The sequence below is a fragment of the Crassostrea angulata genome, chromosome 4 (assembly GCF_025612915.1).
Source record: "Crassostrea angulata isolate pt1a10 chromosome 4, ASM2561291v2, whole genome shotgun sequence".
In the NCBI taxonomy this organism is placed as follows: domain Eukaryota; kingdom Metazoa; phylum Mollusca; class Bivalvia; order Ostreida; family Ostreidae; genus Magallana; species Magallana angulata.
Genome location: NC_069114.1, coordinates 11,922,798 through 11,994,886, shown reverse-complemented (window position 1 = coordinate 11,994,886; position 72,089 = coordinate 11,922,798). Strand labels below are relative to the sequence as shown.

The window sequence follows — 72,089 nt, the reverse complement described above, 5'->3', positions numbered from 1 at the left end:
CTTGTTTTCTTAGGTTAAGGTTCAACTGTACATCAGACAGACCCGATCAGCCGCGACCGGGAAGAAAGACTTTGGACATTCGGTGGTATTGGTCATGAATCCACTGAGGCGTTGCTATATGGAGTTTTTTTCTACAATTGCAAACTGTTTGGATTAAGGGGTAGAGATGAGCATCACGACCTTCATATTTCTCAGTTTAAAAAAGGGGAGGATGCCACTGGCAAGTTCATACAGTTCGTGGGACGTGCAAACAAAACCTTTAAATGTGGGTTAAAACATCGCAATGTTGAGCACAACAAAGTTTTAAAAACATTACGTTACTACAGATGACAGTGACCGAACTATTGTCTGTTTGCACACTTCCTGCATTGATCTTGTTGGTGACAAAGATGGAAAATTCTACAAACGCCCAAATTCTGGAACACTAAAATTTTTAAAGCAAACTATTGGCGTGAATAGACTTGAAAACTTAATGAAAGAAATGTGCTGCAAAGCAGGTTTGGAGGGGAACTTCACGAATAAGTCAGGTAAACGAACACGTGCAACCCAATTGTACCAGAGCGGTTTAGACGAGCAGCAACTCATGAACAGGGCCGGGCATAGAAGTTTAAACGGTGTTCAAAAAAGAAGGGTGTGTCTAACGACCAGTTGAGAGATGTGTCGAATCTACTTGAACCACCCTGTCTTAAAAAATTGAAAACTAAAGAAGATTCATCCTTGTGCGTTCAAAATGCTACATCTTCTGGTAAAGAAAATCATGTGGATCGGAATCCAACAGATTCCATCGTTGATTTGAAATGTAATGCAAATCTTTGGCAACAGAAATTCTGAACCAGTTGAAAAATGGGTTTAATCAGTGTAGTTTCACTTTTAATGTTTGAAAGTAATCTGAAAGATACCTTCATGAACTACGTTAAGGCGTGAATCGGTTTGTTTTGACTTTAAAGGTCAAATTCAGATAAATTTATCCCTTTGTAGTCCAATTACTTTACATATGTGAATTTGAAATAAAGAAATCCTGTGTTTGCTTATTTTGTTGTCTACATCTATGGCAAGAAAAGAAATTATACCATAGATGTCGTGGTATGACTGCAACAGTTGGAAATTATACCATTGGGTATGGGGATTTATACACAAATGCCTACAGCATAGAGGCAATGGAAGTATCATAGGTTAAGATATCAGTTATTGTGTTTCTTATGTACATATAACTTTTATTTCTGGTTTTTTTTTTACAATTGCTGATATGCGATTCGCATTTCAATGACGGGTTATTAATTTTACTTTACCTTATGCAGCATGGTAGTAATTAGTAATACACAATGTATTCTTTTCATATACTACATGCATTATCCAAGTCTTCAAAAATCCCCTTCCATTTTATGATAAGTTTTACTTTCTTCTTCTCTGCCTATGATTTCCATATATAAATGATCACATACAATTATTTGTGTAGATATTTTTTTTTATTTGATAAAGTTTTGTAATACGATATAATATTAAGGTGCCAGATGATGCACTGTTATACATGTATTTGGTATTTTTCCATTTAAAATGTCATTAAATTTTAAGAGTTATTATAGCATTGGTATGAAATAAATTCAAATTGTCATTTTTTGGTGTTTATATCACTAAATGATATTCCTTAAATCAGTTTAAAATAATGATGTTGACCTCATATAAATGACACCTTAAGGATTACGTTTATTTTTCTGTTTTTTTTTTTTTTTTTTTTTTCTTTTTTGTTTTTTTTTTTTTTCATTGTAGCCCACTATTGTGGTGCTGTTTTTCACTTTCAAATAACTAGGTCAATGACCTACTTTTTCTGCTAGTGACCTCAGAATGTTTTTTGAAAAAATTGTCAAAATTTGTCAAAATTGTCCATCATTTTCAAGGTTTTCTTTATTTTTTAAATTATTAAAAATAGTAAAACAATTTGTAGGTTAGGAAATGATAAATTATGATAAGCTTTATTAATTCTATATTTGAATGAATTGTTTTAAGCTCATATTTTAAGTTTAATTTAGTCCGAATTTCCTCTATTGATTTCCAAATATGTACCCATTTTTGATCGAGTTTTACAAAAAACTGACTAAAAGGAGCTCCAAACCATTGATTTCTTAAAACTGTTTTTATTGTTTGTATTATGTTGTCATTAACTGTATATAAGGTCAATAATCAAAATTTCGAGATATTTTATCTTGAATCAATTTTATGTATTTTAAAGAGTTTTCCAATCGCGTGCCAGCCAGTGATATAAATTTATAGACAAGTAAATACAACCATAAAATATGTAAATTGATAACACATAAAAACACATAAAATCTTAACTTTTGCAATTACATTGCAACAGAGAGTTTTTAAGAGAAAATAAGAAAATGAAAAAATTAGTCCGAATTTCCTCTGTTTCAATTTTAATCTACCTTTGTCGGACCATACCTTCCTCAAATAAACAAATCATGGATATCAATATCGATATTTGTTAATAACGTTGTTATTTTGTGTTTTTAAAACAACTTTGGACTTCAGATATTGAACTTTTTAAAAATATTTTTTAAAATCTCAGACCCTAAGTAAACGTAATCCTTAACGAGATATCGATGAGCCAATATTTTTTGTGTTTATAGGTCATGTTATTTTAACCTGAATCTAATGAATTTTTCCATCTACAAATATATAAGCTGCAGGTCTGTAGCTCCCGGTCTGAAAAAATTCGGATGGACGACCTGGGAGCTTACCAGGTCGTCCATCCGAATTTTTTCAGACCGGGAGCTACAGACCTGCAGCTAAAAATACATATTTATACATTTTTAAACCGATATTTCTTTTTTCAAATCTTTTTAGCTGCTGCTCAGCTCAATTATGCTAAAGTAAATAAAATGTCTTGTCTTTAGAGTTAGATATGCTTTAAAATCATTTAAAAATCTACAGTGTATATAATACAGTTATAAACAAGAAATCATCTTGACGCAAGCGTCAAATGGGCCGCAAAAATATAATTGTTGTATGAATCATTGGTTGTTTACATAAAAACACACCACAGAGACGAAAATAAAAGTTGGTTGTACTAATTTTTATGGTAAATTCAAATATACTTTCAGCAACTTGTTTTGAAGTTTAACATTTTACTATTATCATGAAGAATCGAGTTGGATACTGTAAGCATTTCTAACGGTAATTGTTTGATTATTGCCATAGCATGAAGTAATGGAAAACACATTGATTTGTACAATACAAAGTTCAACTCATCATTTTTCTCTTGGAGATTATGTATTTCAAACCATTTCTTTTTTGTTGCATTGTATTGAATGAAAAGTAAATGCATTAGTTTATATGATTTCAAGGGACTAAATGATAAAAAAGAAATTAATTAGTTCAAATTTTCCAGTCAATTCAAATTTTCATTTCTGTCATATTTTTGCGTAAATAATTGATATGGATGTCATGTCATGATATTTTCTACCACATTTTACATTGAAATATAAAAAAAAATACACACACAAAGTCATTTTTTTTTGACACGGCAGAAAGAAATTCAAATATATCATTTATATCAAATTAAATGACATTCAGGTCTTTAGTATTTCAGGTCTTTAGTATGTCCCGCATACCGGAATTTTCCGAATGGATTATAGTCTCGATAAAAACGCGCCAAACACGACAATCTACTAAGTATGACCTATTTTTCATTTACGAGTAAAACAAAAAATATGTGATATTTTTTAAAAGGCATAAAACATATTTCAACAAGCAAATTTACTTTTAATTCATAAAAAATATTCATAATATTAATTCTATTAAAAAAGAACTATACCGCAGAAACGCAGTAACAATATTTAAATGTGTATCAAATAACGGACCGCCTTCCGGCGGCCCGTAACAATATCACTCCTTGTTAATGTCTTTATCAGATGTTTCATTTAATATACACATTTTTAAATAGTCATCTTCATAATTTCATTTAACATTGAAATCTTTCTATTTTAGAAACAGCGTGGAAAGAAATCAAATCCAAAAGAAGGCGAATTCCCATCAGACTGCAAGTAATATGGACTGGTTTTTTTTTTTTCAAAAACACAATTTTCCATCAGATTCATAATACAATTGATTGCTCTTTCAATAATACAAATGTTATTTTAAAGAAATCTGTTGTTTTTATTTTATATTTACAAAACTGAAAGAGTTTGAGAACATTATTTTGAACTGTTTGAAGATTTATAATTCAAATTATGTTAAAATATATATTACAAGTTCTCAAGATGTTTTTACTAAGGTTATCAAAACGATTCCTGTACATTTTCTGAAATTGTTTCGTAAAATTGTTTTTTTTTAAATGTTTCCCTAAAAAGTTCTCATAACGTTTCACAGAAATGTTTTCAAAACATTGCTAAACAATGTTTACAAAAAAAAAAACGTTATTATAACGTGAAATAAAAACCCACAAAGAATCGCGTTGTAATAACTTTCCTATAAAATGTTCTCATAACGTTTCAAAGAAATGTTTTCACAACATTGCTAAACAATGTTTACAAAAAAACACGTTATAATAACTTTAAAAAACCCCACACATAATCACGTTGTAATAACGTTTCTGAAAATGTTTTCATAACATTTTCACAATGTTGTTAAAACGTTTTAATAACGTTGTTGTGCTAACTGGGTATTTTAATCATGCATATTTAAGCTTATAAGTTGATAAGAGAGCACTAGAAACCTACATAAATCAGGGGTTGTTTTAGGGATAACGTTATCACACATAACGTTCATTATCAAACGATAATTCTAAATAAGTTGTAGAGTAAGATACAGCTAAAGTAAAAAGGAGGCGTGATAAGTAATTCATTAAAATGGAGTGTCTACCTGCAAGGATGAAAATTGGAGTGTTTTTTTTAATAGGAGAAACGTCCCACTTCATTGATAACAGTCATCCATAAAAATTCCCTTCTTCTGTTAGTGTCAACGTGGCCAAGGGTGATAAGTGTTCGTTCCTGGCTTAGAAGTTTTTCTTTTGATTTCTCCGCTTGCACTTCCTTTGTAGTAAAACTTCGTTTTCTTTATTAATTCTACTTATTTATATATCAGATTTATTTTGAATAAAAAATATATATATTTTTAAAATCCTACGGCAAACGACCAAAAACATAATACTAATGCCCTGTTCCATATTCTCAAAAGATCTCCGATCCTCAGCAATGTTCGATAACTCTAAATTATCCGAAAAAAAATTTCGTACCATAAATCAAATCTGCCTTTTATTTAGACAAATTAAATTAGTTTTGTAGTGCTAATATTACCTGCATGGCGTCAACGAACTTCGTAGTCTTATGGTTTCACGGAGAATTTCTATACACTGCGAAAGGGGTTCGATCAATCTATACAACCGGGTTTTTTTCTAATTTGAGTTCAACTTGTATATTAATCGTTTCTGTTATATCCATCGTGGGCAAAATTGCAATAACTTTAGAAAATGCGTGAACATCATTGGTGATTTCTTTTTAATTATTTTCATTTCATTTCCAAAGTTTGAAGGATGAATACCATTTTTATGATAAAAAAAAATACTTTGAGGACGAAAAAAAAACAGCAAATTTAAAGTGAATACAGACTGTCGTAGAAACAATCCAGACAACAACATTCCAACTACTAAATCTGTCCTTCTAATTAAGTGCTTTACGTTTAAAACTGCTTCTAAAAACTAATACCAATCTCGATAAGTTGTCATTTATAATACAGTAAGCACGCACAGTAATTAAAATACCCACAGAATTTTTTGTTTTGAGGTATCGTCAAAGTTAATTAATTGATTTCAATCAGTTTTGCTTCATTCTATCTGTGTTAGTAGTGGGAAGACCTATTGGTTAGGAAACATTGAAAATTTTACATTTTTTAATTCGTGATTTTTTAATTATTCTTTTGGACAAGATGAACATTTAGGAGTTTAGTATTAACTGTAAAGTACAGTGGCTGCATATACAAAAGAACCACAACTCTTACAAGTCCAATTAATGATCGCATCTTCATTTCGTAGACATCTGACTGTATCTTATTTTATACCATAAGCTGTACATTTAAGATTGTTAAAATCAATATATTCATCTGGAAATTAATTTTTTCTTCTCAAAATACAGATGTGAAAATAGTGATATAGTTTTACTTGTGTGATTTTTTTTCAAATATTTAATTTGATGAAATGCATCAAAATTATTAACCCTGAAAAAGTTCGGTTTGGTGCTAATTTCTTATACCACGTATTTCTAAGTATCTATTTACTAGTTATACATTTAACACTCTTTAAAATGCTTTTTGTGTCATTATTTTGTTGACTTTTGTGCAGTCATTATGATATATAATTATAACAATATTTCGCTTTGTCTAAATCTAGCGCAAAAAGAAAAAATTACGTCAAAAAATGTATGATTTTTCATTCACTATCGTAGTTAAATTATTCAGAAATCGTAAAATAGATAATCAAATAAAAACACAAAAGATAATTACAATATTTTTCTTTAGAATCATAATGGAATAAAACTCCCCCTCCCCCCAAAAAAAACAACAAAAAACCCAAAAACAATTTGCACCTGCATTCCATTGTTATTGACAGGACTGGAGATATTCAGGACAAAAGCATTGTTTATGAGTACAGTACTGTTGTTAATTTTTTTGTTTTAGAGTTTTACATACTTCTAAAGTTACAGTGTGTATGTAACAATGCGTAACGATTATGATTGACATAACGAGCTGTCATGATTTTACCTATTGTTTTAAATACTCATCAATTCAATAAACAAACTTAATTAACTTGACGTTCTTTTTCTGCAGTACTACTAATTTACTTTTAGGGTTTTTTTTAAAAATAAATACCATTACAAATGAGGGTAGGGGTCCCTTATACAAAATACTTGAATGCAGATTCAAATATGTATGAACAATTAACATGCACATGTGATTAACAAATCGATCTATTTCAAGTTGGAAAAAGAATTAATCCTCTTTTTAATTTGTAAATCAAAGTACACCCCCAATCCTCCTTTTCAAAAATATTGATTTCTTTGTAGGCCATAATCATTGTTCGTATCAGATTTTCATCCTTTTAAATTTCGAAAATAATAGATGTTTCAACTTGTTAGTGACACGGATGCCTGAGATTGTAAATGACCCCCCCCCCCCCGTTCTTAATTTATTAGCGCATCATTACACGTACATGTACTTCACGAATAGACGAAAGCACCTGTGTCCTGTACCCCTCGGGCTCTTATAGTCCCTCTCAAGGAGTCTCGAACCAAGGAAGCAGTTTTCTTCGGCCTCCTAAAAGCGGCTCGCCAACCACTAGAGTCAGACGATCGGATAGACAACATCCCCATTGACCCGGGTAGCAGACGACACCTGTAGCGATAAAATACGGCGGCAATAAAATCTCATAATGGAAGTGTCGAGTGCCCTAGCACTGGAGATTCCTTTTAAAAACACCGATCCAATAAATCAACAATTGTTTTATGACACAATACCGTCAAGACGAATTGCCCCGTTAAATATCTTCGTATTTATCTAGTAATATCTGAGGACCCGTGTAATTCTTCCATTTGTTGACATTCCGTACGTTGTGGAGTTCGGAGGTGTTGAGGCCCAGTTTTATTTTTATATGACACCCACTGAATCACATCGTCTTGAATATTTGACTTTTTCTGAGATTGGACCAAACTTTTCCTCTCGTGAATAAGCGATATTATACATATATAGCGCAAGTCAAATGGATTTCGCAGCACTAAGAAGCAACTGGCCGTGATAAAAATTACATAGGGTGTTGAATCACATTCATCGAGATTTTTTTCTTCTGTTGGTTGTAGCGAAGTAACGCTTCGGTCACTGCTCTTCTTTTTGCAGCGAGAGAGGAAAAAAAAATAAACACGTGCGGGGGATTTATCGTCTGCTGTGAATGGAAGAACAAGTTTCAGTGTGTTTATTTGTTTCGTTAAAAGTACAACGAACGAAAAAATATTCTTCTTCATCACAAACAATGGTGGATTCATGACTGCTTGGAAAAGCCGATTTAACATGTAGTTCACCTTTTGGAATATAGACGACATCATAAAGGCTATATATCTCTTTCTCTCTCTCTTGTGTGAGTATAATGTTGGAGGATTGTCTAAGACATTCGCAGCCTGGCTATAAATAGACCCCTGTATCTTGCCAGGAAATCTCGGCAGCAGATTATAGTCAGTAATCTAATTGAAGGGATTATCATCTAGCCGAGGAAACACAAAAAAGCATTACAAGATGGAGGCCAGGAATTATGATACTGTGAAGCTCCATATCTGCCCTTTCTGATGGCGGTTTCCGTGATTTCAGTTATGTGTAGTTCGTGTTAAATGGTGGTATAAATACATACATGTACTCAAGTAACATCATGGATGTAAAATGTTAAGAAACCCGACGAAAATTGGGGGTACAGGATTAGTTGTTCAAACATCCGGTACGGTGAAACCCCCGAAGCCCCCGTGTTGGCTAGATCTCAAATCGTCCTCTGACGAAGGGGGAGGGGGATCTAAGCACTCCCCTGGGAGTCAGACTCACCCTGGGGTACGGTCAGGAAGGCACGGGAAACGGCCACGTCCGACGCTACATCGAACTCGGAGCCAGGCGTGTATTGAAAAAGATATTCCTAGTGATGAGTTAACTGTGTCCCTCGCAGACACTAAACCAGAGGAACTCGGCTTGTGTAAAGTATATGACGAGACAATTGTGATGGAAGCCACAACTCGAAAATGCCAGAACTGGCTACAGAGTATAGAAGCGTGTCATATTCAGGGTGTTCTCCAAACGGAAGTGACGTCACCGGGAGAGGAAGTGGATGTGGAGGTTCCAGACGACACTCGATGGGACGACGACGCAGACGTTAGTTACCATAGTTACTTAACCTATAGTTCATCGGAGTTTGAGCCCAATGTGTCACTGAATGGGATATCTCCTGACATTGTGTCGGCAGACGATACCCCATCCTGTTGGATTCCAAACAAACAATCTTACAAGAAAGCTCGTGAGAAGTACCGACTCCACAGTAACGATACCAAATTCTATTCCTCTCCTATGCACACTTCCATGAAAACTCACGACAGCTGAGATTTAGCATTCCACTTTTGTGATATACTAGAAGACGAAATATCGGCCGCGAGCTTGTCTTTATGTGGTTTGTTCAGACATGTTTACGGGTACAGACTGTGCCAAGTTGATCTCGCTAAATGTGTATTTCCCGTGATTGATTGATATATTGATAACTTAAGACATGTAATTATTCTGTGCATTTTAATTGCTTGTAATTCATGTGAGGTTGTAATACACCTTTGATTGTCAATAACTTCATGTATTTTGTTTTAGAAACAAAGCATATCGTTTTCAGTTCATCTTACATGTATAACTACATGTACATGTATTATTATTTATTCTTTGCGCATTTTTTGCTTTAACTAGACGAGTGCGCTCTCGCTCTCTCTCTCTCTCTCTCTCTCTCTCTCTCTCTCTTTTTCTCTCTCTCGTGAATCATCTTGCAATATGCTATGTAAGCAAGTAAGCAAAACACAATAGACGAATTGTGAAATGACAGAGAGCTGTGTTATTTACCGTATTTCAGCTTCGAAGTACAAGCTAACAGTAGCGAAATGATCTGGAAATTTTTCAAAAAAACATGTTAGAAAAAAGAAACCAAACTAAGGTGTGAAAAAGTTCACATGCAGATAAATGAATTTCATACAGATATATACACATGTACATCTCCGATAGCCAGAGGATATCGGTCCACTTCCTCCCTTTGTAACAAACCTTGGGTTTATAAGGAGCGAGTTTTAAAATAGTCCAGAAATAAAAACTCAAAAATCTTGGGTTACAAATATGACAGTATAAACATTGTATGCTTTATGTCAACAGAATTATGATTTTGGGAAAAGATAATATAGTTTAATTATAACAATGTGTCTTATAATGGGATTATCAAGTAAATAGCCTAGACAGACTAATAAAATCTTAGACTGTTACAAGTCTGGGCCATACATGTAACTAAAACCCCCTCGCTTACAATTTAGACCCAGACAACTGTTAATCACGTCAGAACAAACATTTTAATCCCAGTGCTAACATTTAAACCCTAATTTTGTTACTTAAGATTAGGTGGCATCATTAAGGTGCATTGTCTTGATTTGTTGAGAGATCTTTCATCCTTTGTGTCAGGAAAGCCGACCGGAGTGAAGTATTGTGCATGATTATACATGTATGTATTGCTACCTTAATAGCGGGTTTATACGTGTACATACTGCTTATGATCTTCGCCGATCTAAAAAGAAATTTTATCCAGACTTTCGGGAAACCCATTTGATTCACAGACTCGTTTTGGATGTAAACATTTACTAGGTGACAAAATATACGTCAATGTCGTATCCCCACTGCTCTTATCGTCATTCATGATGAGTGTAAAACGAGATAAACCGAATATTACCAAGTTATTGATATATAATATTAAGAGATTTGTCAATCCCCCTCCTCTACGATGAATATTGTAAATGTAAACTTTTTATTAAATTGAGATCGATCAATCGGGACACCCGATGTTGCTACATGTACTGTAGCTGTTGATAGCTTTGTCTCTTGTAATATGTATGATAGAAATTGTTTGAAACCGTGGGTGTTTGTGCTTTGAATTCAATGGCGTTCATTTATTTTTTCATATAAGTGAACAATGAAAAAAATCGACGAGTACTGAAGCTGCTGCCTGTGAAGTCGGCCATTGTTTAAAGCCAGGTGTCCATTCAAGTGTTTCTTTTTCATTGTCCTCTGTTCATTGTGGGTGGGGATTAGACAACATCCTGGGACTTCAGACGGAGACATACAATGGGCGTTAGATCTTCTATCTCATCATAGAAAATAAGCAGCTTGATAAATACATGTAGCATGGTTCAGTGATAATTTCTACGTGTAGTTAATAACAAGGACGTCTAAATTTAATCAGGTCTTTATTTACTTTGAAACCAGTTGATAATGATGAACTATATCCAACAAGCAGTGATGACATTGAGATCGATCTAAATACGTATTTTAAAAATTCGAAGGCTATTCATGATTTAATTCTTTGAATTTATTTTTAATTCTTTAGATCCCAATGAAACCATTTGATATTGCAAAATGCATCATTGAAACAATATACACTGTTAAACAACATGGCCTTTGTGTTTTTGCCGATACATATGAATCAGTGTATGTGTATTACTGATGTAATTTCAAAAGCTATAGAGGAAATAATACCCGAATGGAGGTACATTTTAAAAACACAAATTATGCCGAACGATAATTAACGTAGAGTCTAAAACGAATCAAACCCTACACAATAAGACAACTGGACTCCAATAGAAACTATATGGAATATTGATGAAATGAAATGAAGCATATAGCGCACTTGCAATTTTTAGACTGAAGTCATTCCCAACAAGTTTTCATTTAATAACTCCTAATTTCAAGTTTTCAAACACAAACAACAAAGTTTTGGTTTCGTGTCATTTAAGCTGGATGGTATATTGAACAGATCTAGAAGCATATAAATCTAGAATGTGTACAAATCGGTCAGCAATGGAAATGTAGAAACAGTAGGAATAGAAAACCGTAATAAGCGTACCTTTGTGCACGTATTAACTTCCTCACCCCCCCCCCCCCCCCCCCCGGCCTTCAAACATTTGATTTTAGAGTTATCGTTCTTTCCTTAAGCTTGTAAAACGAGACCTTGACCGTGAAATCATTTCTACCCTATATATTTTGATTATTTTTTTGTTTTGTTTGAAGTTTTAATTCTCTACCAATTTTTTATATTAAAGATATTTTTATACTATCCCGTTTTCCTAGTAGATACCAATTTTTACTATTGAATCCTATGGGATTAAGTTGAAAATGCGCCAAATTTTCACAAATCTCCCCAAAATTGTTGCATTTCTTCACTATACATTTCTTTTACATTCATATATATGTGAAAACAGTTGTAAAAGGTCACCACATGGTGAAATCTAAAAAAAATATAATCTTGACCACCGGATTTGGCTCAGGGATTATGTCAAAGTTGATTTTTTTTCAATGTCCCATCTCTTAATTTGACATTCTTCAGCAGTTATTAGCTCAGAAAATAAAGAATAGGGGCGTACAAGACGTTGTATATCCCCCACTCGGAGCAATGAAGACGAAAGAATTTCAATTCAAGTTAGAATATTAATTTCTGACTTGTATGCATTGTATTCATTATAAATTTCACGATGGAAGTCAATATTGTGATTTCATTCTATTAACACGACAGGTTTATGTTTCAAAATTAAGCTGCACACCGGTTTTTTTTGGTCTAAATCTTGGACCATTTGCTGTTCTTAATTGCAAAATTAGGTATGAATGGGTCCTGACTCTTTCCTAAAAGTACTTTTCTTTAAAGAACAAGTTTATATTGATTTTTATTATTGGTGTTTTAAAATGGAGTCTAGACCCATCATGGGTCAAATTTGTGATTTTCACCAAAAACGTTTTACTTTATTAAATATTTTCAAACAGTTTAAGCTCACCGTGATAGGTGGGGGCTCGTAGTCCATCCTTCTCCATGGAGAGTGTGTTCGAATCGTATAGACGGTGTTTTATTTTTAATTCATTTTCTTTTTTAAGTAAAGCCTGTTTTGCTTTTTTATTGGATTATTATAAGATCAAAATATATTTTACCGTTTATATAATGACAACACTTACGTAATGTTCATAATCTGTACACACAATGTCGGATAAAAATAGGGCTAGCACAAATATTAGATCATGCTGTAATGCTTAGAAAGCATCAAATAAAACAAAAAAGATAAGTAGCAAGTGCATGTACTATTGTATATCACATATTTGTCAGAGAATGCAGTTCTATATTATACATGTACTTATGCACAGTTTCAGATATAAAGATGTTTAATATGTTCATATGCCATTTCAAAATCATGGGTACCGGGGATTTTGTGTACGCTCTTGTCCTTTTAAGAAATAAAGCTATTCTAACTTCCTATGTGTTTCTTTTGATGCCTCGTCAGTAAATGCTAATTAAAATAGTCGCTTTGAATAAAAAAGCGAGTCATTCTTTTCTCCGGCTTCATGATTAGTTTATAATTTTGGAAAATGATGCGATGCCGTATTAAGCGCCATTTTCGGCATTTTGCGAAAATAAAATAACAAAATAAGACAGATAATGTTAATTTTGAATTTAAAAAAATAGAAGGGAAAGATACGACTGCATGAAAATAAAAAGCTGCTCAAAGAACCACGCACTCGAACTGTTTGGCCTCGTTAAGTTGACATGCATACGTTTGTATATGTACATATTGATTATAGTTATTAAAGGGAACAATATTGGATTACAAAGTAAGGAATAAAAACGCAACATTCAATGAGAGGCATGTAGGCATGCAGGGTGGACTAGGCAGGTGCGCGGAAATATATAATGTAATGGAACTTACAGTTTTAGCTATTCGAGTCTATTGGAATTTTAAATCAAATTAAGTTTTCTAAACGAAATACTCAGAAAAAATGATTAAAATTGTAAACTAATCTAATATGATATTCCAAACTTGTTACGTGTTGACTTTGTTTATAGATATATATGTGAAACACGGTACTGAGATTTAGCTGCTTCTCTCTCTCTCTCTCTCTCTCTCTCTCTCTCTCTCTCTCTCCCTCTCTCTCTCTCTCTTTCTCTCTCTCTCTCTCTCTCTCTCTCTCTCTCTCTCTCTCTCTCTCTCTCTCTCTCTCTCTCTCATCATCTCATCACAATAATCATCAACATATTATGTACCAATGATATATTAAGCATTAATGCACACAGTTCAAATAAAAGGACGTAACTTCAAATTTAAAGTAAAAGAATATGTTTGTTGTTAAATGATAAGATTTGGCCATTGCGAAATTTTAAGTTTTAACGGTAGAAGAAAGTTACTTACGTTGTTAAATGTATAGAAATTCTTTTCAGGACAATGTTATAATGAATAAAATTACTTTTTAAAATTGATTTTGTATACGGGGTCGATCGACCGTTATACGTCAATCTGTCCAAAGATTAGCCTACTTACCTACACACACGTCTATTATATTTTTTGTTTACGTTCACATAATTTGGTGTTTTAAGATTATACATGAAAGTAGATACCCCGATGTTTCACCACAAAAAGCCCCGAGACAGCCGATGACCTGTCTTTAACTATTATTATTTTGAATTCAGATACACCTGCTTTTTAATTAAAACAAGTTCGATAAATATTTAAAGTAATTTCACGCTTGATCGATAAATTCATAATTGGTAGAGTGATTAGAGGATTTTTTTTTATCCTCTTAAGAGGTCATTTGAAATGTGAGACATTTCTCTTAATAATCTTCTTATCGTAACGTTTTAAATTGCATTTACCCATTTACGCTGCAGTGTGCACTTCCAACAACTAAACACACCACCACTTTACACAATTAATCTCCATGCAATATCGCAAATTATTGACTTCCCAAAAAAGATATCATTGAAGAAGGAAAGAAAAAGGACTCTATTTTTTACCCTCCTGAAAAGAACTGTGGGCTCCAATTTCAATTCTACAATAAGCGCTTCACGTGTGATAAATTCGGGTCACTCGTTGGCCTTTATATTAGTAGCTTGTGTACTTTTCCAATTCAAGAAACTGGAAAGTAAATTTTAAATTATCGAACTCGATTCATTGCTATCGTATTTGACATTCGTGGGTCGAGGAGAATTAATGAAGGTGAAATAGGTAAAAAAAAATTGCGAGCCAGGTATTTACACACAATGTATATAACGTAGATATGAATAAGTATACACATATATCTTCCTTACGTATACCTTGAGCAAGACAAATCGGGATCTCAGACAAGAAAGGCGATCCAATAACATTCCATCAGGTGTATCGATTTTATTTCTACCGGGGTGTTGTCAAATTCGAAAAATCTGTCAGCGATATTTGCTCAGCGAGTGTAAGCGATCCGATCTGTGGACATTTTGGCAAGGAGTAAAAAATGTGGACACTTTCACCACAGAGACATAGAAACGGGTAGGTATTCTTTTTGTTTAATTAATTAAGATCATTTAGCTATCCTTTTATATGAATCTTTTTTATTCGTTTAGTAATCACAGCTACAGATTACATTTGATAAGTATATTTTTTATGAGAGATAAACCCAGTATACAATATCACCAACAATATTATAAACTTTTTAAAAGTTAATTTTTTTGTTCATCTAATAAAAAAAAATGTATGATCGGAATTTGCAAAAAATCGAACATAATTTAGTGATTTTACCATGTCTTTTGTAAGATTCAATTATTGAAAACTTTTTTATCATTTAATAGGTAGATCATTACTTCTAAGAAGTGATAGATATCTCGACACACGTGTACATTATTTATTAACACACGTGCACATTTTGTACTTGTACATACATGTAGATAGAAAGAGTAGACCAATTTTGTAAATTAATTTATTACCATTGTGTTTGGCTATATTTTATGTTAATGTATGTTCCAAACGATAAATATATGTTAGATTGTTTATTAGTATATCACGCACAACACATGCATATATACATTCATTTTTTACATGTACATGCAATATGCATATTTAATATACATGTAATATGAATTTAATATCTGAACTTTTTAATGTACATGTATCAAGTCTACCACATAAAAATACAGACCCAACATTTATACATGCATGGTCAGAAAAAAACATGTAATTTCGTGGTGCCTACAAACTGAAACGAAATCTTAACAGAAATACTTGTAATACAATCCTTGAACAATTATATGTGTACGTTAAATCATTACTAACCAACCATGATTGCGGTAAAGCTTTATTTTGTCAATTCACATTTTCAGAGTATACGCCAAGATTTTGATAATTAAACAACAGTTTTGTTTAGCCGACTTATACAAATTGCAGTCAAATATACTCTAACGACACATCTTCCAAGGGTGAAATTGAATACCACAATAGAATATACATATCCAAATGGGAACCCAAGTTGGCAATGCATTTGCACACGTGAGAAATGTTTAAATACTGGCTATTAAGCTCCCCTTCCATTTGTTGGATAGAACTGGCGTCCTCTCGTTAAATATATACATTAACGTCAGTCTATTTTCAATACGTTTAAAGAAAACAGGAATCGGCAGGCTATTTGTATAGCAGAGACATTTCTTTAAGAGTGGTATAATGTGTTACTGGGATTCGCGTTGAAAAAGCCCTTCTTCTCGGGTATATTGAAACCATACCCTTGTGAAAATGCACGATACGGCGTCTCAGAGATAACACAGAAAGTGGGGGGCTCGTTTTGAACAATATCTTGAGGGGTTGTATTCATTTTCTGTCTGTGTGTATTTCGTCTTTGTGAAATCTGCACGTACGTGCATATGATTTAGATATGCGGTGAGTATATGTGATTTTTATTTAGTGCTTGTTGAAAAAATTGTTTTAGCCACACACTATTTTTTGTACGATACTTTTCTCGGAAAGAAGAGAGTGAACAAAATAAATCGCTAACAATGTTCATCATATTACAATGTTAAACCATAAAGAAATTTGGTTTTCTCAAACCGGCCAATCCAGGTACAACGGCGCGCAAAAATTGATATGTGTACTTTGGACTGTTGATGAATGAAAGCCAAAACTGATGCGATAAAAATAATAATATTCATAAATTAAAGAAGCTGTTCCTAATGTGCTTCAATAATAAAATATTAATTTATCTTAATTAGCATACATGTTATAAAGTCATAAACTCAACGCTTTTAGATCAAACTAATACGAAATCATTGAATTTATCTATTTAATATCTATTTTCTAAATTCTATTTTCAGATCACCATGTTAAAAAATCCATTTTACAACATCTCCAGTGTAGGGAGTGGAGAGAGTGTTTTCATATACCCGCTAGATGGCTCTGTTTCGCTGCTTGGATCAGGCACAAAGGATCTAGTTGTGCACCGTCTACGTCCGCCGCCAGGGGGAGTTAAACCAAAACACGTGGTACATCATGGAGTGATGAAGTACCGAACTATGGAGGATTCCAAGGCGGATAAACACAGGAAAGGGATCCTGAAGAATTCCACCGGAAGTCCGTTAAACGGACAGGATGGCTCGTTTCAAAAATTGGATGTGTCTAAAATTCAGTGTGTTCTTAAGAAAAGGAAAACGTCTGCAAATGAGAAGCATTCCAATAGTTCGCAAGGATCAAAGAGTCAGAAAAAAGTTAAATTTGACGATAAACTAAATAAACTAACAGAACTAGGCATGAAATACGCCGTGGATCCGGGCATGCGCATTCGACCGCCTGATCATACGTCACAAATCCGGCGACAACAACAAATGCAGCGAGTTTCAATTAAAAGTACGGACAAATCTCGTGACACAGTCAAAATATCGGATGTCTACGATTTGCGAGATTCATCTGAAAACAGAACAATGTCTCCCCGCTCTCTGTCAAAATCTACGTCAACAAACAGCGGAAGTGTGAATCGGCGAACATCCGGTGATTCCTATCCCCTTATTGAAGCTGAGGTGGATGACTTTGTTCGGGTAGAATTCTGTGAAGACGGAGTAATTCCAACCTATAACCCCCGCGAGGCGCCTAATCCCGCGGGTCAGGAAACTGGTAGTGGGATCCATTCGGGTGAACCTAGCAACAGACTGATCGAAAATGGCATTCCGGTTTTTACCAAAACCGGCAAATTCGTCAGGACAACGAAAGTTAACGGTAACGTACGAGAAAAGAGAAACGACAACGAGACCGACGACATTGTAAGACCGGATAAACCCAGCTATCGCTTAGCTTCAGAACCTTTCCAAAAAGTTAAAGCTGTTCCGATCCCGGCAGAATCCAAACGAGTGTCATCTGCGCAAAAGTCTTCCAGGAAAACTACAACAAATAGTTCCGGTGGTGCTAAAATCACTCGATCTAACGTGAAGCCGTTTATGTTCACTCGTTACAGTAAGGACCATGACCCCCAAACGTCACCGAAACCAATCAGTAACAGCCAGAGAAATTTCTGTGATGACGGGAAAACATACGACATCTTGAAATGGCTGACTAGCGTGAAGGAGGTTCAGACTTTGGAAGGTTTCTCGAGTTTTCACATCGAAAACGGTGTTCGCAACCCGTAGGTCACGTGATTTTAATATATGTAGCTTATAAATAGTATCAGTATTATTAAATGTAGCTGTCAACCCAGGTGCTTCTAAGTGTCTCAGCTCTGTTAATGATTTTTGTTTACAGTTTTTGTTGAGTTTATTGTTATTCATCATACATATTCAGGTTTTATTTATATTTGACTGACATATTTCTTCTTAATTTAGTATTTTTTTTTCACATTTAGTATTTAACATGATCAGTCAATTTTTTTAGTCTTGTTGTCCCTGCATATATAATTTTAGTACTCATAATATTGAGTTTGTAAGACTTTAAATTGATAAACACCTTCAGTTTTAAGATTTATAAAATGACAAGCTTGGCGAGAATGAGACATTGCATATTAACTATCATTCAAACTATTTTTTCCTTTCTCTCACTAATGAAAGCAATTTTCATTACAAGTCATTTTTTTTTACAATGAAAAATATGTCAGTTAAAATTGTTAAGTCAGTTAATAGTTCTGGGATCAATATTTGATAAGTAGGATTGCATTACCAGGAAGCGCTTATTTTTGCGTGAAGGTTTTCCTTAATAGCGACCACCTGACCTATTTTCATTGGTTGTTAAAGTAATATGCTTTTTTGTTTGTCATTGCATCACATTTCGATCAGTATTGGTGAGAGCACAGACATTTCATGGCACCAAATACATTCACACAATCGTGCAGCTAACTTATATACACACAACAGTCGTCAAAATTCAAACTGTTTAAAAAAAAAAAGGTGGGAAGGAATGTAAGTTATTTTAACTTTTTATATTAGAGTTATTGTCCAATGTATTGCATCGCCATAAGACTGAATGTTGATTTTTGTTCTTCATTTTCGCCATTTTCTTTTAAAGAACAATTTTCAGCATACACGGTAATACCCGGTAAGTCTGTCAGCTTATGAAAACACAATGTCAGAGTCATCATCCAATGTCCATCGCCATAAGACTGCTGGCTGTGAATGGTGATTTCTGTTCTTTATTTTCGCGATTTTCTTTTAAAGAACAATTCTCAGCATACACTGTAATATGTCAGCTCATGAAAACACAATGCATTGCTTGGTCGGTATCTTGTTCTTTATTTCTTTTTTCGTACAAAGAACGATAATTCAAGCTTGCTCTGTGTCAATTTGTATGTGCAGAGTTGTCGTTCTTCTGTTTTGCTTTTGTTGAAGAACACACAACTGATCTGCCATGAAAACCCGAATTTTTAGATATTCAATTTTGAAGATTTTTTTCAAAATAGTGCTTAACATATTTACAAAAAATGAGTGATTATTTATTTTAACGTGATTTATAATCCCTTTTCCAAACTTTATTTTAACAGAATTTTACGATAGACATCTAGTCGAATATCAGCAATTAAATTGAATAAAAAATCAGTTAATAATCTTAACTCCCTGATCGGCATATTTTCGAGAGAGATATATAAAAAGAATATATGTACATTTTTGTGTAGATAAGTAAAATTGTTACATGAACATTTTGCACTGTCTCACATTCTTTCGATGTAATTTGTATGTAATGTCAACTGATGGAAATTATTTATTCTTTGTACACATTTGGTTTTTTTTTAATTATTTCATAAACTTTTGAATAAATATATATGACTAGTTTTGTCTGCATATTTTATCAAACATGACCAGTATTAATTCTACATAATTTGACATATCAGCGTTTGGAGATATATATATATATATATATATATATATATATATATATATATATATATATATATATATATATATATATATATATATATATATATATATATATATAATTATGCAGTGTCGTATCTTTTTTCCAACCATTTAACTTGTGACACTTGCATGTAGCCAAAATGTACGCATCATGGACGAGGATTTCTTATTTCGTTAAAAAAAAAATAATTATAAACGATTGATTTATTATTTGTTGAGATTTTCTTTTTGAAACCGAATGAAAATAAGTAAATGAGTTTAAATTGCAGGTTGTTCTTTTTTGCGTATAATTTTTTCCCCAATTTTTATATGGTTGCTTTTGAAAGAAACATCGATTAAAAAAAATAATGGCAGTATACCCACATGGTAAAGCCGTATGAGAGCGTCAGAATGAGTGATGAGTTTTCCCCTTACAGATATTTCAGGTTGTACTTTTATACCCGGGACTCTCCGAGGAGAATCGAAATTTAGAATGAGGCTCGACCGTGCGACAAAGACAACGGGAGCCCCAAAGTTCATAGAATGTGTGCGTTATAGGGACAAAAAAAATAATTATAAACGATTGATTTATTATTTGTTGAGATTTTCTTTTTGAAACCGAATGAAAAATAAGTAAATGAGTTTAAATTGCAGGTTGTTCTTTTTTGCGTATAATTTTTTCCCCAATTTTTATATGGTTGCTTTTGAAAGAAACATCGATTAAAAAAAATAATGGCAGTATACCCACATGGTAAAGCCGTATGAGAGCGTCAGAAAGAGTGATGAGTTTTCCCCTTACAGATATTTCAGGTTGTACTTTTATACCCGGGACTCTCCGAGGAGAATCGAAATTTAGAATGAGGCTCGACCGTGCGACAAAGACAACGGGAGCCCCAAAGTTCATAGAATGTGTGCGTTATAGGGACACTGTCCGTAACAGATCTGCCGGACCATTCAGCGATCAATGTTCTGACGTGTCACCAGGACACACGCTCCATCGTCATCTAAGATTTGCATGTTTATATATACAATACCTATATAAGTTATTCTAATTAATCGCTCTTATAATCTACATACGCTTGGGAATTTTTTTTATTTCTCTATTTAAAGAGGGGCTAATCTAAATTGTATGGATTTCATAAGAGAAAAAAAAAATTAAATCAATATTCTTGATAAATCGAAATTTATAAAAAGTTAAGTTTAGATTGTTAAATGCTAAATGTAGTATGTTTTAATCAGAGTTCCATTGTCATAAGTAATTTAGAGTTACCCCCCGTTCTACAAAGTTCAACATGTTTTTTTGCACGTAAATTGATGCACATGTAGTGCCCGTACATGTACATTCAATTGAAATGCAGAAGCCGGGATAAGTGGATTAAAATGTATTTACATGTAAATGTACATAACTGACGACAACTTTGTTACTATTTTTGGACAATTAAGTGTACATTCGTTATGACCAGCTCGATACATACATTAATATAAGTACATTTATATGTAAATATGCGCCGGTTAGGGACGATGATCAGTGATTAATTGTATTTTCACCAAGAGTGTTTACAACTATTGATATATTGCCATAAATATGCATTGCTCTGAAAACATTGAAAAACACGATTTTTAACAACGTGTACGTGTCAATGAAACCGATTGCTTACATGTACTAGACTTACGGCCAATTAAAAAAATCGATTATTTTCCACATATTGTAATCTGAAATGTGTCAAATTAATAACAACAAATTCATAATTGTTATCATAGGTCATTTTATGCGAGAAAAACCATTCTATGAGACTGTAAATATTTACGATTAAAGTTCTTTTGTAAAATACAGCTTGGCTACAAATAATTCTTTTAAAAAGATTTCATTTTCTTTTTAAAGATAGGGAATCTATAACATAAAACTGGGTTTAATAAATGTTCTTTTTTTTGGGGATTTTCTAAATCTAAATGTTTGTTTTTTGGGTGTTTTCATAATTTTCAAGCCAAAAGATATTGTAATACATGTACCCCACCGTATATATGTATATCTTAAAGCCCTACTCATTTATATATATCTTACACTGCGAAATTAGGATGGGTCCCTACTCCGGCGTTGTTTTTGAAGTTTTTTCCTCTTGAAATTAATAGTTTAACAACTTGTGTAATTAAATTTTCGAAAAAGTTCATGTCCTAACCAGTTAATTTTCTGACCAGAATTCTCTCCAATATTTTTTTGCTTGTCAAGATTTTTTGGATGAGTCTGGCCTTGCCACTTCCAAATTGAAAAACAATGTTACGTGCTCTGTAAAAGCAACGTGAACAATACAGTCACCTTAATCACATGTTCACAGGTAGCTTTTGAAAGCACAGAAGACTTTTTTTAAAGTGAAAACTGAGTCCTTCCTCCAATACACCAATATACTGTAGCCCCCATTGGAGATCATAAAATTTTTAATTCATAATTAACACTGTGTCGGATAAATATGCCAGTGCCAAAGTGGCATTTTTGCACCCGCTTAAGATGGAGTTTCGGAAAAATCCATGTATACCAAATGATAGACCATTGTCTACAGAGTATATAACCACTTTGGTTTTTAGTGTGTTTCACCTGACAGGTGAGATACCGGTATTTACCTTTAAAAATTAATATCCCATCGGAAAATGATAATTCCCATAGGAGAGTTGACTCTCCTAAAGGAAATATTGACAATCCTATAGGATTTTTAAAAAGTCCTGTAGGAATTATATTTCCTATAGGAGAATGGTAATTCCTGTAGGAATTTGATTCAGCCATAAAAGTTTTCTTATCGGAATTTATCAAATCCTATCGGAATTGAAATTCCTGTAGGAAGTTCTTGTATTCCGATAGGAAATGTAAAATTACCTATAGGAATATTGATTTTCCTATGGGAAAAATTATTTTCCTATAGGAATTTATTTTTGAAAGGTAAATATCTTACCTGACAGGTGAGATACACTGATTAACTCTTTAAGCAATGGTCTATCATATGGCATATTTGAAGTTTTCGATATATGCAGCCTAAGCGGGTGCAAAAATGCCACCTTGGCACTGGCATAAGTATCCGGCACAGTGTTAATTAAGAAATCTTAAACACTCCTCTTGCATATTCTAATAGCGTTACTTACGAATTTTAAAAAGATTTATTTTTAATGCTCTTAACTTTTCCATTTCGACTTTTGAATTTTTGAAATTGATCTACTATCCAACCTTTTAATTGTTATACTCTCTCTTTCTCTCTCTCTCTCTCTCTCTCTCTCTCTCTCTCTCTCTCCTGACATTGACCGAAAATTATGTTAGGTCAAAACACTGCCCAGCGTTTCATTAATTTAAAACAGACCCCGTACCCATACTTGTTGATTGGAGATAACCCACGGCGGTGTATTAAACTGAAACAGACTTATTAAACGGGGACTTGGGGGGATTACGGCAACACTAAACATTTGTACAAGTCCGGGTATCGCTCAAATTCAAACAGTTTAAACAAAAGTAGCACATTCGTGCATTTCAGATACGTTATCGGGATTTTTCATTTTGCCAATTTCCACTTTCATTCACGATGTCCAAAAGCTTCAGATTAGAAAGAATAAATGAATTGTGGATGTTTGGAGGGGCTAGGTTGCTTGGTAAATAACAACTACTCACTAACGGTAGCGACGTTGCTCCAGTATTTCAAACAAGTGGCGTATAGATTATTGTGACAGAGGAAAGTCGGACCAAATCCAAGCAATCGCCCAAAACGCACGAATTTTCGACGACAAAATGTCAATATTTTGGAAACACTTATAATTCACGAAAGGTAAGGAATTTTGTTTTCGAAATCAATAGCAAAAAAATATGGTGATTAAGAAAAGTCCCGATATAGTAATGGTTGTTACAGATTAGCGTTCAAAATGTACTGAGAAAGAAAAAAAATGTCTTGAAAAAAAAGGTTTCATTAACTATCAAAATGTCGCAAATGCGTGACAAGTCTAATGTCGGGTAAGAAAAATGAATCACTTTAAAACCTAGTCGTCATTCAACACTCTAAAAATTGTTAAAAGAAAACGTATACACTATCTCAATATAAAAAGGGAAAGTAAATTTGCTTGTATGGTGTACATGATTTTTTTGTCGCTCTCTCGAGGAAATTGTAGATCATTTGTCAATAAATTTTGAAAGGCGGTTTAACGCGAGTAAACATTGGATTGTTTGGGAAGACCCTGGAAATAGATCAAATGTAGACAGGAAAGTAGGCAATCACTCTAAACCTAATTACTATCGGGGGACAAAATGACAAAAAGGTGTATCGAGTAGGAACACACGGTATTTCCGAGATGGACATTGAAAGGGCGAGCCATTATGATGTTTATCATTCGTCAATTCTCGATTTTCCCCGAATCTGTGAGTAGATAAAATGTATACACTTTTTGATATATTTTTTTTAAAACTATAACTCCGTCAGTTTTTGTTTTGGTTTGTTTGTTTAATCGATATATGAGATTGTGATATAGCCTTCATAACTAGAACTTTTGATATTAAACATATATCGTTTTACAACATATATGCGAAATAATAAATATGTCGCATTTTTGTAATATATTGAAACATATTTGAAATTTGAAAGTGTTAAATGTTTATCGCATTTTTAAATGTTTTGAACCTATCATTCAAACTTAATTCTTCACTTTAATTGAAAACAGTCCATACCAGAAGTTGATGAGAGAGAGAGAGAGAGAGAGAGAGAGAGAGAAAGAGAGAGAAAGAAAGAAAGAGAGGGATTACTCTAACACAAAATTTATTTACGGAAGACTACTTTAAAATCCAAAGTGCTTTATGTTTTGGGATCAAATAGAACCCAATGCATTATGATATGACGGTCTAACGAAAACAATTCACCAATGGTAGAAACGCAGTCAATTTAATACCACGTATTTAGTGAAAGTTCTCAAAATGTTTGTTTTGAGGACAAATAACAGGGCTTATTGGAAACAAAAGGTCAACGCTGGTAAATGTTCATTACCAGGGGTTGTACATATATATGCAATCTAATCCCCAGTAATCCTTATTGAATATTTAAAGGCATTATATTAACTGTGTATCCGAAACTATAAACAATGGAAGGACTTCCAGTTAAACGCGAGACAGATAGATTGCTATAAAGGGTATCACCTACACTTTTGTAGAGTTTTGTTTGTAAGATTTTGAGTCTGACACCCCTAACACACTTTGTAGACGATAAACGAGGATATTTAATGGATTTTCTTGCGATAAATAGAGGTAAGAATTTGAAATTTGAAAACGAGATCTAATAGATATGAGAATGAATGAATAAAGAAAAAAAAGGGATTTTCATTTTATTTAATTTTTCTTCATTTAGATTTATTAGTCTTTTTATAAATAGCCCACACATATAAGTCTATAAACTTATCCTATTATGACCAGAAATCTGGAAGGCACTTGCATTGAGATATGTATAACTTAGCCTCAACGCCGTGTCATGAATGCTTGATATGTTTCGTTCCAAGCTTTCCATCTTCATTCTAAAACAGTCCCAAGATTCTTATCCACCAACCTCGTTCCTTACGATAATAAAAACCGATTTGATTTGATATCAATTACAGCATGGCCCGGATTAATTACCAGCCGATATTTCGCCCGCCAAGCCGCCATTTTATCTCTGTGATTCAGAGTCAAGAGATTTAGCTACTTTTATGGTAAATCGATACACCATCTGAGAGGTTCCGCTTCCTACTGTAGGACCACAAGACACTTTAAGGGTGTTTTATGAGAATGTCGACTGTTGTTTCTTTCATTTATCACCAATGTTATTATTTTTCCCCCTTTGTTATAATTGTTGAGGAGAAAACATTATTGCCAATTACATCACCTGGATTTTTCACATCTCTCAGTATAATAATCATGCTTATAAATTTTAAAGTTCATAATTTTTCACCTTTCATCTTTCATCAATTTTTTGCTAAAATAATGTTAATCACTTCAGGTAATTGCACATGAAAATGACAAAAACAGTTTACGGTAAATTCGAATTTTTTTTTTAATAGATATGTCAACGACATGTTGGTCGCTATGGCAACGAATGCCGCCTCGCTATCAGTTAACTTCCAGGAGGGAGGAATTAGATCTCGCAGATGAGCGCTGTAGAACGCCCGGTCCGACCCCTCGGGGTCAGCGACAGAGTGCGAGCAGAGGAGCAAGCACTACGGCGACACGAACCACTTTCACCGACATTCCTCCGAGAAATTCTCGTGACGTCACAGGAAATGGAAAACGGTCACAGTTTCCAAACCGAAAGTCTGGATACATAGACCATTTCAAAACCCAACAGCGTGTGAACTCCGCCAAAGTGAAATTTTCATCAAACCCTCCGACCTCGCCCTTTTCTCCCCGCGAGAGGGCGTCCACCGCGCCGCAATTTCCGGTAACAAAATTAGAGAACTCGGTGTCTGGACAAGAATTATCTGCCTCAAATGTGCAGGATATCTGCAGCGAACATAAAGCGACAGGAGGGCGTATCCGTGCGCCAACAGTTCGTCCGAAACACGCTATTACAGACTTGGATGAGGCAACGGCTCTCCTCACAGAAAACAAATCCGTTTTAAAAGACACGTCTCAAAGACGATTGAATGTTCGCGAGACGACTGAAGGCACCATGTATATTGACAATGGGAAAGTGTTCTTTATAAAGAGGTCTAGACATGATCCTACGAACTTGCTGAAGTCCCGGACTACGGACGGGGGCTTCCTCGCAAGCATTCGGAAAGACTATCTCAAAAAGTCAAAATACATTGCTACCAAAGGTGAAAAACTAGAACAAGAGGACAGCCCAACGCTACAGCACGAACGAGTTTACTACAACCAAAAAGTAGGGCATATTCTGGACTATTACAGCCGAGACGACGAAGACCGGATGTCGATTGATGACCTTGCCAAATACACAAGGTCATCACCCCGAACGGCTTTCTCGCGGAGTGTGTCTCCTCGGAGTTCAAAGGTCAGGAAGTTGTACTTCGCGCCGGATCAGGACGAACTTAGCCCACGAAGATCTCCAGATTTGTTAGAAGATCCAAATATCAACTCGTATATGAAGGTCAATTTTCAATCCAAGCTTCACGACCGGAAGTTCTATTTGCGCACGCCAAACAAACCGGAACTGCACAATTTGTCCACCACAGATATCGATAATTGTAAATGTGGAATATGTAAAATAGAAATGCAACTCTCTTTGATGGAAAAACTAGGGATCGGTTATCCGTTTGCAAAGCAGGTCGATCTTCAGAAGCAGACGATACTAGAAAGTACTACGCAAAAGGCAGCAGACGAAAACCGGGACATCGAAAGGGGAGGTCCAATCCCCGAAGTGGAGGAAATAACAACTGATGGAGCAAAAACATCAGCGGGGGCCGCTGAAAACATCAACCATCCGGAAAACAGTTCTATCACCATCACTGTTCCGGGAATGAACATAGAAAGGGAGGGAACTCAAACCGAATCTATGGTTGACACTTCTAGAAATCTTCAGCCAACACCTTTACCCAGTGCACTTATCGATTAGCATCTTAATGTGAAACAAATACATGTACTGCACATGCATTTAGTATTAAGTGTTTAGTTTTCAGAACTCGGTACACGGGTTCTTTTAAAAAAACTCTAACTTATTTGCTCCTGTACATATGGAAATTACAATGCCTTCATTACACCACAGGGGCTCGTCACGAAGTTTTTTCAATCTTTTATATATACCACCTCTATACTATAAAATACACAAGGGAGGAATCAAAACTCGAAAAAATCGCTACCTCCCGATTTCGGTCGCCTCGTATTAATTCTTCTCGGACGTTAAACCCTGCACTCTAGGTATCATTAGATCGGGAAAGGACCATAGTTCTTAGGAATACCTGCAAAATTTTAACATCGGTAACAATTTTAGAAGTTTTCACGCATTTTCTTCCAGTTTACTCTCCGGTGACACTTTCTTCGATCAGATGTCGCGCTCTCATTGGTCAATTCAATGTTGCTCAAGATAACTCGTACGCGGACTTGTATTTTAGAAGGATTTTCAAACGATATTCAAACTTGCTTTGATGCTAGAAATACATAGTCACGTCCTACCGAATGTCCGAAGTATGGTTAAAATATTTCTACATAAATATGAAAATTAATACATATACTCACCACGTAATAAGAACTTCTTCACTCATCATTTGAATATCCCTCTAAAATACGAGTCAACGTACGATTTATCTTGATCAACAAAATTAACCAATGAGAGCGCATGAATAAATTTGGTGCGCGACATCTGATCGAAGAAAGTGTCACCGGAGAGTAAACTGGAAGAAAATGCGTGAAAACTTCTAAAATTGTTGCCGATGTTAAAATTTTGCAGGTATTCCTAAGAACTATGGTCCTTTCCCGATCTAATGATACCTAGAGTGCAGGGTTTAACGTCCGAGAAGAATTAATACGAGGCGACCGAAATCGGGAGGTAGCGATTTTTTCGAGTTTTGATTCCTCCCTTGTGTATTTTATAGTATAGAGGTGGTATATATAAAAGATTTAAAAAACTTCGTGACGAGCCCCTGTGATTACACTGTTCAAAACACTTCAAAGATCCATCTTTTTCTTTAATTCTAAACCAACCAAATAACAACAATTATTTCTTTCTCAATGCAGCTGTCTCTCTGGCTATCAGTTCAACTTTAGTAGATTCATTGCGTCGAATATTTTTGTTGTATTTTTTAATGATGAATTTAAATCTTTCTTTAATTGATTATAATATGTTTTAAATGACAATGTCACTTTTCCTATATTTACTGCATGCGCGCCCTGTGTGTTATTTTGATATTATTCAATAGTGCTAGTAGAACTAGCTGTTTTTGATTTTTCTTATGTTTGAAACGTGGATAAAATAAAATATGCCATAACATTCAACAAGCATTGATAATTTATCATTTAGTTTGCAGGGAAGACAACTCTAACACGTTTACATAAACGTAATGAAAACAATGTGAAACTCCGGTACCACTGGTAATTTATTGTATTTCAGTTATGTATTCGTGCACTCTCTTTATCGTTTTAAAATGCTTTTAACGATTGAATTATTTGTAATAATATTAAAAAAACCAAATCCAGTCGAAAAATTAACTGCAGTGTTAAACTGATTATAAAAAAGTTTAATGAAGGAAGCTGAAAAAAAATCGTTTGGAGATAATAAAATTTGTGGTGATGTCTTACTATGTAAAACACCCATCTGTGTAGACTTTTTTGTCCACAGCATCCATTATATTTATTGTACATGTATTTTATACATGCGTGAATTCAGAATTTTTTCTCCCGCGGGGGGTGGGGGGGGGGTGGGGGCTGTTCCGAAAGAAATTATGATTGCCAAAAGGGGTGGTGGGTGGGGGGTCTGAGGCATATTTTCGGTAACTTTACTGTGTCAATATAATAAGTTTAAAATTTCAAGATATGCATGGAGTGTTATCATTTAAAAAAAAAAGATTTTTTTGTGTTTTCAAGCACCGTCAACACCGTCTAAATTAAAAACTTATAGGGTTACACTGAGTAAGGAAATTTACTCGTACTTGCTATGATTTGTTATCTAGTTCAATATTTTACATTAACATCTATATTTCGTAAAACAATCTTAGCATATCATGCTTTATGTTACGAGCTCCAGGTTTAAAACAAATTCACGCGAAGCTCTCCTGAATGTTGCTGTTGGAACTCGTATCGCTGTCAAAATGTCGAAAAAAAATTTGTACGAAATTCTGCTCTGAAAATACTACATGAATTTTTTTAATAACAATTCTTCAGGGTTAACGTTTTTTTTAATTCAGGAACTACTGCGACACTTGTTTTATACCTACATGGAAGATAACTCTGCGATGTATAATGTTTGCAGAATGAAAGATAGAGTTACGCGTCCTTGGTTTTATAAATAATGTTTTGTTGATTTTCCAGCACAGGTAGAGTTAATAGAAATGTCAGAAATATTATGTTAACTTTAACAACAAGCTGAAAGGAAAATGTTATTTAAACTTTTTTTATGCGTAAACTCAAAATAAATTAGTAATGATATATGCTTTATGTACGAGGTATCTTGCTGGATACATGTAAACATGAAAGTTTTCCAGTTTGTCGGATACATTAAATACTTGGAATTGTTTGGTGGAAAGTTATTTTTAAGAAGTCACTTATATGCGCTAAGACTTTCTGGTTCATTCTTTGGATAAAAAATCCGGAAACCGAAGATTTTTGCCGTTGATTTTGCAGCTCGAACTAATTGTTGCTCGTCTGATCTTAATCTCAAATTTTACTTCAAAATATTTTCGACTCTAAATATTTCTGCAAAACCGGAAATACCGGTACATTCCGGCTGTATTATACGTTTATTTAATTATCTACATATACATGCTGTTTAAACTAAAGTCACATTAATTCTATGAATTTTTTTTAAAACGGTTTTACCCATTTTAAGACACGTTATTTCAATTTCTCAAAATGTATTTAGTCAATATACTAGTATTTCTAGCACTTTACTCAGTTAATTTTCGTACTTAACATACACATGTTGATTACTTGGCGTACTTACCTCTTAGTTAATGTCACCAAAAAGCCTCCGAGAATAGGTCTGCTCATCAATCTCTTTGTAGAACATGCTGGCTTAATCATAGAAAACGCGTACTTTTATGTAGCTGATCGAAATAGCGTAAAAGCGTCCACAAAAGAATCCCAAATAACTAAATCTACATGTGTGAATCTAGAGATAAGGGGGTGGGGGTCAGCCCCCCTCCCCGACCAGACATATTAAAATTTTATAAATGCACATTGTAAAGTTACCGAAAAAGCCCTTTAAGCCCTCCTTCCTATCCTAAAAAAATCTGTCAAATTCCGGTGGAAAATATTTGTATTTACACTTCATCCAGTATTTAAACAAATATTTCTAATTCAAAAGGGATATGATAGCTTAATTTGATTAATACTGCAAAAGTGTTTAAGTGAGAACTTTAATGGAAGATGGGATCAATTTGCAGGGCCACCGTCTATAAATCAAATTAATGATTCTGATCGAAAGTGTAATTAGAAAGGAAATGATTAACATCTTATAATATGTTAAAATGAATTCTACTTGATTGATTGTCAAGATCACAAAATTGATAATTATGTATACGGTGATTTTGACATTTTCCGTTAGATTGATGTTCCCCTTGAAACCTCTGAAAGGTATACACTGTAATTGATAGAAATATGATATTCATCATCATCATCATCATCGTCGTCATCATCATCATTATTATCATCATCATCTGTCCTTAATTATCTGTATTTGCCATTGGGGCCCATGCACTGTGTATTATAGTTTATTCCAAATAATATAAGACTTGGAAAAAAAAACTAGCTGACCTTTTTGCAAATAAAGGATTGCGGAAAACTAGTTACACATAATAAACATAATTCAAGAATGCCAAACAGACAGCCAAGGATACACTTTTGTGTTACACAATTATCGCGACCCCTGTCTTCCTTGAAAAAAAAAGTTTTATGGATTTATCCGGGTCATAAAAAAGCTTCTCAAAGTTTACATTCAAAATTATCACAGCTCAGTAAGTGTTTGAGCGACAACACAAAGCCACTTGTTTTAATTCCGAAGGAAAAGAGGAAAATAATCAGAAAAGGAATGTATATGAACCATATTCATCGCGGAAGGAATATTTAAAAATTATTTTGAAGTGACCTTTTATGCCTGTGTTTTTAAGTAATGCTATAAATTGCGCATTATGGCCGTTTTGTTCTGCTCTTGTTTCCCCCTACTTAATGAAGACCAGAGTGACTTCTCTATGTTATTTAGTCAAGTCTCGCAGATAAAAATCGCTAACCGCATCGTTAATGGCTTTTGATTGGTCGAATAATTTATTTACCAAAACGCCGTCTATTGGAAAGGTCACGCTGGGTCATTTCAAAACGAATAATTTAAAGAAGTTAATCCCAATTTTATCCAAGATCGGAAGAGACCTGTTGCCATTTCGACCGTGAAAGATTTTTTTATGATTTGTAAACCCTTTTGAACCAAGCAAAACATTTCAAAATAACATAAAACCGTTGCTTATTTAAGTTATATTCTTTGATTTATAACAAAAAATGTTGTAAAGACGAAAAACTATGGCTGCAAAATTTCAATGTACACTTGGCCGTTAAATGTGGAAATAATTAAATGCCAGAATGCCTTTAAATAGGAAAGATCACCGCTCTTTTGGGGAAAAAACATCCCTTACACTGTCAAAATGAAACTTTTTAGCGTTCAATTAAAATGGTAAGAAAGAAATGTTAATATATTAGTAAAATGATATAATTCGCTAGCTAGGTGTAATTCAGAGCATATATCTGTCATCTTTTAGACGTTTTTATTGGTATAGAACATTTTAAATAGTGATTAATAAAGTACATAAACTGCAAATTAACATTGCGAATGTAAAAGTCCTTGAAGAATTAAAAAGCGTGACGGTTTGAAAAACGCTAAGCTTGAAGCTCTCGTTTAACATAAAAGGGAACTATTTTTATTCTTTAACTTTTACATTTTATGAATTTTATTGACGAGTTGCAAATTAAAGTGCCCCAGCCGAGAAATACTTACACTTTAAACTGGTTAAAATCTTCAAGATAAAATCTACTGACATGTTTTTCAATAATAGATGATTTTCTTTGTAGCATTATTGAATTATTGAAAATGCTTAAATATGAAATATTAACATATTTTGATTAACAGGTATCAGCATTTTTGCTAAAGACCACATCCGAGATAGATATTCAATAATTTCATAATAAATAGATTTTACACAAATGAAACCAAGGGGAAAAAGATAAAGACTTGCACAGGTATTAAAAGTTTTTCATAAGATGATAATTCATGTTATTGCACTTAAATTTTTTTAAAATGGTTTTATATTGATATTATATCACTTTCCTGCTAAACTGAGTGTCTGTAAAAGAAAGATATTTACAGAAAACGATGAATCTTGAACCATTTTGTTGACAAAGGTGTTAAAAAATGAACAAAGATGCCGTTTTCTTGTGGTTTATTCTGTAATTACAATATTCAACACGGCATATTGCTAAAAAATTCATGAAATTAATTGTAGTCAAAAATTAGAAAATTATGTTTTTCAACAAACAAGACTGGGTTAAGTCATTAAAAGAATATAAATTCACTGCATAATAAATACAAACAGAAAAGCAAGCAATATAAACATACATAAAAATATATTCCAAACTTTCCAAAATGGTTTGGTTTAGCTGCCAAGAAGTGTTTGGATGAGAATCATCAATCATGCTTAGCATGTAACATAAAAAATAAATGTTTTCATTCCATGGATAATACTGACAAATCATAAAACGAGTTGAGTGAATTGCAGTGTCTGAAACATTTTTTTCTACCTACAAGAAACCAAAACGCAAACTAATTCAAATTCTATAGATCTGCCATACCGATTGAGTACAATATGACTCGAGATCAGAGAACACACAATTTTAAAATCACAAATGCAGAGATATTTAAAGTTGATATTTTAGAGAGTATTAAAAACAATTTTATATCTAGTTGTAAAACTAGAAGAACAGTTTAGAAGAACAGAAAGGACAAAATCATTACCAAAAATCAAATCATGTTGTTCTTGAAAACAAATAAGTAAGATGAGGATACTTTAAAAAACATAGAAAAAAACCCATGCAAAAATCTTTAAAAAAAACCCATAAAAAATAAACTAAATGGAAATAGTAATGTCTAATTTGTATGACAGCGATTCCAAGTCATCGCAACAGTGGCATCTGTGTGCAGGCATTGCAGAATGTAGATAGTTTGTGAGAGAAAAGTTGTCGAATCACGTGACAAACATGTGGTTAGAGATGGCGGTACTATGGGCATACCGTTGTCAAGGTCACATAACACAGAGAGCAGGTTATGTCTGATGAAGTCAAATTGTAGAGATTTGAGTTGAGAGAACTTCGCCGAGTAGATGGAGCTAGCATCAGACAGATAGAGAAAGTAGGTTTGAAGTGAGTTCTCCAATTCCTTGAGTTGGGCGTCTAGAGGTGTTGTCTGTGAAAATAAATGTTCAGCCTTAATGTATATGATTTTATTTTTCTTGTAGTCTTTACCTTTTTTTTCAATGTTAACAGAAGTTACTGTAATAGGGTATTTGATTAATTGCAAAATCACAAATTTTGACTCTTTGAAATAAATTATAACGACTTCTTACTTTGCTCAGCCTGTCCAACTTTATATCCGGAATACCGCTGTCGCCATCGAAAGTAAAATTAGTCTGTCAAAACATTAATAACTCTTAAATATTTTTTCTATGTATAAATAAGCTGTGTACTTTATTACTTATTATACATGTATTATCATTATCAATATATCCTTATATTATCATTCAGCGTTCGGAAATCTTATTCAAAGATACTTTAGAAATTCTTTCATAATATAAAATATACACTTTCACTTTGCTTGCATTTCAGAAAAAAAACACTTACAAGCGTTTGAAGCAGCATCTTAGCGCCCTGTTTCACGTGAAATATATTGTTGATGTTACAAACACTTCGTCTGGGTGGCTCCCGCACCCCACAAGGAGAGGCCAGGTAGCTCCTTGTCCTCTGGGACACACACTCAGCGTCCGAATGCTTCATGCCATCGGTGGGTTCTTGGGACCAGTTGACGTCATCATCTGTTTCTGTAGTTTCTAGATCCTTCCACGGATCCGTTGTCAAATTCCCAGCATTCCCCTCCTCATGGACTATAGTTGTATTTTCGACGTCCAAAGACTGAATTGTTGCATTCAGAGGGTTGGGGGTGGTACTGTTAGACATGGCGTCCTCTACGACAGCAAGATTGGTGACTTTTTGATGTTGATCACTTCGAGGTAAAGGAGACGACTGCGCATGGGCGCAAAGTGTTATAAAAATGATAAAAAGACCTGTAAAACCAAAAAGGTGAATAAGAACCAAATAACCTTAGGAAATATATTATTGTGTTTTGTATATTAAATTTAAGATCATAATTTAAACAAAACTTTTGTGAATATGACATAAAAATGCACGTATTTACACGGAATATAAGGCTATAGTTACTTGATAAACGATTATGCATCACAAAAAATGATTTGTTAACATAGAAAACAAATCCAATAAAACTTACACATCTTTAAAACTCGTTTGTGGGTTTTCTTTACACTATCTGTAAGTTTAAATAAAATTTTGTGGATAGATTGTACTCTGACGTTGTAATTGACAAGTTCTAGCCACAGAGAAAAACTAGGAATGAATGCTTTACAACAACCAAAGATGTTTAATTATATGAATGAATGAAAAACCCCTGGTATAAATTTAGTATTTCATTGACCTTGTTACATTTACCGGCTGCTGAAACCAAGGGTCTATTTTTAGTAATTTAGACCAAGGGTTACCCTCTGGTTACGGTTACCCGATGGTCGATTGTTGTTTAACCAATCAATTACACCGTTACAATTTTATCGTTAGGTTATCTCGTATGTTGACATTATCACTTATATGAACAGTAGCAAATCTATATTAAACAATGCATGAAGTACTATAAGTACTTCAGTTTCAACAATAAACAAACAAAAGAAGAATACCCAATTCGCAGAGATTTTCCTAAAGAGGGGGCGATAATGTCTACTCTGTGACACAAACTCAAAAAATATAATAGAAATTTGACCAAACGTGCAAATGTTGGCTAATATAATTTGCAATATAAGTAGAAACAAAACACGTATCAAATCAAATAGTTTCGCATCCAAATATTGCATTCTTCAATCATAATAAGACATTGCGATTCAATTGCATTGCGCACCATTTTGGTAACTTTGCAATGGGTTTGAAATATTTAAAAAAAATCCATAACAAGACAGTATTTGAATTAATTGAATCACGATATAAGGTTAATACCAGGAATTGCATTGAAGAGTTATCTAAATCAACTACTGAGAGGAAGAAGAGAGAGAGAGAGAGAGAAAGAGAGAGAGAAAGAGAGAGAGAGAGAGAGATAAACAACTTCAGCTTATTCTATATAATAGATGAAATTAAAACAAAATTGTATTTGAACTTAACTTTAAGAACAATACGAAGAGAGATTAGAAACGCTTCGCCAAAAATGATCACTTAATTTACTTTAAGATTATCTCACTATTATAATAGTTCTACAGTTTGGCAAACGTTTTTCATAGATGATGCAAAATAAAACAATATGATACTTACGCATTATTTCTAATTTTGAATATATGAGGTTTGTACTGTATCCTTCAGATTTAGCAATGCAATTTATAGCTCCTGTTTTACTTGTGTAACACCTTTACTAACTTCTAATGAAATGATGCTCGCCATGTTTAATTATATATGTCTATGTTTAAAATTTCTAAAACCCATAATGATATTACATTTGGGGAAAATATGAGCGTTTGAGTATCTATCTGCAGATGCAGTCAATCAGCAGTTACGATCCATCCTTATAGAAAGGGGTAAACCTTTGGTTGCAGTTTGCGCTTGCATTATACTATAGACCAAACCAGTCAATCATCCAATCACAACGACGGAGTGACGTCATCTCATCGTTATCACTGATATGTATGTAAATATTATAAAGTATATGTGAGTTTATCGATATCATAATATTTCTTAAAGCTTAAAGGATATTTGCTAGAGAGTTGTTTTATAATAACGCATTTTCTCGATGGTGCTTATTGTTTACATGTCTTTTTCGAAAGCACTTTTAAAAAGGTTCATCCTAGAATGTTAGATATGTATAATTGCAAGGCAAACATGATTTACTACACGATGCAGAAGAGTGTTGCACAGATTGAGCAGTTAATTACCTCTCTAATTTAAGGATTCTATGGATACATCAAAAGAAGCATAAAAAACTCATCTCTTCCTTCAGACTGAAAGAAGCAAGCAAAACCAGAGCCACCCCCACCCCTCGCCTAAAAAACAAACAAAATAATAGTTATTTAACAAATGATTGTCAAATTTTATTTCTAGCAACTGGAAGATATTATTTGTTTCACAGAATGAACATTTTGTTCTTTTGATAATAGCATGTATGTAACTTGGTAGCCCAAGAAAAAAGATATAACTGAAAGCCTCCAATTAGGAAAATACTTACCCTTTTTTATAACATTGTCTCATCTGTATGGAATTCCCAGTCATCTACGTGTACTAGAATCGTCTCTTTCAACCTCATCCTCGTATGCCCTCCAACTATAGGGTTCATATCTATAAGCATGTCGTTATCGCATGGTAGAGTCCGACTCATAATCTTATCTTACTATAATTTGAAGAAATGTCAAAGTTTGAATGGCTGTCATGAAATGGAAGGCAAAATGATAAATAATATACGCTTAAGTTTATAATCTTGAAAAAAGAAACATAAATTGTGTAGCAATTTTATTCTGTTGCTTTTAGAATTATTAGGTCTTTACTTTTTGCATTATATATTTTAAATCAGAATGATTACATGTATTGTTTTATTGGAGTAAACTAATTCAACATACAACTTTTTTTGTTATACGAGTAATATCAATCACTGGAATGTGTTTACAATTTATTTTGAAATTAAATTATTTTTTCTTTTTTATTTCTTTATGTGTTATCAATGTTTTTTTAATAGCAAATAAATATATATGAGAGAAATAAGAAATACTGACGTTTCTAGTCAATAAGTTTATTCATCTATTATAATAGTCTGTTGGATTTCCGATTTGTTCTTGTTTCACATTTTCAAGTTTACTCGCAAGATACATCTTAATCAACGTAAAACATTTAGGATTTTACATTTTCTAGGAATATTTGTAATATCCTATGATATGTTCATTATATTTGCGAATAAATCATATATTAACATATATTTAGAATCATATTTGTCATTAGTGTTCCTTTTTTATTTTTTCAAATTTGTTACCAGATACTGAGAAAATAGTTTCATATTTTGCATATATTTACATATAAATTTATATCATAAAGTTGATTTTCTTTTTCAAAGACGATATCCAGAATAGATTATACACGTGCATTTCTCGTGAACGAGTTATTTTCCATACGGAGAATTGATTTAATTTTCAAAGCACAAAAAAAGGAATTGTAATGATAGATACTGTAAAATATGGTGCTCCCATCACAGTGATAGAAACAAGTATTTGATACAAACAAAGGAAGCCACACGATTATGAATTGAGCGTAATAAAGCTTATTTTATTAAATTAAATAAATAATATCAAATACAAAAGACATCAGAAATAAATTATAATGCAACATTAAGAGATCAGTACAAACATAATACATATATCTAAAACATACAAAATTTCAATACAATAAAATGAGACATTTCAAATATAATGATGATGTAGAGTATAAAATCAAGAAAATTAATATAATGTCTGTAGTAGTCATCAAAGTCATCTGAGTTTCATCAAAGGGATATTTGTGAGATTTTTTTTTTTGGAAATAAAACATTTAAATTTTTGAAATTACATGTATGAAGAAGAAAAAAGGCACGTAAGTGTACGATAAATACAGTCAACACGATCTGACGATACAGAGAAACTTTGTTACAAAAAAGTTGAGTATCGAAGAATAAAATATTATGATGATCAAACAGTCTGATGAACACAACTATCAATAAATTAAAAAAACACATGTACACAGAGACACTGAAATTAAATAAGATTGAAAAGGCAATATAAGCACATTTGTTACAGAAATTTTATCACAAAATTTTCTACGAAATCTTAGAAAAAACATGTACGTGTATATTTCAATGGCCGACAAAATACTAGAGTAGCATAAAATGTCATTCAGACGATCTTGTTATCATTCAAACAATTAATAAAACATTTATTCCATTCATATGCTAAGCTTGCTCTCTTTACCGTGTAAGTTACAAATAGGTGAAACAGCTTACCAAAAGAGGATTGACTCTGAGACATAAACTTATGTATAACGGAGTTATTATTTCATTTTATTTTAAGACAGCAGGGATTGCAAGAAGCTGTTTAGCGTAAGAAAAAAGGCATTATCATTAAAAATGTTTTCTATATATCTACATGGCTTATAAATAAATATTCTTTGGTTTCACACAGAAAATGGGACTAACTTGAGATCAATTCTACATTTCCCTGAGAAGGATTCTCCTTTTTTCAATGAGGAAACGCAAAACAAAATTTAGACTCTACTGATCGTTCTACAAGTCTTATTTTCGTTTTAAACAAGTTCTGAATATAATAGATAAAAATTGTACTTACTGATTTCACTTAAACTACATTTTTGCTGCAATTTATTCATCTGGGTTTTTTTGTGTTTTTCCTCAAATAAAAGAAGAATACGAAAAACGAAATATACTCAAACACTTCACAAGAATTCCTTTTCAACAAACGGATGTTGTTTCTCCACCATTGTGTTTCATGATAGCACACAAAAATCCATGGAATCTTTCAAATAGCTCCTTAAAAGTGTAGTGGTAGTTAGGAGTGGGGACCTTTACGGACGATTTGATAGCCTTCGATCTTTCCTGGAGCTCGATTTGATTTGTTTCTCCCATTCTGTACAGGTTACATAGTATCTTGATGATAGCTCTGTTGATGATGCAGAGTTTGTCCGGGATTTCGTTTTGTAGCTGGCGCTGTTGTTCTTTAAGAATCAACTGCTCCACATACAGAAACATGGACTCCATGGTATGCTTGATTTGCGTGGTATTTCTTGAGATGGACACATCCTGTACAGAAAAAAGACGTTAATGAAGAACACAACATCAATAATTAGAAAATAAACAGACGTCAATCCGCGATGACGGAAGTAAATAATAACAATGTTACCTGGACTGGCTTAGGTAAGAGGATGTCTACGCTTGGATTTGGAGAATGGTAGCGTTCCTTTTTCTAGAGGAATATATATAAAAATAAAATGAAGAATGCAATCTAATGGTCGTAAAAAATACGTTACACACAATGAATATGTTTATTGAGAGTAGTTTCTGCTTCGTAAACGTGTGTAGTCCGTAACATAAGAACAATAATTTCTTTGATTACTCATAATTTGCAATTTTTTTTTCCTTAACCACAAATAAACGATATGAGAAATTAAGGTGGTGTTTCTTTCATTGAGGAAAAACATGTTGATCATATGATGCATTGGGTATGAAACATTTTCTGATTGAGCTTCCTGTGTAACAAAAAGTGCATGCTTTTTTGTTTTTCATAAGATGATATACTTCTAGATTTAAAACTTCTATGTTAAAGGGGAAATTCTGATCGAAAGAAAATTTGCAAACCACCAATCATGTCTTTTTAAAACACAAGAAGTAAATTACTGATTTTATAACTGTGGAGGTGGATAGTGAACATGAAATACCTACCACAACATCCAGTACGCTTTTGATATGAACTCTCAAATCTCCAGCGTGCTTGCCAATGAGTTGAAGAGTTCTGTTTTCCGCAGCTGGTTTCACCTTGTCAACGTGGTCATCGCATGGATTTTGTAGAATGCTCAGGGCAGATGGGTTGATACATGATGTTGGTATGGCTGCTGAGTAGATCTGTGGAGCGCTATGCAGCAAGAAGATGGCAAAGTAAACTGCAAAAGAAAAATAAAGACGAAGATGAGGAAATAGTCATCGTTAGATTAACCTATGAGCAGCTTTTTAAAAAGAATTAAGAATCTTTATTTTAATAAAAAAATGACGAACTAAAATAAAAAGAGATATAAAGATTAAAAAGACCGTAAAAACAAATTTGTAATGAAATATTCCTGTAAATCCAGGTCCATATATTTCAAATAAAATCAATCTTCATGTAAGCATAAAAGATGACATATCAAAATAGAGTTGTATATCTCTTTTAATTAGCGATGAGCCTTAACAATTTTGATAAAGGCCCTTTTGCTTACAGATAACTTGAACAGATTCCATTGTGACCGTAGCTGTACAATCTTTGACGATATCGGCGTGAACTGAGAATTTATACCGTGTCGCCGGGTTTTACACAGAAATCCCTTTTTGCGGAAGTTAAGCGTTTCCACTTCGAAAATTACGTTGTCACGGTCAATCCACCTGCAGGGATACAAACAATGTCGGAATAGTTTTCTAGAGCACCTTTTTTCAATTTAAGTGTCGTCTGCCAAAAAAAGAAGAACACCTACCACTAAATAAAAAATTTGGATCGAGAAAGTGCCGCTTAACCTTTGAATTCTAACGGTTTTCCAATCAAATCAAAGAATTCATGGAAAGTAATAAAAATTCATTGATTCAAATTGCATTAGTTAATGATTTTTGTCGATGCTAATTATCAGTCAAGGACGATTTGTGATTTGCGGTTTTGGGTACAATACATTTATTTATAATATTTGGAACATTAGCTGTATATAGTGTGATGCTTTTGATGTGATGTTTATCTATTATTTCTATTCAAGTTTGTATTAAACAGTTTATTCCGCCAATGTGTTTGATGAATAAAATTGTTACTTTAAGATTATTTATTCAAAATAACCTTTAATTCACTATCTATATTAGTTATCGGCTTCGTTTTATTTATTTGTCATCAGTTTATCAACGACATTGATTATCAATCACTGTGATTAATCAATCAAATAATTTATCGAAAGAGTAAGAAACTGCATGTTAACTAAAAAGCTGTTCATCGAAGGTCAAATATCTGTCAGTCAAGAGGTATGCATCCCATCGTGAGTCGATTCATTAATATTCATGTATGCTTATAGAGGTCATGAACCACTTGTATACGTCGATGTAATAGACTTGCACGTGTATATCTGTCATTTTATCAGGTAGTGTACTTAAGACTGTCATCCCCTCCAGGTAAAGGTAAATTGAAATACAGCCGACCGTATTGAAGTGAATTATCTTTCAAGTAAATATGTTAAAATGCTACGATTGTTTTCCGCCCCTTCAAGGACCCAGGGATTTAAGGAGTTATCCGTTATACAACGAGGAAATGGGCTGCAAGTCGAAACGGAAAGAAAGGAAATATACTCAAAGTGGCCACTTTTATGATGCAGGAAGGCACCTTGAGCATTTTAAGAATAAACATTTTAAAAGTTGATGTATTGCTTAATTCGCGATGATATTTCCGACGAAAGTTAATCCATGATATAAGTAGCATAATGTAATTAATAAATACGATTGCAAAATACATATGGACTTGATATAATTTATAAACGGACATGGTATACAAATATGCACTCGATGACACAAGAATGCCCGAACTTAGAAATGCGCATAAAAAAAGTATTACTCAGCGGCAAAATGCATCTTGGGACATGATAACTTGTTAAAAAAAATAATAAAATGAAAATAAATAAATAAATAAAATGTTATGCTAAAGTGAAAAATAAATGTCTATTTACACATACATAAAAACGAATGTTTTCTTTGACAATAGACATTATAATGATTATTTACTATGCATAACGGTTCATGTTATAGCTATAAGCCCCGTTTGAATATTCCATCATGAAAAATTAAATTATTGGTAACATGTTTTCATGGACAGTATTACCAAATGAAACATTAAAATTAAAAAAAAAATGATATGTTACTTATATTCAAGTCAACTGTCTTTATTTTTACTGCATATGTAATTTGTCCTCAGGAAACATAAAAAAATGATAAACAAATTAAAAATACCCTGAAATATAATGATAAAGCATAATACATATTGTCTAATATTGCTGCTTTGATTTTGATACACAAAGCATATACATTAGAAGTCATTTTGAAATCAGTCTCTCGATACGAAGTTACAATAGTTTCCCCTAATTCCCCTAGAGTCTATAAATTGAGTAAGATTTTGATTAATAACCGTTATGAAACGTAGTTCAGACAAACGTACGTCACTCTGAAAGGTGCTGCTTCTAATTATACAATTACAACTTTTAGCTGTAGAGAAGTTATTAATGGCAAGGATGTTTCATTATCATGGCAATCCGGAAGACAATACCATTATAACTGTTTATAGATGTCAAACGTCAATTACAGCCCCCTAAGTGACACAGCATAAACGTTTGAGGAGTTGTAAATGTATTTATGATCACTATCAAGATGAAACTGATTTTGAATGATGTATTTTAGTGCTTGTACACCGACCTTGTCTTAATTTTAGTCTGAAATTGATTGTACGTTATAACAACTCCTTATGCATCTAGGTCAATTTTAGACTTTGCATTAAGTTATTGACATGGGGCTGGTCATTTTATTCTTGAAATGTTCTTTTTGCATCCATGTCTTGCTTTACGAATTACTATTGAATGAAATATATTAGTTTTAAAGAAATCAGACTTTGTATACATATTTTATTTCACAACTGTAACTGTAGCTATATAAGGTTTGGCCATAAATAATTATGATGTATCAACTTTCCGAATGCATAAGAAAATTTTGTTATCATATTATATTCATTACATTCTATAAGATTATCGAACTATTGTTTTTTTCAACATTTTAAAATTTGCTTCATTCAATAGTCTGTCAAGTACTTTTTATAACAATGTGTCGATGTATCGATCTATTTATTGATGAATCCGATACATCGATATTGTATTCGATACATATGTTTGACCAATACGATAGACGCTGTTACTTCTTTTTCTCAACTCAAACTATAGTGGAAACCAGTGAACTATTTGATCAGCATTTGCTTTTCAGTAATGTCATTCAACACAAGAATACGGTGCCTGCAATTAATGAAGCGAGTCACCATATGGCGGTCTTAAATTCTAATTTTTCTAAACAAAATTAGCATACTTAATTCTTAGACTGCTCTCGATAAGAGAGGAATAACGCAAAGGTAATTTTTGCGCGTCTTCCAGAAAGAAATTTAGTGTTTACAGAAAAGGTAATAAATTATGCTTTAACGGCTGAAAAATTCTAAATATGGTAAACATTACGAGCTATAATTTTCCCTTCGGAGTTTGATCCTGTATCATCTTTATATACGCAGGCAAACAAATATGCATGTATTGATATTAAATTAAATTGTTTTGATCTAGAAAATGGTCGTGTCAAAAACCAGGAAATGAAATGTTCTAAAATATAGAATTATATGGAAATTGAAATATATTGGGGGGGGGGGGAAACTTTTTCAGATTACGTCAATATAACATACCTGTAGCTGATATTTGACGTAACTATGTCTTACCTTCTAAAGAAAATATAAATGTCACAACACTCCATATTTCTTCATACCGTTAATAAAATTTGATCCAGTTACATAAATGGCATTTAATAGGTCTTTTTTTGTTTTCACAGTTAGTAAAGTAAAACAGTTCCATCAAGAATTAAAATCGTTGCGTAACCTACTGCGTTTCTCATTTTTCTGTTTTAGAAATTACGAACTTAAGGAAAGTCCGCGATAACAGTAATTACAATCGGTGCTATTGATCACTAGCATCATTGAGGTAAAGTTGTTCTTTGTTTTGTTTTGTTAAACATCTTTCATGACTGTTAAGTAATGCTTTTCGGAAAATATCAATCAGATTAAATTCAATCTTTATAAAATCATTCTGAAAATTAATGAATTTTTGTATAAGCTACCTGTTATTTACAAAGACGACATTGTGGCATTTTGTTTAATTTTTGAAATTGAATTACTTTTCAATTTTCGAATTCGGTTATTTAATGTTAATCATTGTGTCTGTGTTCGTTCATGTTCTTCTATTTTGTTCGGACAGTATTACCTACTTTATTAAGAATTGCTTTAAATCAGTTTGATACCTAATGCATATAAACTTGTAAAATAGATAACATGATGCCTACTGAACAGGGGCTTGCAAATTCTATTACTACTGCAACACATCACCTTATGTTTTCTATAATTACTGTTTGAATGAATAAAAACATGCATATTAAAAGAGAAGTTTATTTAAAGACAAATGAACATAAAAAAGTACAAATAGTAAAAAGACTGTAAAATAAATGCTTACAAAATTATTAAAAGGATAAAAAATAAAACAACAACATGGATGTAAAAAATAAATGTATACATTAAAATATGAGTTTTACATGTACATGTGTTTTTCTTTGTTTTTGAACAAACCTGCTGCATGCATCTACACAATCAACTAAACAATATTTCAAACACTATGCGGACAATCCGAATAAACGTAAACTTTGGAAATATGAGTTTAAATTCTTCATGATTATTTGCTTTTGTGTTTGATATCTCAATAATTCTGTTGATAAACAGTGTCGAGATACAATTGGAATTTGAGCAACAAAATGTGCGTCTTGCAACCCGGCAGCAATGTCTCTCATAATATGCAACAATGTCATATCAATGTAATGTATGAAGTGTGGTGGAGAGAATTGTAAATTTGAATCTTGCTCAAACTGTTTAACTTGCATACAGAATGTGAAGTATATTGCAAGATCCACATATGTTCTTTTTAATGTTTCTTCATATGTATCCATCTAAAAAAGAAGAAAAAGAGAAAAAAAATGAGCATTGTAAATTAAAAATTGTCAATAAATTTTACTTTAGATCTAGATTTTACAAAGTTTACCTTTGTACTCAATATTGTTTATTTCAGAATTAAATCAATACTTTTACCTCTGTATATATGTATCTTGAAAATGTTTTAAAACTCAAGTGCAGTAAATCTTTCACTATAGATCTTTTTATTTCTTATTTTGGCCTTTACTTCCAAAACATGGTGAGGGCGTTGAAGATTACCAAAGAAAACCCACTGTAAAACTTTAAATAATGCATAAGTTCATTACCATAAAAATGTTAGGCCAATGTTCCAAATCTTTTAGTCAAATTTGCAAGAATCGTGTTCGAGAAAAATAAAAATCTACATAATAAAAGTACGATTCTTATATTCATATCACTTGAGTACATAGCCCCTTTGAATTGTAAGTCGGGATCATATAATATTATATAAACGTACCTTTTGAAATAATGGGAAATTCATATGGTCAAGCTCTGGACTCGTTTGTTGGAAAATGAAAGTTCTACTCTACAAAAAACAAACACAACAAATTCACAAAAAGATGTAAACTTTCAATGTAACAAGAAATTGAAAAGAAGATGTGTAGGGTACAAATATAGACATTTCTAGTGAGACAAAATAATGAACTACATAGCTAAAACTAATAGTATTAATTGTACGTTATGATAGGATGTATATTAGCAAGTATTTATCTATAAAGCTCAGTATTGTTTTCAATATTATAATGTAGTAAATCAATAAGATTATCATTCAATTCATCAATCAATCAATCTATTCATTCTATTTGATAAAAAATAATGATTAAGATAAGTTTTATAATTGATTTAAAAGTATTTTCAAATTATTTGTCATCCATCAATCATTTCAATTAATTTATTAAAAACATAATCGAGGTTGTTTTCTTACTTGACTTAGGTAACTGGCTATTTCCTTATTTGCCCTTCCCGCCATATTCGAAACTTGCGTCATCACAGAGTCACGGGTAAGGTGTAAACACAGTCCCCCGCAGGGATTAGAGTAGTATTGATGAGCTTGGTTTATTGTAACCTTGCATCCCGGATTTATTTCTGTGGTCGGGGCACTTTGCACACTGCACACAATGAAGACTGCTATCCCTGTAATTTCTAATAGAAATAGTGTTTGTAAGCGATATTTTGAGGACTTCTTGACAAACGTTACTTTCTTATGATTTGAACATATTTTATTGTATACATATATATGATACATATACAAATGGTTTGGACACAAGTTCTGACAACTTACTAGGTTTGACAACTTACGAGGTCTTCTTATATAAGTAAACTATCATAATTTCCTATTTAGAAATACCCTGCTCCTATCAGTTTTATTTCTGACTAAATAGCATGTTACAACGTTAGCGATAAACACTATATATTGCGTATCATTGATGTACTATTATTTAAAAAATAGCGCAATGTTTTAATGAATTATAGCTCTCAATTCATAAATGCAATCATATTTGCAATGCATCTTTTTCTCAATAGAAACAACACGAACAGACTTTTTGTTACCAAGAATTGACAATACAATATCATATTGCTAATTAACCATTATTCTTAATTTCTAAAAGGTGTGTTGATTTTTCTTTAGATAATACGCAGTGTTTATAAATCTAAATCTAAATATAACTAACATTTCTTGTCTTACTTATGCCATTAACGAATTGGGATGTATTTATCTGCGTTATAATATATTTACGATACTTAAAATTAAACCAAGACACTAATTAATTTGAGAGAGAATGTAAATGTGCATACTTATATCCATTGTTATCTCTTTACCTTTTTTGATTGTCATGATGCTCACATAAGCAAACTCAATCCAAGTTCAAGTCAATAGCTTTCTAAGTATATAATATGTTAACTATAAACAAATAAATATAAACCCATTAATGAAAATTTTCTCAAGAACTATATAACCAATGAGGTTTTTCTTGACATTGAAACCAAATATAAATACGATACAAATTCTGTATGATATAAGACTTATAGATAATAGATTATAGGTAATGGTCTTCATACATATTTATATCTTTGAATGGTACTTTTGTGAATTGGACTATCCACTAAGGCCACTGCAATGTTTCTCGTCACGATAATGGTGGTTTTGGTTCCAAATTACCAAAAAGTGATAGAATATTCCATCTGTGGATTTGTAAATACTGCTCAATAAAATGGATATCTTTATCGAATATGGTTTCATTTTCTCTTAAGAAATATTAAACAAGCCGACAAGATTATGTTAACGTTCAAGGAGAAGTTAAAAAAAAAACGAAGATATATTACGCATTTAGTTTTATAAAAAAATCGCCTTTGATAATTATCTGTAACAACTTGCCTTACAGTGCTGCCATATTAAACATTTTTGAGTGAGGCACGTATAACTTTCCAGTTTTAGTTTTATAAATAGTTTTAAAAGAAACTGAGCTTTAAAGACGTTTCTCATGAGGTGTATGTCAAGAAAAACTGATCTCTTTGATGAAGTCCAGAAACAGTAAAAATTATCTCCAAAACTAACACCCAACTGATTTATTTCTTTGCTTTGCAAAGTTCTTACAGGTGTTTATCATAATCTCGTCCTTCAACATGCTGAGTCAGTCATAACGTTAAAAAACCAGAGATCATTATACTTCGGGGTCGTTAAATGAATACTTTAACTAGGTAGAACATTCAAAAGATGGGAAAAAACTTATAAGAAGTACAGTTTGAACATTACACTGACAAAATGAAGGTTACAACTTTTAATACATTTTGGTGGTTTATAACTACTTTAGCCATGGGTCAAACCTTCAATATTCCAAATATATTTAAAATTGACATGGTTCAAATATTAATAACAAAACCTTCATGCTTGTTATATGACAATTACTTTTGTAATAACATTTACTAAGTATTTTTATAAATTTAATTGCTTTAGAGGTATCCATTTAATAATTCTTTTGAATAATTAAACCTTGTGATCAAAAACATAAAGCAAGAATATAGTCTAGTCTAGGTAACGTAAAGTACACAAACTGCATTCACAGAACAACTGTTTTTTTGCATGTATCACGTATAATGAGTGACAAATACCTCTAAAGAAACCGGTTTTTTTTTGGATTTTTTTTTACAATTTAAGATAGCTTCAACGAAAATTAAATTCAATTAAATTAACAATCATATTGCACTCTTGGGTAAAATAATACATTTTGAAAACTTAAAGTCATGATTCTTTGATATACCAAAGGTCGAAAAAATCATTAAGAATATGTCTGTAAAAAGAATATAGTGTGTACTAAGTGATCATTCAGCATATCATTATGCACGTATTATTTCGATCGCTCAGCTACACTCCCACACCTTATTCTTATGTGTCAATGCGGATTCACAAACAAAACAATGATTCGCTTAAACAGCATAAGAGGTACTTAAGGTAGCTCACACTACAATAAGTTTAATACTTTTAATGACACAACGTCACAAGGTGGCGATTGAAATGTTTTGTAAAATCGTTTACATTGGTCAATTTAATTGAATATCATCATATATATGTAGCTCAGTGGTTGAGGTCTTTGTTTTGTGAACCGCAGATCCCATGTTCACATTCGCCTACGACTTTTCATATTTACAAAATTAAAGTGTAGAAAACCCTATTTTCCTTAAAATCTTGCCGATCTTTCGCCTATTTGACGTATATACTTCTTATGCATCGAGCTATCTTTTAAAATAATTATCTGCTGACATTAAGAAATCATTGAAGTATATTGAGTTACATTATTAAATTGTGTTTTTGAAGAATATGATATCAAAGGGATGTCATAATGTCGATTTGAACGAATAACTAATATGGTAAAACAGTTCATGTGGATTTTTTTTTATCAACAACAAGGATATTTTTAAAGTTTTCCACATAAATTATTTTATAAGATCTGAACACTCTATGCTGTCATATAATACAAGTTATAGCAGATGGGGTATGACACCGTAAAGATTCGTATCGGTGAATGGCCTTTGTTGATATTCAATATGAGAAAAGTGTGGCTTAGTCTTGATTTAATATATAAAAAAAGAATTAAACTGACCCTTTAATAAAGCAAAGCAATAGATCTGTTTAAACATCAGTGTAATAACAAGGACGATTTGATAGAAATCAATGGCCAGCAGAATGGATAAAATAGTAACTTCCCCACAATTATCAGTCTCATGAAACTTATTGCGCTATACAGTCTTTTCTCCAGCTTTTGCCTGCATGATTGATAGTCATTTTGATCCGACGTAAAAAAAAATGCGGATTCCATAACATAGTACATAGAATCATCCCCTATAACCGATTGAAAATTTGTTGAATGCTGATTTTTTAATTTGAACAATGAAGGGAATTCACGTACACTTTATTTTTCCGTAATTGGTATTTCCATTCATGTTTAAGTTGGACAAAGCAATGCGGTTTACCAGTATTGTTTTGGTATGCCACTATTCGCAAGCCTAGTGATACTCCCAACAACTTAAACAACTTTCATTGAGGATGTAAGACATTAATGAACACAACTCCAACACATTGTAATCAGCATTCATAAAATAGTTTCCTTTACCTGGAAACCTTTGAACAAGTACTAGAAAAATATTCCAAATATTCTTACTCGTCGATTACACAAAAAATGAAGTGTAGAACTTCAAAGAATTTCAGATACTGATTTTCATAGAAAAAAATAACAACTGATCGTTCTTGAAATTCAATTTATGTTAGAAGTGTAAACAAAACAAATTAAGGTAAATAAAAAAAGGTGATACATAAATATCTGACATTAAAAAAGTATCAAATAAATAACACAACAAAATTATTTCATAATCAATGTACAAAATTTACAATGTGCATGCATATCACAAGTACAAAAAATATATAAGTAAGAAAGAAAAATGGATTACTGTAAAGGGGAGATAATAAAGTGAGACGAACACATTCAAAATAAATATGAACACATCATTAACATGAACACTGTTCATATGAAATGGCCGTACTTCAAGGACTTAAAAAGCTTTCATCCGAATTAGGCAATTGTCAGTTACTTTTTTGTGGTTTACATCGCCGTTTACCTCTAATTTTATGGGTACCGATCTTAGAAAGTAAATTTTCGAACACCCTAAAAGTTGACTGAATATATATAGCATCAGGGCTTACGCAAATACTCTCGATTTCCTTCTTTTGTTTGAGACCTTCATTCCTATATACGCGACACAAAATATGCATCACAAGTCTTTGTATTTGTAGCAATCTCTTCTTAGAACCATTCTTAAGGGGATTCGAATGTTCTTTTTCTGAAAGTTGGACTGAATAAGTGTACACCGCCTCCAACACTCGTTTAATTGGTTTAAAGCCATTTTCCAAACGTTTGCCCTATAAAAAAATGCGCTTCAAAGGTAACACAATTAGTACAGTTCAAAAATTAAAATATAGTAGTAATAAATTTTTTAAAGATGAAATAAAAGTCAATTGTGTTGAATATTAACTTTTGTACACTTTCCCACAACAACTCTGCACTAACGTTAAATTTCGATATGGTATTGGCAGTCAGACGTTGAAAACTATTTCAGACATGTGCAGTAATGTGTCGTAAGAACTCTTGTTCTCACGCCTTTTAAGACACTGGACATTATTGAGGAATTTGATTTGGTAAGCAGCATGCTTTGTACTTCTTAGTACTCGACACGTTAACATGTCAAACGACATAAACTGTATAAAATATTTACCTTAATCAACTCAGGAAACAGTCTCGGTAGGTCACTTCGGAGCGTTGATTGATAGCGTATTCTTCCCTGTTAAGAACATTATTGAAATACATTAGCAAACATTTGCACGTAAACATAAATAAAGCAGACATTCCATTGCAAGGAAAAGTGATTTGTCCTCTTATCTCAACGTTATTCGTTTTGTTGTACGTTTCAAAAGGAATGAAATATCAGATTGTTTGTAATGGGGTGCAATATGTACATCCAATATAAACCACATTCACTTGAGTAGACCGAGTGTTGCATTTTCTTTAACTATAGAATCGTCTTTTTCATATTTAGAGATTTCGTATATAATCAATAATATACCAGTTATATTCTCTAAAATGATTTTATATATATATAATTTCAACAAAAAGCAATGTTTTGTGATTGTTTGAAAAAATATAAAACTCTTATTCCCCTCTTTTCAAAAACTTTCTGTGCAATTAACAAACAAAGATATACTTTTGTACCAATGTAGTCAAATTACATAAGCATAGCTGACATGAAGTTTTCGACCCTATTATTTTTTTCACTTTTAAGCAGGGTTTTTTATTTAGAATTCATCATTTCAAAATGATTAAAATTATTTACTCTGTTAATGAATCCAAACATTAATGGTAGGCGTTTCATAATAAATATTGGTACCATATGTTTAAGTTCGTAATATTGTAGATCAAGGTGGGTAAAGAGAATTTGCAGTGGACTCGAACTCGTTACTTTTGAATAAGCAAATTCCTATCAGAAAGAACATTTGGAAGCTTTTACAAACGTTTAGCAGACAGTCAGAGCAGCAGAGCAGATTCGAAGTTGTATGCTTAAAAAATCCACATTAATCAACAAATAAAGCGTACTGGAGTTGAATGTGAGAGAAAAAAGAAAGCCTCAATTCTTGCTACACAGATCACTACCTGTTTTTTCATGATGGCTTTAATTTTTTGTCTTAAACGCGTGATCTGCTGAAGCACAACTTTCTTTTCCGCCATATACTTTTTATGGCATTGAGTCTGTGATCCGTGGCATGCAGTGAAGTCGCAAGACAACGATATGTTAACAGCACAACTGGGTGGATCGAGTTCGTCACGGTGCACGGGTATGGCCCCAATAAAACCAGCGCCTATCACAAGAACTGAAAAAGAGTATCCTCTGGTTTGTAAAAAATTAACGTGTGTTATACAAGTTTTAACAGTTTTTTCCGGCAATTTGATTTAATGTCGATTATAGATATTTTTGACGTGCTTGTTTTTATCTAATTCACATTCTATTTAACCAAATATCATAGGTATTTAAAAAACAATCCTTGTCATATATGACATATTGCTTTCTTTCAGAACTTACTTATAGTCCTGACCAACATTTTGCTTTTGAAAGACTGCCATAAACATTGTCTTATATACTAAAAAGGTTCGAAAGTAAAAGAAATAAAAAAATATATATACTAAAAAGTGAAAAATTACAAAATAAATTGAACGTATATGTTCCCATATACCAGTGTTACCTTGGTTTCGGTGTTTATTCGCATTACACTTTATATTACCTTTCATTGTTAAAAAAACCTTCCGGGTATTTAAATATAACTTTATCCTTAACAGGTGAAAAATATAAATATATATATTCTTTTTTTCAATTGCTAAAAATAAGCATAGTAAAAATTGACATGTGTTTCTAAAGAGCCTGAAAAAGACTATGTATAGTGCATAGAATACTCTTTTCTTTTTAGAAGACATAATTTGCAGTATCATTAATATATAATATAATAAATCTAAATATATTACTCTGACTGAGTTATGTGTTGCGTTTTGTGCATGTAGTTTCTAAACGGAGTTCGTTTGTTAATACAACGATGCTTATAATTCAAAACCTTGTAATTAGGTTTATAACATTAAAATGTCTAAATATAACACGACATTGACCGTCTTAGTAATTACTTTGAGACAGGTTGTATGCGTTTTTAATATAAATGTAACATTCTGAATACATTAATCGACTTTGTTCATTGATTTTGGTTTATCAAAAACGGAGCTTCCTCATGTTCATATATCTATGAACTACTTGTTTTATAAAAGCCTGAATCACAAGTATTTTGTTAAAATACATTTATGACACTATAGTTTAATTAAATCTATTACCATATACATTTCTAGTTTTTCTTTTCCTGCAAAACGTTATTTTAAGCTCTGTATTTACATGTAATTTAGCCTTTCTCATTTTATAAAGAGGATCATAAGGTTTATGACATTTATTGAATTTAATCTAAATTCGCATTTCGAAATACTCTAAACAAAAGTTCACATATTATATTTCTATAGCGTGACATTTTCATACCATTTCTTTAGAATAAGATATTTTTATCATAGCTTTGCAGTAAAAAAAATATCAAATATGACGGAAATCCAAAAAAAGTTAACATCATCAACAATTTGCTAGTCCGTCATTACCGCAAAATATATTTTAAGCGAAAAAGAAACAATTAATGTATGTTAAAAATTAACAAATTTCGAGGAAAAAAATTTCTTGTCACGTATTAATAATGACTCGAATAACTCTTTGTAGAAAGCAACGCAAACGTATGTTTGCCTTTTTATTAAAATAAGGAATTTATTATTTTTTATATTGATGTCATATTTAAACAAACTTTTGAAAGCACTATTTTTCATATTTACTTTTTAGCATGTTGATATAATTTTTTTTTTACGAAAACAATGAAAAATTGTATTCAATGTATGCTAATTGTCATAGATTCATATAAAATTACTCTCTTTGGTAAAATGGAAAGAAATAATGACTGTGAACTTATAAGTGTTTTAAATGTGTTTTTGCTTTTATCATGCGAGATAGAATTGTAAAAAATTATCTTAAAAGAATCTTCGATTTGAAATTTATTGCACATTAAGATAAACCATGTTTTGTTTTTGCATTTTTTGGAAGTGAAAAAGATGTTTCCAAAAATTAACTCTTAAGTTTTGGAAAAAAAGGAAAGGGATAGGAAACAAACATTTAACGCGTAAGTGGGCTGATAAAGAAATGTATAAGCATATAAAAAGCCCATTAAGGGAAAGTATCTGGAATGTTCAATAACTAAATGGCAAGGTATTACTGAATACAAAAAAGAAATGTGTTTACTGTGGATTACTGAAATGTTAAAACAATTTTTAAAAGGATATGTTTTCGAACTCTAAGATGAGTATGATACCATTTTTTCACACTAATAAGCAATTAAACTTATTAATAGTTAAACAATGAACATTTGTTTTACCTCAAAACAGAAAAAAATTCTGACAGTAAGTTAAAAGACGACACGAAAAAAAAATAAAGGAAAAAAATAACAGAAATTTGTAGAAAGACTGCATGTAAATGCACTGATTGATAAGATATATTGTGTCATTGTTTTGAGTTTTACTTTTTAATTTTTTAAATCTTAAATTTTGTTGTTAATTTTGTTGTTTGTTCACATGAAGCAGCCCTTTATAACGCTCTACCGCGTGTTTTATTTTAGCACAAGACTGTAGCTTCACGAAATGTACGGGTTATAAATTAGTTTGCACTCTACGAATCGGTGAAGTAAATGCATTGTACTTCACATCATATACTGCTTAGAGGAGAAATGGCTTCATAGATATATTTATATATATTTCCTGTATTAAATGAAACAGTTTTATATTTTTAACATGCGCGCGTATTTGAATGAAATCAAAAGATGTAGTCGATGTGACAGTTCATGCAAGTATAATATAGTTAATTTTCTGAAATTAACAAGCATATGCTTTAATTACTGCAGTAAGTTCTTCGGAAGGTCGGTGATAAATTTGACCAATGAAACAAATATTAGGAAAAGATTTTTGATATTGTATCAATTTGATTGGCCAAAACATTTGATGTCAACAAAACAATTAGAGAAATTACATTTCCGTATACGCACATAAAACGGGTCTATTTTTTAGCTATATAATAATGAGTTTTTTCTCAATTAACAACATTTAACATTTATTGTGACACAAGGTGTGACATCGTTTCCTTTCTTAGAATTTTACAATCAATCATAGTTAGTGCATATGCATATAAGAATAAATCTTGTTGTGATCAGCAATATTGAAACGAAGGGAACAAAACGATAAAGAGGTCTTGTGTTTTAAAGTTTACGTAAACTAACGATTGGTGTTTTTAAAGCGATTTGAAACAAATATAATTACTATAAAAAATATCAGTATATCCCAAACATTACCTTTTAGAAACACAGATTTATATTTAAAACGTTTGAACATTACAACCAAAAAGATGTACATCCTTGAAGACTTGCTATCATCTAAAAGTCTTATTTTCGAAAAAAAAGTAAAATATAAAACAAAATTAATGAACTTCTACGAAGTCAACAAGGAAAATTAACATTCATTACTGGAAAACATCAAATTAAACAAACACAATTTTTTCAAAGAAAAATAATAAAAAAATGTTTGTCAAAATGTTTTAGTTTAGGGATTATTTTAGTAAAGTTTAGTTTTAGGAATATTTACAAGTTGATTGACCGTAAAAGCGCCAGACTAATCCTTTTTGGCATCACAGCTAAATATCTACCACCGCAATAAATTTATGTGCCCCTTAACAAAAATCATTTGAACTTTACAGCATTTAAATACAACAAAATTGGTCCTTATTCCATTAAACGCGATTTTGGCTTCACATTCACATAGATCGAAAACTTTCTCGACTTTACGTGCTAATGTAATTCTTCTTACATTCTCCAGTTAACTTAACTATAAATATGTGTAATCGTTAATATTTATTTGTACTGATGGCCTACTCAGCTGAACAGTTAATAAGAACTGAATTGGACTGAATTGACCGGCGAAAAACTACAAAGAACAGCGATTGAACAACGTGAGAATACACATATATCTGTACGAAAATGTATAATTAAACACTTATTCACTTATTATTTGTCATTTTTTATACTTGTTGTAACTCTCCTTTTAGTTAAAAGTGACCGTTTTGATCATTCGTCCAATACTTTTTATTATTTTGCCTGTAATACAACTACGTGGAATGTCTACGTTAGTGCTGATTAGCTGTTCTTCCTAAAATGTATAAATTATCTCAATGTTTTGTTATATTTCATAGATAAATAATTTAACGCATATACATGTATATTTGGCCTAATGCATAAAAAAATTTAAGAAATCAATGAGCAGACTGCTACTAAAAAAAACACAAAAACAATTTAAAAAAACACATTTTGATACAAAATACTGCAACTTAATACTAGTTATGAAATTCGTTATTTGCGTGAACAATTTTTACATTGGACACTTTTATGTTTTTCCGAGGCTAATTCGATGTCAATATGTTCTTTTTAAATCGATTATAAGCAGATTATAGTACATGCATCTTTTTTAAACATATAGGTTAATTACCTAATCATTTGTGCTTTTATCTGTTGGGTAAACTTATTATTGATTCTTTAAAATAATGTTGTTTCACACTTTGCGCCATAGTAAAGTTTTAGATTATGAAGCGGTTTTTTTTTTAGAAACGTTTTATCAATTCAAATATAGATTGATTTGCCTTTATTAGTGTGTTATATTATAATATCTTAATAAATGATACCGATGATAATATTAAATCAGCTATTTAGCTAATTAAATACGTAATTTTAGAAGACGATAATATATTGTTAGAGAGTTTGTTAAAGGAAATTTGAATTTTAGTAATATAGTATTAATTTGAATAAAGAAAAAAAAACTTCTTACAATGACATTTGTTCATTTTCTAATAACCAGAGATATTACAGTAATTTTATCCTACACGAGTCCCGTTCCGTTGATCACATGTCCTGTTTCTTTCCAAATAATTATCATTTCTCGTACCGTTATAATTTTGCGCTTCGTCTAAGAACAAGGTACTTTTTATCAAATTAGATATCTTAATTAATTTTTTTCATTCTGTTTGACATGAAATGTTGAGAGTAATTGGAAATGAAAGCATATTCAATGCATTGTTGTAAAAACTTTTTTAATCACTTTAAATCATTCTGTTTGTTTCAACTTCAATCTGTATTCAAACAATGCATATGTATAAATTCATACTGGATATGAAACAAGGAGATATAATATATTTGTAAAAAAGCTGCTTATATATTGTCATTAAATCTTTGGTTTTTTGATAAAGATTTATTCATAATTGATCATCTTTTTAGACATAACTCCTTAAAATAGTTTCAACAATTTTTATCCAATCAATTTCTTTACTCTCTCTTAAAGAAATTATTGGTTTTCTAGCTGACCAATGTAAATAAGATTTGCTTTGTGGACATTTCCGAAACTTATTCTAAATATAAGTTACACTATTGTACATTGTGTGCTAAAAGATTTCTATAAATAAATTTGAAAGTGAAAGTAAAATTTCATTCGTCGTTCTTATCAGGTACATGGAAGGAGTTGTCAAGATAAAGTTCAATTTCGTCATAACCTTATAAGAAATTGAGGTATGTTACTTTGTCGTTGTATCTACACTATAGCAATGAACATACTTCCTGAAATGATACATTTCTATATTTCTTTATATATATCTTTTGACCTTTCCTTGAGCGCTTTCATTAACAACTGTGATATCCGATTGTTTAAGACCATATGCGTCATTGTTGCATTAAATTTATCTTTATTTGTGTACCGTATTGATTCCTTTTCTCACGATTTAATATCGTAGTTATAATGCAATTTGCTTTAATGTTCTTATCTAACAGTCTATTATAGTATCGTGTTTAATCTTTTGAAAATGAATTCAATAAATATGTAAATTAATAGGCCCAGTAATCCTTACCCTTCAAAACGGATTGGTTGCGTTCGTGTGCAAATATTGATTTCTATTAAAACAATGTAAAAAAAGAATTGCCTTAATATTAGAATTATTTTATTAGAGAATTATAAAAATTATAGAGAGTTATAAAAAAAAAGTGCTGTCACATGGGAAATGTCATAAGCGACTGTTACCCATCTCTCCAAAAACTTGTAGTTTGTGATATTATATAACAGTTTTCATATCATGGTTTTCTTGGAAGTTGTCATTGTTTGTCATCCTTCATCGCCAGTTCCCGTCAGTGATGGGTGAATACAGCGTAGGGAAAAACTTTTTTAGAATACATCAGGAAATAGGCGAGGCGTACCGTTGATTTTGGAGACAAAATTATTAAAGTTTATATGAATTTATGCTGCATATGTACATAGATATTACATAACATTGATCTATGTTTAATTCATCCGATCATTAAAAAACACTGGTTCCTTTATCTGAACCGATGAAACTTAACACATTTCAGTTTTAAGTTCTACATATCTCTTCAAAGATATATTAAGCTATGTATTACCATAAATTAAAGTTTATTATAATTAGCCTCTCTGCAAATATCTAACTTTAAAGAAAGTTTTATAAGCTGTGTTGTAACAACAAATTTTAATTTAAGTTTAATTGAATATTCTGCAATATCAAATAAGGTATATGCATACATAAATAAAATTATGTCAGTTGAAGGTTGTCTTATTAAATTATTAGGTAATTGTTGAAAATTGTATGCGTTTTTGTGTCAATTTGTTAATGAAGCTATGCATCCCTGGATAGTCAACGCTATCAGGTTATCAGTTTTCTATGCTTTATAACACACGAATGTTTCATGATGAAAAGTAATACCAAAGTAATATTTCTAATAATGCTAATTTTCTTTTTATATTATGTGTTTTCACTGCTTTTTCTCAATGAATGCATATATTACTGGGTGATCAATAAAGTTTCTTATACAAGTTCAAACGATTATAGAACACCTTTTAATATAGACTGCTGGAAATTTCTAGAATCTAAATATATGCAGAAAGTAAAACTATATCTACATTATTCTCCTATCAGATCAAAGCATTTCTCTGAGAATGAAATTCAGGGTTATTACTATATAAGCGCCCCTATATCGAGGAGCAATTTTCGGAAAACGTGCGCAACGTTTTCTTAAAATCCTATAAATAGAAGTTGGATTTCTGTCTCTTTATAAATAGAAAATAAGCACAGGTAAATTCTTTCGGTAACTTGACCTGGTTGTGGGCGGAATGAACTAGGTCAAATGAATTCTTCCATTCTCATCGACACTGATAAAACACCTTGTTAGCTCAGATGATTCATGTATGTAGAGAAAACTGAGTTTTCATGAATGAATTATAGACGGATCTTTTGAAATACCTACACAAAGAAACTTAAATAGGTGTTATACCGTGCGACGGATTTATACAGAAAAAGCAAGACGATATACCTCTAAAATTGTCAGATTAGTGTTAACAACTTTAAATTCAAAAAAACAAAATCTTTTAATACTTGCATTTTTAATCTAATTTCTGCTTCTCTGTATTAGATTTTAGTCTTGAAATCTTAAACAGTAATAAACTAAGATTAGTAGAGATATGTAAAATTACATATTTTACATCAATCGAAACCAGTACTGTGATGTATATATTTAACAATATATAATTACCAAGATGAGCTATAAAACGTCCTATGTTTAAATATTTTGTTAATGCTCTAATTATTACCCATGAAATACATAAGTAACCAATTTCAGTAATCTTATTCAACGATTAAACTATTTTCATAATACTTAATCTTTAAAAAAAAAGATGTTTTTACTGACGATTGCGTGCTAAACACAATAAGATACAATAATTGCTTTATCATTCAAAGTATATATTTGCTCTTAGACGATTCTTAACAACAAAGCTATACGTTATAGACATAAAAAACATAACTAATGGCATAAAACAGCAAAAAGAATATAATTTCAAGAAATACAAAAGATTAAGGGTCTGTTAGGTATTATATAATATAATTATAAAATGAGTCGGATATTATATAATTCATGCATTTTGTAATTAATGGTACAATTTGCTGCCTTTTTTATGATAAACAAATATCACAGATAATGCAAAACTGTCTTTAGGTATAAGCACTGATAATTGACGGTAATCAGTATGCCTTATATATAATGAAAGTTTTGGTTTTCGTCTTCTTCCTCGTGATTGTGAATTCCTTTTTTAGTGTTAACTTTTTCTTTTGCATTTCTTCTTGTTTTTTCTACGTCTACACTTTCGCCTCAAAAAGAGATGGCCCCTCTTATATCTAACACAATCCTTCCAAAACGAAAGAGTATTATTCAATATCTCAAGAGTCGTACGAGTACCTACCAAAGCTCTGCGTTCAATACACTTATTAGATTCAGAGCAATTTTTTGCAGACTTTGATCGTCCTTTTTTGAAAGACTTAATTTTGTTTTTCTTACAACTAGTTGTAGCACTGAAAGTTAATGCTTTCTTTGGACAATGAAATCTATTATTTTCCTGATGCATTAGGCACAACAGATTTTTAACACGTTTCAAGATATTTGGTCCATTAATGTCAAAGACATCGCCAACTCTTTCCAGCACGTGATATACAAATGTTAAATTTTCATAGGTTTCATGGATGAATCTAATCTGAAAAATGAAACATATTTTTATAAACATTTTCACTTAACAGAGGTGTAACTTTCTTTCATTAGTAAAGAAACTATACTTTATTTGCATTCAACGTAAACTTTTAGAATTAAACAAAGAAAAACTGCCAGTTTCTTACCTTTTTGTGGATTTTCTTGCGTTTCCTTAATCGACAAGGCAAGTGTTCTTTAGAAAATTCACTTGTTTTTATCATGTTGAGCTTTTCTTCCTGTTTGCAGTAAAAGAGCACGGAATAAGCAATTTTTGTATAACCTTGTTTTACTTTCGCTTTTTATGAACGAAAATAACATTGAAAAAATCAAAATGTCTTCCTGTGACTTTTTTTTGCAAAACATTTTTTTCAGTCGAAGAGCAATAAAATCTATAAGACTTATTTGGAGAAAGAGAAATATTTTTATTACAAATCAGAACATCTTATTTAGGATAAATTCTTACCTCCTTTTCTATCAATTTGTCAATATCCGATAGTAACGAATCCATATTCTGAATAACATTATCCTTAGGGACGCTGTGATTACAATTTGAAATGTTTTTTGTTTGTTCTCCATGGCACATAGAGCACACATTTGTAGTTAAAACCAAACGTGCAAAACAACCAGCTATCAATAAAGCACTATATAGCGTAAATGCTGAAAAAGATAAAGCGTCTTGTTAAACATTTAAAAAATTCCCAGGTAAGGATATTTTAGGTCACTCAGTGCAAGACTCAAAATCTATTTTACGTATGCTTTTTTCATTAATTGAGATAAATTATTTGCAAACATTAATTTATGATTTAATAAAATGTAAACTATTAATTGGAAATGTTACCATAATCCATAGTGCCTCATTACACGGTCGGATAAAATTGAAATTGTCGGATGTTATATTTATAGTGGAAGTTTCAGAAATACCAAATTACTCGGACTGTAAATCGCCTACTATATCCGTATTTATTTTAAGGGTTTTTCTTATGAATGAGGCCCTGATTTTGCTTTCCAATGCTATTTTGAATATTTTCCATAATTGCACAATTTTAATCTTTTACATATAAAAGAATAGTGCATTCTAACGTTATACTGTTTTGTTGTTAATTCAGTTTATTTTGAAGCAGAATTTTCATATTGGAAGAGGCTTAAATACGGAGGCTATCCTCTTTAGAAACAACAGCAAAAAATACTCCGAGACTATTAAACATTGGTACAATGAGAATATTTACATAGATATACAATTATTGTTGATGCATTTTAATTTATCATGCACTTTCTGACATAATGTTTGTCTGCATTGGGAATACGTATAACTGTATTCCGCATTGTTAAGATCCTATCTTGTTCCTGATAATTAACTTTGCATATAACCTCACATATTTAATTTCTTATTCATGGTACGTTGCTTCGACATTCTGCATATATGTGCAATTAATGTTTTTGACAATAGTGCATTCAGAGCTTACTAATTTCCTATTATTTAGTTATGTATGTATTAGCAATAGAAAAAAAAATATATAAAACTTTTTTTTTGTCAGCATTATATTTTTTTATGTTCATAACATTACTTATATGATAAGTATTTGACAATTTCATTTCTTGATGTGAAGGAAATGTGGACTTTGTATTGAGAATAATAAACTAATATAAACTTCGTGGGAGAGCTATTTCAATAGTCAAACGTCTTTCAGTATTATATTAGAGGGCTGTAACCTCTTTTTATGAAGGCAATCGGTGTGTTTGTCTGACGGTATATTTCCAGATATTTTTCATTCATGCACTGATATTGCTAGAACGACCACACTTGGAATTGAAGGGATATATGCCAAAATTGATGAAATATATTTTCACCAGATAATAGATAATATAACTGCAGCTGTTAGATAGATAGATAGATAGATAGATAGATAGATAGATAGATAGATTGATAAATAGATAGATAGATAGATAGATAGATAGATAGATAGATAGATAGATAGATAGATAGATAGATAGATAGATAGATAGATAGATAGATAGATAGATAGATAGATGAGTGGATGGATGGATTGATAGATAAATTTTCAAGCAATAGTGCAGTAAAATTAAAAATAAATACCTGAGGGATTCAGTGAATCATTCTTATCAGTTATGCAATACACATAGACTGATGTCTGCTTTTTAAATTTGACAGGTTGTTAAATTTACGGAATTTCTGAGATGTTTATGCAATCAAGTGGAAAGTTTTCTTATGTGTTGTCTTTATCTAAATTAAGTCAATACAAAAAGCAATTGTAATTATCTTTGTTAAAATAAAGAGTAAAATGCATATACATCTTTTGCAGTACCATGGCATATGATGCTTTCTTAGCATACATGTAGCTAATCCAAAGGGAGAATCCTTAACTTGAAAAAAAAAAGAATAATAAAAATATATGTTTGTGATACATGTATCTATAGCAAAATTTGCAAAGCTGTTTTAAAAAAGCATACAATTATTTGGTGATAAGTCATTCTCTTTAAATATAAATGTTAATGACTGGTAGAGAAATGATCAGGCTTAATTGTATTAAAAATTCGGAGCACTAATAAGACGATTTAATTAGATATACATTCAACCAATTATTATTATGGTAAAAAAAAACCGTTACAAACAGGGATTAAGCTTTAAGAAATTGTGTCTATTTGTATTAGAAATCTGCGATTTTAAGAAATGAAATATAGTTATCCATACTTAAACGAATATATCCCGGGTCAAATTCTTTTTTCGCCAAAATTTGTTTTTGTTTTCAGTACTAGCAGTAGTAGTAGTAGTAGTAGTAGTAGTAGTAGAAGTAGTAGTAGTCGTAGTAGTAGTAGTAGTAGTAGTAGTAGTAGTAGTAGGAGTAGTAGTACTAGCAGTAGTAGTAGTAGTAGTAGTAGTAGTAGTAGTAGTATTAGTAGTAGTAGTAGTAGTAGTAGGAGTAGTAGGAGTAGTAGTACTAGCAGTAGTAGTTGAAGTAGTAGTAGTAGTAGTACTAGCAGTAGTAGTAGTAGTAGTAGTAGTAGTAGTAGTAGTAGAAGTAGTAGTAGTCGTAGTAGTAGAAGTAGTAGTAGTAGTAGTAGTAGTAGTGGTAGTAGTAGTAGTAGTAGTAGTAGTAGGAGTAGTAGTACTAGCAGTAGTAGTTGAAGTAGTAGTAGTAGTAGTAGTAGTAGTAGTAGTAGTAGTAGTACTTGTAGTAGTAGGAGTAGTAGTACTAGCAGTAGTAGTAGAAGTGGTAGTAGTAGTAGTAGTAGCAGTAGTAGTACTACTAGTAGTAGTAATTAGTAGTAGTACTAATTGTAATACTAGTAGTAGCAATAGAAGTAGTAGTAGTAGCAGTAGTAATAATAATAGTAGTAGTAAGAGTTGTAAGTAGAAGTCGTTGCTGTAGTGGGAGATTAAGTAATAGTAGTAATTCAAATATTACAGCATCGGCATAGCATAGGGAAGTAATTTGAAAAAAAAGTATGTGTACAATAATGTTTACGATTCTTGGAATACATGTATTTGCATTCTACGCATTGTACAAATATTTAAATCACCATGATTCATACTTTTAAACTGAAGGTAAAGTGAATGGCAAACTTAACTGGAATTCGGCCAGCTTGAGGGAGTAGTATGTAGAAATATATCTAAGCAGTTATAAATTAGTTAGTCATGGGAAATGAACATCTGGAAATTTTTGGGTTATGATGTTTCATAGAAATGTAGCATTTGAAGAGCAGTTTACAATAATGCATAAATAGTAAAAATCTTTATTCACCTTAGTCGCTTTAAAAAAAGTTTCTTAGGTTTTTATAATTTTTGACAAAAGTTTTCTTTCTTAACATGTAACTATAAGACAAAGAAGTTGAAATAAGCCTTCATAAGTGTTCGATATGCAACCCTTTTGTTGCATGGTTTCTTGATCGAGTGATCGAATGTTTTAGCTGCAGCACGTAGTTAGATGGACATACAGATTGCATATATATTTTTGAGATATATTCACAAATATCATAGTAAACATAGATCTATCCAATCATTAAATATTATTATTCATTTAAAAGGAAACTCAACCTGAGCAATCATTTGAGTAAAATATTAAAAAAGAAGATGATCACCATGCTCATATATGACAGTTACCGTTCAGGGCCGTTTACCTGAGATTTTAAATGAAAACAGCCAAACATGAAATCCTAGAGAACTACATCCTTATGAATCAGTGAAACATGATGCATATTATTGTGTCTTATATCAAGAGTCAAGTTTTTTTATCACGAAAATATTGATAAAAACTGTTTAAGTACCTTTCGTTATTGTACATACATACTTGGATACTATCAAATTAGAGTTAATAGCTTTAACCTAAGTGATGTAGTTGACTATTGTCAGTGACACCTCTTGACTAAATCAGCAACATAATGTGCCACAAATTTTTCGATCTCTACACCTGAAGTTATTCTCTGTGTTGAATGAAGTTGTTTATTGTAATGTTAAATAAAATGTCCAAATGCATTTTGATACTAAAACCATTATAGGCCTCACACAAATATATGATTTTTTTTCTTTTGGAATATATTAACTTTAAAACCTAGAAAAGATACCATTTTCAGAGTTTATTTTTTTTATTTATTCTGATAAATTCAATTTTTTAATACATTTATAACGTACACAAAGGAGCAATTTACTCATGTATATCGTTTTGCAGTAAGTCAAAATTTATATTGACTTTACCTTGATGTAAGTTAAGTAATAGATCAGCTTTTAAAACCTTTAAACAGTTAAGAAATAAAGATTATTGATAAGGCAATGCTCAAATATTTACATCCCGTTTGAAAATTGATTCATCATTTTCAATTAAAAATATAGATTAGTTTCTCAACCATAGTATGTTTATGCAATGGATTGAAATTTTTTTTTAAAGAATATGAATGAGCAAAATGAAATTTTACCTATGTAAAGGTGCATGTATTACAGAAAAATCAATGTCAAGGGCATGCTAAATAGCCTTATTGAATTCTAAAAATAAACCAGGATACAATTTCACCCTTCCTTCTAACTGGTAAATTCTTTAAATATCTTGACCCACATATACGGGAAAATACTTTCATCAGCTCAACATTTTTAGAATCAGTTTTGCAAATTCTTGGCATAACTTGCATGTAACAATATCAGTGTTTACCTTTCTAATAAAATTCAAAGTGGCATTGATAAGTAATAGAGTTATTTTCATTTAACCGGAATCGCCAAATTTGTCGGATTTACCCTCCGCCTATCACTGAAAACCACATTGCCATCTAATACAGTTTACAACATAATATTACAAATGACTTTTAATTTTTGAGAATACGTTTGATCAAATGATAAATGTTATATCTTTTTAATGTTGTGACCATTTACCTTTGTATTTGTGACGTTGTTAACCGTTTCTCTAATCCATAAGTACATACTTTTTCTATAATGTAACCTACTTGACAACGTTTGATTGAAGGCATCTTTGATATGCCTTTTTTAATAATTGAATTGATAAAATATTATGATAAACAATATACTCACCAATTGGTAGATCGTTAGTTCTCAGTTTTATGAAACTTGTATTTACCTGAGATTAAAAAAATGAAAGAGCATACATAAAGTTACATATATTGCTTTTATGACAATGGCAATCATTAATACAACAGATGCTTGCCCGTTGTAATTGGAAAAATGAAAAAGGAGCGTTCCTAAATAGTTTGCTTAACAAAAGGGTCTGATTGAATGTTAATATTCTTTGCAGGGGATTGGTTGCACCATCACTGTACATCTTTATTTTTTAAGGGCATCAAAACGATTTTTTGGAAAATACAAATTTTGACATTGTAATATATTGATTCATTTTTTAGGGTTAAAAATATGGCTTTTTACATTTTTATATTGATTTTTTCAGAGCAGAATACTTTGGGTAAATATTTTTAATGTTACCTATAAGACTGTATTAGACTATCTTATATATATATAATTTCTTATGATTGGTGATAACACATGATTATTATCCAAAAAAATTGCAATATCTGGGAAAGAGAATGAATAGATAAAAATTAGATACATGGATTCACTGAGGTTTACTGTAAAAAAAAAAACACCCAAAATTAAAGTCAATATCTACTAAATGAATCCAAGGTGTCTTTTTGTGTTGAACCATTCTGACCTCATAATTGATTTGATAAATCTGTTCCCCCTACTTTATAGCTTCAAAAGGATTATGTAGAAAATGAAACAATTTACAAAAATCAATTTGACATTATATGACCTTAAATGAACATCATCATTTTACTGTAATTCTTCGATTTCTTTGTACAGAAATATATGTGATGTTTCTACATTACTTTCATTTTGATTCACCTGCCCGCAGTTTAGAAACACAACTTCGTAAAGACAATCTTTTCCCGCCATTTTTGCATTTTTAGCTTAAAACAGCTTGTTTTCAAAGTTTTTCTTTCAGAAAACATAGAGCTCATGAATGCTTGAACAAACAAAATATTTTAACCAGAGATGTATCTAGCCAAGATTAAAAAGTGAGAGAAAAATTTTCCTTGTTCGAGCATGCGCTCTATATTTCCCATTCGTTAAAAGTAAATGCCAATTTTTGACTGATTTTGACTTTATTATAGAAATGGCGTCCCTTCTAACGTCATACACTGCCAGTGAGTGCAAATAAATAAAAAAAAATTCGGTGAAAAAATAATTTATTTCAACTCTTCTAAAAAATAACATAACATTTTATTGTGCCCAAAACACTTTCAAAAATGGCAAATTATGGGGGCCAAATTCAACTCATATTATATAAAGTTTTTTGTTTAATATTTCATAAATATTTCATGGAACACGACAGCTAATAGCACGATTCTCCAAAATATTGTGTTTACCAAATATTTAGCCCCAACATACCATTTCAAACAAACATTTTGTCATTAAGCATCATTAAAAAATATATATTGATTTTCATCAATCTGTAGCTATAGGCTACTTTTTACTAGATATTGACCTTAAAGTTTTTCATCTACTCCAAATTGGTGCATATTTGTATTGAATGCTATACACACTTTTTGAAACTAAATTGTTTTCAAAATATTTTGAAAGCTTTACAAACCAATGAATGTGTATTTTTGAAAAGATTATCCTATGTAAGCACTTGTTTACTTATAATTGCGGCACATATATGGGTCAAGATTTGTGTAGCACGAACACTGATACATATACAGACAAATCTTGGATATAGCAAAGTTTTGTGGAATCCCCGGCAAGATTCATAACAAACTTTTGCTTTACTGCTATGACAAAGTAGGTTAAAACGAATTTACTGATATTACAAACTGATTTTGAGTCCCGTAGAGGTGAAAAATTACGAAATTTTACATTTTTTACAGCGAATAGTTTTGATAACTTCAAAATTTTGAAATACTAATTGACACAGTGTATTAAGCCATAAACCCTTCACTTAACTAGTATTGCAAAGTTTATAAACTGATCCCAAATTCTAATGTTTACACGGTTTGACATGTCCAATATTTTAAAACAGTTTTATTTTGTTGAAAGTATTTCAATATTTATCAAAGCAAAATATAAAGGAATGCATTTCTTGGTAGCATTGCATTTGGTTTCTTTAAAAAAATAATGGCTTACGTTTTGATTTCTTATTTGATCATAAAAATGGTTCTCCTCAAATATGCAGAATGATAGTCAAGCTTAGTTCATATCTTTTTTTTACCTATTAGGAATAAAGATATAAACAATAAAAACAGCATAAGACTATTTTTTCCAATTCCAAGGTAGATGTTGGTAGGGTAAAATTCGATTTTTCTATATCTATACATGTAAGTGTCCTTCAGATTAAAAAAGAAATCGTAAAAGTTTTATGATGTCTCATGATTGTATGATTAGTTTTGTTTTGGTCGTGTACATACGACTTAGATATATTCTCTGTTCGATGTAATATCCCGTTATATTGACTTTTTTCTTGTTTTTATTATTTAAGATATCGTATCCCTTGTTTACAACTACATGTGAACATTGTTCATCGACAAACATGAAAACTCACTCTAGAGTAAATTTTGTTGAACATATTTTTTATTTGTTGAAAATTCCATCAAGAATAGTCAACGAAAACCTGAAAAGGCATATAGGGGATGTCTCCCATGAAGCAATTTAATTTATGCAGGTACTCAAATTAGCGCGTCTATATCCGTGTTCAAAGCATAACCTAACCTCATGTCCAACTATAAAAATAAATATTCATTTGATTTCAAACTATTTTTATATAATCTTGATCGTACAAGTATTATCTGATTGAGGGTTGTTATTTTCAAGATTGTATCCAACATTTTCCCATGGGCAGAATAGTCCACCCTATTTACAGGGATGGGTTCTATACCATGAGTCCTCCATTTAAATATTTAAACATTTGCTTGAATTCAAAAAGAATTTTAAAGATGATGTTTATCATAGCAAATAGAAATATTTTTAACGCCAACATCATTAAATTAATTTAAGCATGTATTGGTATAGGACCCAGACATACTGAATAATTACACTGATCTCAAGGGAAAAATGACAAATATTTGAAAACGATGGATTATATTACTTATTCCACAATTCTTGACGAATACTATAAAACAATTGAATTTACATGTATAACGACTTACTATGTTATTGTACATATCGGTTTAAGAAATAATATATTTTAGTTGTAACTCGTTATTTTTTAAAAGATATGTTTTTTTTTTAATTGTAGCCCTCCCTGTGCATACAAATTCAGTAACATGCGTTAACGCGTTATGAATTTGTTGCACGTTGATGTAGTTATGAGACTATATATTTCATAAAATAATGATTTAATGCTAATATGTAATTTTTTCACTCATTGTCATTTCTATAAATGTAAGTTATACCTAAACAAAACAGTATTATCCGTAAGGCATGTTCAAATTAATGGAAGTGCTCTCATTACATCCACAAGGGTGAACTTTGATTTTTGCATTTGACGTTGCAGTTTAACCACGTTTAATGTTATATCATTTTACCCTCTCTCTGTGTTATGATAGTGTATCTGCAGTAGCTGTTCACAAACCATATATGCAAAAATAGATTAAATGTAAAAATATATATATTACATATTATATAAATATTGTATTTTCGTAAAAACTAAAATGCACCCTCTTATGCTAAATAAACAACACAGCGAATAAAATAATATTGTTGGTAGTTTTTAAATCTATCTCCTCCTTTTTCAGTTTCAGTTCGATTTGTACAGGAACACGAATTAAAGCCACAAGTTTCCCGGATAGAATTTAATGAAAAACGATTTATGCAGGTAAAAGGTTTTTGATTCTTTATACTGTGGAATCATTGAAATTTGTGGTGGCTCAAAATTCGGGGTATTCGTGGGTACAAATTTACATTCTTGACGAAAACATAATTTGAAATAGTTATATTAATGATACTGAAAACTGACCCATAAATGAAATTATATCCCCAGGAATAAGCAAAAAGGTAGAAAAAAAAGATCACAATATAATAAAATTGGCCCCCACGAATTTAAATGATTCTATACTATACTAAACTAAATTAATTATAATGAATTCGAAAAAGCTTATTAAACAAATTCCAGCATTGAATCATTATTTTTAAAATATATGCGTTGTGTGCCTAGCGCGTTGTGAAAAAATATGAGAACCATTAGGGAGACTATATATTAAAAAAACCCACACATTAATCTAATGCAAAAATTTACATTTTGTTAACTTAATGCCTTGTCTGAAGAGTAATTTATACCTCAAAATTACTGTATTTTAGTAAGGGTAAGTTGAAATACACGAAAGATCTATTGTAGCAGCAACAAGCATGCACTTGATTTTTAGCTTGTGATTGTAACATTTCATTCTAACAGCGTTTAACGTTTGTGATATCATACAGAATCTCTTAATATTTTACGTTTTAGTTATTAGTTTGTGCTATGGGGGTATATCTGCTGTAATTTGCTGTGCAAAATATATGTAAAAATCATGAATTCTTAGTTCATCGGGATTATGTATAACTGGTCAGAATAAACCTCTTTGATGATCCGTTAATTTGATATTTGCAATAAAGATACTTTTTTAAATATCGTAATATCCGTGATCGTGCTACAATATGGCTTTATTGGTAAATGATAAATAATACAGGATGGGCTGACAGGCATTCGCTCAAATTACACCTAAGATTTATGGAACGCGTTGGAATGAACACCATCGCTCTTCTTAGAAAATTGTCGTTTCCTTATCTCAGTTTTAAACTTTTTGCTTTATTTATTCACCTTACGACTCCCAATAACAAACGTTAATCGATGAATTACGTTTTCTTTAAACCAATATCATTAATTCAGTACTAAGGCAAAATTCACCTGCATTCTAATTAAAAAAAAAACATCCAGCAGACCTCCAAGAGATATTTAAAAATCAAGTGACCTTTTTTTTTTTTTTACCCCAAAACCCTGTAAATTCAGGAGGGACGGAACAATCTTGTTGTCTCAGAGGAGTTCTTGGTGTATCCAGTGAACGATTCATCGAAATTGGAATTGATAAAAGAAATTACATGCAACGAAAAACCAGAAAAGGTATTTACTTTTTCGTAAAAATGTACTCATTATATTATTATTACCCTTATCATTATATTAAATATCTTCCGATGTAGATATGATTTTTTCGTTCAAACCCTAATTTTACATGTTCTAAGAGCAATTTTTCTTAATCAGGCTATGCATATTATTAGAAAAAGACAAAGTTGCCTTACCTAGGAATGGTATTTCTCATATCATATATATTCCGGAAAACATTTTAGGGCAACCAAAGCATTTTAGTATTGCAAATATATTTGTTTTTCCGGCAATTTAATCTGATAATCAATGTACATGTTTTAAAGGAAAAAAAGTTAAATTACTTGTTTTAAAAATAAACAATAACAATATTTCTTTAATTATTTTATAGATTTATTCCAAGTATAAAGACAAAATAAATAGATGTGATACAACATTACACGTTCAATATTTGAGATGGATATAAAATCAAGCTTTGATAAATGCATTATCAACTTTTATATTTATATAAATACATTTGTTTTTGAAAAGCTTAATATCATTGCGATATACATAAAAATGTTAGGAAATTTTTTAATGACTTTATATAATTTACATATTTAGGATGAAAATTTTAAGCATAATGAAAAATATCAGGTAATCAGCAATTATAGATGTACTATTTTTCATTTGAATTTTTTGTAAAAGAAAACACATGTTTGGAAGATTAAAATAAAAATTAAACAAATTTATTTTATTTTGTCAGAAAAATTCTATTTTTTCTCTTTTCAAAAATATTTTTTTGTTTTTTGTTTTTTCTTGAATTTTTGTGTTTCCTGTTTTTTCTTCTGCGGGA

The 72,089-nt window shown here is 31.5% G+C and overlaps 7 protein-coding genes and 1 long non-coding RNA gene across 12 annotated transcripts; 4 read left to right on the top strand and 4 right to left on the bottom strand.

Annotated features, from left to right (window-relative positions):
- Nucleotides 1-7,240: 7,240 nt before the first annotated feature.
- Nucleotides 7,241-9,407, top strand: LOC128180715 (uncharacterized). Its single transcript, XM_052848841.1, has one exon. It carries the CDS (start codon nucleotides 8,416-8,418, stop codon nucleotides 9,115-9,117), a length of 702 nt encoding a protein of 233 aa, XP_052704801.1. The 5' UTR covers nucleotides 7,241-8,415; the 3' UTR covers nucleotides 9,118-9,407.
- A 5,073-nt stretch (nucleotides 9,408-14,480) lies between these two features.
- On the top strand, nucleotides 14,481-19,826 carry LOC128181822 (uncharacterized). Of its 2 annotated transcripts, none has more exons than XM_052850363.1 (2): nucleotides 14,481-15,086; nucleotides 16,895-19,826. In XM_052850363.1, exon 2 carries the CDS (start codon nucleotides 16,901-16,903, stop codon nucleotides 18,194-18,196), a length of 1,296 nt encoding a protein of 431 aa, XP_052706323.1. In that variant the 5' UTR covers nucleotides 14,481-15,086; nucleotides 16,895-16,900; the 3' UTR covers nucleotides 18,197-19,826. The 2 variants fall into 2 exon arrangements, with proteins under 2 accessions (XP_052706323.1, XP_052706324.1); XM_052850364.1 differs by lacking the exon at nucleotides 14,481-15,086 and adding an exon at nucleotides 16,136-16,463.
- A 3,556-nt stretch (nucleotides 19,827-23,382) lies between these two features.
- On the top strand, nucleotides 23,383-28,823 carry LOC128181928 (uncharacterized). Of its 3 annotated transcripts, none has more exons than XM_052850510.1 (2): nucleotides 23,383-23,688; nucleotides 25,934-28,823. In XM_052850510.1, exon 2 carries the CDS (start codon nucleotides 25,936-25,938, stop codon nucleotides 27,442-27,444), a length of 1,509 nt encoding a protein of 502 aa, XP_052706470.1. In that variant the 5' UTR covers nucleotides 23,383-23,688; nucleotides 25,934-25,935; the 3' UTR covers nucleotides 27,445-28,823. The 3 variants fall into 3 exon arrangements, with proteins under 3 accessions (XP_052706470.1, XP_052706468.1, XP_052706469.1); XM_052850508.1 differs by lacking the exon at nucleotides 23,383-23,688 and adding an exon at nucleotides 24,136-24,272; XM_052850509.1 differs by lacking the exon at nucleotides 23,383-23,688 and adding an exon at nucleotides 24,975-25,148.
- Nucleotides 28,824-32,955: 4,132 nt separating this feature from the next.
- Nucleotides 32,956-37,174, bottom strand: LOC128181929 (uncharacterized). Of its 2 annotated transcripts, none has more exons than XM_052850512.1 (4): nucleotides 37,063-37,174; nucleotides 34,419-34,858; nucleotides 34,145-34,207; nucleotides 32,956-33,984 (listed from the first exon to the last, which is right to left on the bottom strand). In XM_052850512.1, the coding sequence occupies exons 2-4, from the start codon at nucleotides 34,749-34,751 to the stop codon at nucleotides 33,670-33,672; spliced, it is 711 nt and encodes a 236-aa protein (XP_052706472.1). In that variant the 5' UTR covers nucleotides 34,752-34,858; nucleotides 37,063-37,174; the 3' UTR covers nucleotides 32,956-33,669. The 2 variants fall into 2 exon arrangements, with proteins under 2 accessions (XP_052706472.1, XP_052706471.1); XM_052850511.1 differs by lacking the exon at nucleotides 37,063-37,174 and adding an exon at nucleotides 35,080-35,172.
- Nucleotides 37,175-45,039: 7,865 nt separating this feature from the next.
- On the bottom strand, nucleotides 45,040-47,228 carry LOC128180002 (uncharacterized). The gene is made up of 4 exons (XM_052847733.1): nucleotides 47,213-47,228; nucleotides 46,317-46,534; nucleotides 45,849-45,917; nucleotides 45,040-45,369 (listed from the first exon to the last, which is right to left on the bottom strand). The coding sequence occupies exons 1-4, from the start codon at nucleotides 47,226-47,228 to the stop codon at nucleotides 45,040-45,042; spliced, it is 633 nt and encodes a 210-aa protein (XP_052703693.1).
- Nucleotides 47,229-50,308: 3,080 nt separating this feature from the next.
- Nucleotides 50,309-52,535, bottom strand: LOC128180687 (uncharacterized). The gene is made up of 4 exons (XM_052848819.1): nucleotides 52,517-52,535; nucleotides 52,090-52,307; nucleotides 51,158-51,223; nucleotides 50,309-50,804 (listed from the first exon to the last, which is right to left on the bottom strand). The coding sequence occupies exons 1-4, from the start codon at nucleotides 52,533-52,535 to the stop codon at nucleotides 50,469-50,471; spliced, it is 639 nt and encodes a 212-aa protein (XP_052704779.1). The 3' UTR covers nucleotides 50,309-50,468.
- Nucleotides 52,536-57,592: 5,057 nt separating this feature from the next.
- LOC128179606 (uncharacterized) lies at nucleotides 57,593-71,851 on the top strand. The gene is made up of 4 exons (XR_008243108.1): nucleotides 57,593-57,656; nucleotides 69,915-69,994; nucleotides 71,165-71,275; nucleotides 71,646-71,851. It is a non-coding gene; the product is annotated as an uncharacterized LOC128179606 (long non-coding RNA).
- Nucleotides 59,554-61,520, bottom strand: LOC128181346 (uncharacterized). Its single transcript, XM_052849710.1, has 4 exons — nucleotides 61,507-61,520; nucleotides 61,132-61,325; nucleotides 60,815-60,904; nucleotides 59,554-60,675 (listed from the first exon to the last, which is right to left on the bottom strand). The coding sequence occupies exons 1-4, from the start codon at nucleotides 61,514-61,516 to the stop codon at nucleotides 60,244-60,246; spliced, it is 726 nt and encodes a 241-aa protein (XP_052705670.1). The 5' UTR covers nucleotides 61,517-61,520; the 3' UTR covers nucleotides 59,554-60,243.
- Nucleotides 71,852-72,089: the final 238 nt, after the last annotated feature.

What these genes read in the sequence shown, in the direction of transcription:
- LOC128181928 (XM_052850508.1), top strand. Translation starts at nt 24,206, where the DNA reads ATGGACATTGAAAGGGCGAGCCATTATGATGTTTATCATTCGTCAATT. An exon ending in TCTCGATTTTCCCCGAATCT is followed by an intron (nt 24,273 to 25,933) that starts GTGAGTAGATAA and finishes TTTTTTTAATAG; the next exon opens with ATATGTCAACGACATGTTGG.
- LOC128180687 (XM_052848819.1), bottom strand. An exon ending in AAGCCATCATGAAAAAACAG is followed by an intron (nt 51,224 to 52,089) that starts GTAGTGATCTGT and finishes TGTTCTTAACAG; the next exon opens with GGAAGAATACGCTATCAATC. An exon ending in TGTTTCCTGAGTTGATTAAG is followed by an intron (nt 50,805 to 51,157) that starts GTAAATATTTTA and finishes ATTTTTTTATAG; the next exon opens with GGCAAACGTTTGGAAAATGG.
- LOC128181822 (XM_052850363.1), top strand. Translation starts at nt 16,901, where the DNA reads ATGTTAAAAAATCCATTTTACAACATCTCCAGTGTAGGGAGTGGAGAG.
- LOC128180002 (XM_052847733.1), bottom strand. An exon ending in TAGCCAGTTACCTAAGTCAA is followed by an intron (nt 45,918 to 46,316) that starts GTAAGAAAACAA and finishes TGTTTTTTGTAG; the next exon opens with AGTAGAACTTTCATTTTCCA. An exon ending in ATTTCCCATTATTTCAAAAG is followed by an intron (nt 45,370 to 45,848) that starts GTACGTTTATAT and finishes CTTCTTTTTTAG; the next exon opens with ATGGATACATATGAAGAAAC.
- LOC128181346 (XM_052849710.1), bottom strand. An exon ending in ACAAATTGATAGAAAAGGAG is followed by an intron (nt 60,905 to 61,131) that starts GTAAGAATTTAT and finishes TACTGCAAACAG; the next exon opens with GAAGAAAAGCTCAACATGAT. An exon ending in GCAAGAAAATCCACAAAAAG is followed by an intron (nt 60,676 to 60,814) that starts GTAAGAAACTGG and finishes TTCATTTTTCAG; the next exon opens with ATTAGATTCATCCATGAAAC.
- LOC128181929 (XM_052850511.1), bottom strand. An exon ending in AGATGCTGCTTCAAACGCTT is followed by an intron (nt 34,208 to 34,418) that starts GTAAGTGTTTTT and finishes ATGTTTTGACAG; the next exon opens with ACTAATTTTACTTTCGATGG. An exon ending in AGTTGGACAGGCTGAGCAAA is followed by an intron (nt 33,985 to 34,144) that starts GTAAGAAGTCGT and finishes TTATTTTCACAG; the next exon opens with ACAACACCTCTAGACGCCCA.
- LOC128180715 (XM_052848841.1), top strand. Translation starts at nt 8,416, where the DNA reads ATGTTAAGAAACCCGACGAAAATTGGGGGTACAGGATTAGTTGTTCAA.